The 71,762-nt window shown below is 45.9% G+C and overlaps 1 protein-coding gene across 4 annotated transcripts; it reads right to left on the reverse strand.

The window, feature by feature from the left end:
- Positions 1-12,001: 12,001 nt before the first annotated feature.
- Positions 12,002-48,254, reverse strand: TMEM260 (transmembrane protein 260). 4 transcript variants are annotated; one of them, XM_027662617.1, is made up of 16 exons: positions 48,070-48,254; positions 42,472-42,503; positions 41,512-41,663; positions 28,145-28,322; positions 25,615-25,728; positions 22,827-23,006; positions 20,587-20,627; positions 20,141-20,224; positions 19,651-19,768; positions 19,158-19,330; positions 17,675-17,846; positions 16,572-16,720; positions 15,078-15,254; positions 14,277-14,330; positions 13,759-13,849; positions 12,002-12,673 (listed from the first exon to the last, which is right to left on the reverse strand). In XM_027662617.1, exons 1-16 carry the CDS (start codon positions 48,242-48,244, stop codon positions 12,401-12,403), a joined length of 2,163 nt encoding a protein of 720 aa, XP_027518418.1. In that variant the 5' UTR covers positions 48,245-48,254; the 3' UTR covers positions 12,002-12,400. The 4 variants fall into 4 exon arrangements, with proteins under 4 accessions (XP_027518418.1, XP_027518419.1, XP_027518421.1 ...); XM_027662620.1 differs by lacking the exon at positions 48,070-48,254 and adding an exon at positions 47,922-48,017 and having other exon boundaries at positions 12,401-12,673; XM_027662618.1 differs by lacking the exons at positions 42,472-42,503; positions 48,070-48,254 and adding an exon at positions 28,436-28,711 and having other exon boundaries at positions 41,512-41,604.
- Between the last annotated feature and the right edge of the window lie 23,508 nt (positions 48,255-71,762).

A 71,762-nucleotide genomic window follows, 5' to 3' on the forward strand; every position in this document is an offset into this window, starting at 1 on the left:
TCTGCTAGTTTTGGGTCCAGCAAGTGTGTTGTTCCACTTCCAACACCAGCCACACTGTGGAAATGAGGTAAGGGAAGAAGCACGGAGCAACCTTCCCCCACCACATCTCTCAATATCCAGCAGTCAGTGCTTTAGGGATGCCCTGAGCCAGGATTCTGTACTTTGGATCATGTCCTCTAGGTTTTGGCTTCATGTAATTTCTGACATCTGTGGGGATGTCGTCTCAGAGACACACAAACACTGGAGAGGCCAAGGAGACTCTCACCACGAGAGTAACACCAGCCACAGGAGCATTTCACACAGGCAGCTGCACAAGGAATGTGTGAGGAAGGATTCCCACTTGCACAAAGGCGTGGAGAGACCTGCCAGCATGGCTTTTGGTGTAGCCTATCCTTAAACACCTTCTGTCACCCTAGAGTGACATCCACTGCATGGGCACCACTCACAGGTACAAATCTCTGCTCCACCGCTGCACCCTTGGACATCCCTTCACACCTGCAGGGATGGCTGCAGCTGAATTTCCTCCAGGTTAATCCTGCAGCAACATATCTCAATGGAAAGTTTTGGAAAATGCTCCTTGTCCCCTGGTGAGATCTGAGCTCCAGAGGACACCACCTGAGCATTTACCCAGTCCTGAGTTTCTCCTCGTCAATCACTGGGATGAATCAGGACACACTACTTGTTGCCAGGGCCCATGGGCAGCTCTCAGCACACCAAACCTTCCTCAGAGGGACCAGAGGGGCAGGATGGACTCACAAAAACTGCTTTTGCCTCATCACTGACCACAGATCACTTTTCTTATGCATAACCTGAGACTTTCCCTCCCTGGACTCTCTGCATCCCTCCCTCCCACTCCATCTCTGCTCCCACCACTTGCCACAGTGCTCAGGACTCTTGGACACCATCTTGCACAGGAGAGGGAGTTTCTTGGTGACACTAAAACAAAATAAAAGCCAGGAAGATCCTTTTCTTTCCTTTGTGCAGCAGCTAAGCCCATGCAAAGTCAGCACAAGTCTTTGCTGTGGCACAGCAGTTGAGAATTAAGGCCAAAGAAATCAGCAATTGCCCTTATTTTCTTCTCCTAAAAATGGCTCAATTGGCCCATTGTAACTTATTCCTGCTGTCTCAATTCACATCTTTTCTTCTAGGCAGCTGCCAGTTGATGTTGCATGTTTGCTTGGAGTGGAATATACCAGCGGGCCTGAGCTCTAAAATGTTGTTTCAGTCATATTTCAATATTTAGCTTATACATATCTGTATAAATCCTGTTTTTTCACAACCTCGTACACCAAAAGAGCTAAATGGGGTTATTTGCTTATTTACTGTGGTCAGAAAATGCAAATTCCAGCTGCAGAAGGGTTTGCCACCTTGCATGGGATTTCCCACACTGCAGATGCCCTCGCCTGAGCTGCCAAACTGGGCTTTCTCCAGTGTGGACTGAGAAAAAGGGACTCCCAACCATGCAATTCCCTTGATTCCTCCAGGGTTGCTGCCTTGGAATGGGGTGGATCACCCAGTTCTGTGCCAGCTGGGATGCAGCCTTGTGTCCTTCCAGGAGAGGCTTCCATTGGGCTACTGGAAAGAGAGAAATCTGAGATGCAAAGGGATTCGTGTGAGGGGATATTTGGAAAGGTTTCTTCGTGCTTCCACCCTGGAAAGCCAGTCAGGTCAGGATATGTCCCATTTTCCGTGAGACATCAGTGAAGCTGAGGAAACAGCTGTTTCCCTGTAGGAAATTCAAGGGAAACCTGCAGAGATATGAACTTAGAATTGCAGGGATGTGCTGACCTTTCACAGTCACCTTCCAACTTGAACTGGACGTGACTGGAAACCATGGAAGGGTTTCCATTCTGTACCTCAGGGTGAGGGCGAGTGGGAGAGCAGTGACACAGGGGGTTTCCTGGCAGGTAGGAGTTGTGTAGAAATTTGGGGGAGTGTGGGCCACCAATGGCAGCTCAGACACAAGCAAAGTCCTCATCCTCTCCATCACCTCCCAGCACAATATTTGTGGCCCCGGAGAAGAACGACAAGGCAAGTAAACTCATTTTTATTCTTCCTCTATTTTTGTGTTCCTCTGCTCTAGCAATAAAGGACTGGGAAACACATCCACCTGCCCCTACAAGGACTTCAAATATTCTTTGCAGCAGCAGGTAAAGGTAAATAAAACATTTTGAATAACCATTATCTAAATCAAAATGGTCTTGGGACAGCAAACCCATTGCTCTATACAGGTTGATTCAGGACATTTCAGCCACAAGAAATGCATAAGAAAGGTATTAAAGGAAAAAAAAAGCAAACATATAATTATTATGATTTTATATTCGCAGAATTTAGGTTTAAAAGTTCAGGCATGAGTTGGTTTTTTTAAACCAAATGTATGACCTCTCCCTTTGGATGTGGACAGTTTCAATTTTAAAAAGGTCCTGAAAGGAGGAAGACTGAAACCAAAAGGCTCAAATAATGCTCCAAATGAGGCAAATCATTTCACTGCTGGTGAATGGAGCATCACAAGGAAGAATGGCAGAAAAAAATGACCTAGTCTAATCTAAACAGGCTTCAAATAATTTCTATAATTCCCAGGGGTAATTCCTGTTTGTCAATGTCATGTGACTGGTAGAAATACCCACTACCATCAACTTGATCTGGATAGTTCAGTGGACATGAACAGTCCCAGATATCGGGACATTCACCTTGGCTAATGCTGGAGGAAGAGCTGCAGAGGGAAGGTCTCTGATGAAGGATGTGGACAGGACGATGAAAACAATTTACCAGAGAAGGGTCTGGGTGCCATGAGCTTGTGGACAGCAGCCAGCCTGTCCTGACCAAGGGAAGGGGACACAAAACCTCCCCGTGATGGGTTCAGTCAATCTCCGTGTCTCTTACTCTCTCTCAAGGGAAAAGGAGCTACCTGCCAGAACTGCTGAACATTTCCAACATACTGGGTGAAACTTCACCAAAGGGAAGGGCAGGAGCAGCTATCCATCCTCCTTAGACTCTGCACCTCCAGCTCTGGGGGTTCCAGTTCAGTCACTACAGGACAGCAGCACCCGTTGTTTCTCTGCCTCGTTAGAGCTGTGGGTTTCCACTTCTCACCAGTCCCAAGCTTGGTAGAAGGTGTGGGAGGCATTTGGGGTCTGAGGGACAACTGTGCCAACCCAATGATTGCACAATGGCTTGAGATTGCAAGAGTGAGAATTACGGCATCATTTAGGCTGGAAAAGTCTTCTAAGATCATTCCTCCAGCGCTGCCAAGCCCACCACTAACCCATGTCCCCAAGTGCCACATCTACTCATCTTTTAAATCCTTTCAGAATAAGTGACTCCACCACTTCCCAACTTAACAAGTTCTTGGATGCCTTCTCCTTCTAGAGATCCACAAATAAATAGATCATGGACCCTACAAGCCTTGAATGGGGGACTCACTGAGCTCTGTCTCTAAAAACAGTGACAACAGGGGGCTGGGACAACTTGGTCCTGTAGGTCTTGTAGGCACTACCATGGGTTATGTGATTAAATAGCAACACCGAGTTTGCAAAGCTGTCAATCCCATACCTTTCATCAGCATTTAATTCACAAAAAAAATTAAAAAAAAAAGCCACACCAGCCCTTAAAAGCTTTGGAGCTGCATTTCTCATGGCTGCAATAATACTTACAATATGGACTCTAGCTGCTTTTTATGTAACTGCTGCTCTTAATCAGCTCAGTATTAGCGGCTCTAACCTGCTCTTGCTTGATTTATTTTATTTTATTTCTAAAACAAACATAGATTTACAATCTCTCTGATTTCCCAGCTTTTATGCCACTCCACTGAGGCGCTTTAAACATCTCATTTATCTCCCATACGTTGGGAAATTACAACCCCCCTCCTCTCCAAAACAAACAAGCAAGCAAAAAAACCTCCAGCTAAAATCTACACAGTTGGAAAGTGTTGATTTAAACAAAAACCCTGAAACAAGAGGGGGAGAGACTAGAACATGAAAACAGACTTCTTTTTTTTTTTCTTGCACAGATTGAGCTCTGAGGTTGTTTTCATCAAATGTTGACTTGTTCCAAGGCAGCATCTATTTAGATGTTGTGAAACTGGAAGGAACCAGTGTGAAATATGTTTTTCAGTTGTTTGAGAAAGACTGTGCTGTTTTACTTCTTCGAGAACACGTTTCCCTCTCCTTCCCTTCCTTCCCACTTCATCCCAATTGTGCAAAGCGGGCTGGAAGCACCGGGAATAATTTGAAGTATCAGGCTTTCCAAACGAGGATGGGTGGGGAGAACATACTCACAGGTTTCTTTTCTGATCTGTATCATTTATGAAAAAAATTTTCCCCTAATCAGAGGCTGATTTAAGGGTTGTGCTTGTCCCTGGGGAATGTGTTTCTGAATACTGACCCTGCTTAAGAATATCTACCCATCCTGCACTAGCAAAAGCACTGCTGTGCCCCAATGTCCTGGTCCATTTTGCTGATTGCATAATTCATTGAATTCAAGTAATTAAAAAAAAATTATTAGCGGATTTTTAAAAAAATTTATTGTTTTAGGCTTGTCTTGCATCTTCTCCCCGACTACCTCCTGTCTAATGCAGTCACGGGATTTATTCTATAGTATGTAAAACTAATGGGAAACTTCCTCTTCCCAGTTACTGTTTTGCTATATATAAACCAGTAGCTCACATTTTTCCATTAATAAAAGGGACAATATTCCCCTCCTTATAATTACCTTCAACCTGTTTGTGGTTTTTTCACTCTGAAACAACATTTTTATTTACCCACAGAAACCCACGTAAAAACACTGCTGGAAGAACACGCTGCTACAAGATGCATCCTCTCCCTATTAGCAGCCAAGATTTGAATTTTTAATTGAAGATATCCAAAGACCGAACCAGTTCCCTTTACTTTTAACGAGCAAACCCATCAACTCAAGGAAACATAAAGCAGGCAGAACATCAAAGTCTCCCATGTATTGATGGGGATCGGGGTGGGAGGGGGGGGATGGGGGAGAGAGGAACGTTTATAAATCTAAACCCTCCATTCCAGACCACATCCCCAAATGTAAATAAGCACCAAAGCATGTTGCTACATATTTTTGCAGAAATAATTACAAACAGCCTTATCAGCGGCGGCGGGTTCGGCGTCGCACCCATCACTTATCCGTTGTGCCCTCTGCTGGATACAGCACACAAGGCAAGCAAAGATTATTTCCAATTAATTTTTGGCATCATCCCTTGGCACCCGCGCTAGGAATGCGAAGCGTGAAATTTGTAGTAGCAGGTTTAATATTTGATCCAGCCAAAAAAATATTTTTTTTGCTACAAGGACTTACCTTTGGTAGCGTTTTCCTCCCCCCCCCCCCCCTCCTCCGCCCCGTGTTGTTCCGTTGCCACCGAGCCTTGTTTATGGTCCAAACGGAAAAATCTGCCACCGAAACGCCATACATGGCAGGAATAATTTCATGCTGTGCAAAATTTGTTTCATTTCACATCCTGTAAGAATAATTACTTAGCATAATGCCACTTAAGCTGCATTTCTAGCTGCAAACATTAAGGAAACGGTAAAAAGCTAGATCCCGGTTGGGAGAGAGGAAAAAAAGAGGGTATTTAGGGGTCCCCAGGGTTTCTTAAAACTAGTGGCTTTCAACACCATGGACAACGAGAAGAATTAAAATGTTATAAATGATGCAACTGAATTGAAAAGCACAATAAACCCCAATATTTTCAATGATATTCGAGGTCACCTATTTGCTGGGGACCTCCATAGGACGCTGCGTTCAGAAATCAAGGACAAAACACCTGGCCCATATTGCCCACATTTCTCATGTTTTCTGTAATTGTTTGAAGGTGACAGCTGCCCAAATGGTCCTAAATAAAACAGCCAGTGAAGAAGCTGAATCCTCCCAATGTCATGGATTCTGATTTTCACGTGACAAAAAATAGGTCTCTGTAGGTCTCCTCTCTGGAGGAGAGTTGATGTGATGTGTGATGGGGTGTATTGATCAAATATCAGCATAAGTTGTGCAAAACATACATTAGCACTTCGGAGCAGTGGGATACAACATGCCAAGGAGGCTCCGACCTCCCTCCTGGGCCCCCACAAGAGAGAAAAATCCTCTTTCATATCTAGTCAGAATTATTCATGGTTCTCTCTTCCCTTCCAGCAAAACCAAACTGCAGTCTTCAATCAAATGCAAGACTGGCATGGTCTAATTGAATTAATTCAATTAAGTTTAAAGATCAAAATTATGATTGTGAATTTCTAAAAAAAAAAATCCCATTTTCTCAATGCCAAATCACAGCTTGTAATCGAGTGGTAAATTCTTACTTTTTCATTCCCAAATGCAGGCAGGAAATCATCACTTACAGAGATCTTCTCTTACTCCAGCAACGACAACCCTCAGGCACACCAAATATCCAGGCTGACCTTCATCTTCCTCAAGGCCATTGTGTCTATTCCTCACTCACCAGCAAACCTCAGATTTGCTGTAGTTTGACCATCAAGGATTTACTGATAAAATTCACTGATAATGAGTATGTTTGTCTCGGGTTTGTTCAAATCTCCAGTTTGTTTAAAGCAGGCTGTGAAGGGTGGCTGGAGAGATGGATGGAGGGATGGATGGATGGAGGGATGGATGGATGGATGGATGGATGAATGGATGGGTGGAGGTTGTCAATCACAACATCACCTCCAACCAGCTCTCCACCGGCACAAATTCCCCCAGCTCCACTCATTTGAATAAAGTTATTCCAATTTACACTCATTCCTTGTTTTCACTCTGTTTCAAAAAAGCTTTTATTGAAATGTCAGCTTTGAATATAACAGGAAGTGTCAAGAGGCAGCAAGGGAGAAATAATAAATTTCAGGATAAAGATTGGCAGTGATTTGGGCCGGCAAGTCCTTCTGGCCTGAAAGAGGCAGCAGATCCTCCCTCGGGAGGCTTCATGAGCAGCAGAGTTCTTCAGATGCCATTTTTTAAAGTGGCTGTACTGCTAAATCAAAGGGCATGCCAAAAAAAACGACCCCCAAACCCATGCTCCTCTCACGTGCTTTTTCTCCAAAGTTCAGCAAGCTGCTGCTGTGTCTGACCACCAGTGATGTGTTACAACTCCAGAATGTCCAAGAGCACTTAAATGCTCCCATAGAAGGGACAACATGGTGCCACCAGCACCCCTCCACCCTCGCTGTGTGGCCCTTGGTGGACGTGGAGCCAGGCAGGGTGTCACAGACACCTGGCAGAGGCAACACCATATGTGCTCGCCCCGGCTTTGTCAGGAAGATCCAAACCAAACAGCCTTTCCGAGGGTGCTGACAATGATGTCTCCATTCCCTACTGCACCGTGCAGGAGCTTTAGCTGCCTGTTTGCTCACGCCAAGTTCCCAGTCCTGGAAGCCCCTGGAAAGATGGTGAGGGCTCTGGAATGGGTGGGCTTTGCCAGGGTACGTAGACTGGCATCCCAGTGGCAGATGCCGTCCTTAATGTGGGTACCTTGTTTCATGAATCCCCAGAATGCAGAGGTTGGGGAGCACATCAATGGGATTTTGTGCTCTAAAATCCCCAGCTTGATGTCTTCCAGGCGGAGGTGGCCCATGGCATTGTCACTTATCACGTGTAAGATGCTTTCATGACCTGGTAAAAGTTTTATTCTTTATTTAAAATACACAATGGTACATGGGGAGAGAGGGCAATAAGACCCTTCAAATTAATGCAGCATTTACCAAAATCAACATTAAAAAACAATTCACATGAGATCATCCAAGTGCCTCCACACTGAAATACTTCTCATCCATAAATCCCATCACCAAAACCAGGAAGGACTCTAAGGCAGACAGAATTGTCCCTGGTACATGGAAAACTCAGCATTGCTCTGCTTGACCCTTGAGCAGTTGCAAACAGTCAAGACTGATGGTGCCCCCTCCCAGACCATCTCCCAGACTCCTTTTGGGAAGCCTGTTCCATGAGCAGGTCTCAGTAATACACACATAAGACATGTGGATTTCAACTGCATTTGGGGGTGCATTGTCCTGTGCCACGCTTGGCTCTGTGGTTCTCTTTTAAAGTGCAAATACAAGCTGCCAACATCCTCGTGAAGGACAAGCCCAATAATTCAGCAGTTCCCTCTCTTTTTTTTTTTGGTTTTTTTTTTCTAGTTTTTTTTTTAAACACCACATCGTATCCCAACGGGATTTGGGGGTTTTGTTTTAAACTGCGAGGCAAAAATTTGCTGATCCTCCCTCCCCATGGCGAAGTTACTTTCAAGTCAGCGAAAGTTCTTGGCCCGCGATGAAAAGTCTTTGCCAATTAGCGCTCAACAACTTCAATTCATCCCTCCTGGTTCAAGATGAGTAGGAACCTAATAAGGCTGCGATAAAAGGGCAAAAGGCACCGAGTACCCAAAGGGGATTAATGGGCTCTTCCATTTATTTGTCTCCCTAACAGCTGAACTGTTACAAGTATTGACGGTCTTCAAACGGGCCCGGGCGCCAGGGTCTCCAATGGCCATCCCCAGTTCCCTGGCCCCGAGGGGCGAGGGCTTCCCCCTGGGCGATGCCAAAACCAACAAAGCCCCGGGGATCAGGTAATGAAACTTCAGCTTTGCCCCCCCCCCCCCACACCTCCTTCTTCTTCTTTGAGATTTATTTACTGGCAGCTGACAAGGGGCAAATTCAGCTGGAATTGTGTAGTCAAGGCCCTGTCAAGCCTTCAGAGGCACCCTTATGTCGAATCACCTTCCTGACTGGCATGTCGCTGAAAAGCCCTCGGCGCTGGTCCTTAACAGCTCCCGACAGCACAAAGGACACTCCAGACAGATGCCTACATGGCATCCTGCAGCATTTTAAAAGAGAATTAGTGGTTTTAATTATGGTCGTCGTATGAAAGGAAACCATGCAAGCTCGGCAGGAGACCTTTGATCAAACCCTTTTGCCAGCACAATGCCGCGGAACTGTGACTATTCCTAGCAAGGGGCCTTTTCTCGCTGAATGACTCACCAGTGATCTTTGAATGCAGACAAGTTCCTCGCCCTCCCTCTTCATTAGCGAGCATTTCTATACAGGCCCTATATAGTGTTCGGAGTCTTGGAGCTATACAATGGGGGGGAAAAAAGAATCCCTACAGATTCTGGCCTCTACTTAGGAAGTGCTGAAGGACTCTGAGTGACTTTATTCATTAAAACAGGTTGCTATTAATTAACTGTCATAATAAAATAAAGAACTATTATTTGCATTTCTTAGTGCGCTCCCTTTAGTAATATGTATAAAAGATGCTTGTAACAAAAATGAATTTATAAGGGAGAAAAAAACCTTCAGAAGCCTTTTTTTTCCCCTCTCCCCCCACCCCTTTATTTTTTTTTTTTTTTTTAAGGTCTAGGCAGCAGGAGACTGACTAATTATTAGGACCGGTTTTGCAAGAGAACAAATAGAGGTAAAACACAAATATGAAAGTAATTAGGAAAATGCAAAATCCTGTTTACTTGGCAACCGATTCATGCAACTGAGACTAACGAAGAGCAAATCAGCTTTGCTTGTTTGATAAACTTCAGGGTGCCACCTAAGAGGAGCTGATAAAAATTAAACTCTGCCAGCATCCCTCTGCCTTTTAGCCAACAGGCTCAGCAACATCCACGCAACGGCTTCGTCTGCAAGCACCAGCAAATCTCATTTGAACAGGTTCAGGGGGATGGAATTTCCGAAGTTCCATCACTGTTAAACATTTTCCCCTTTGTGGGATATCTCTGAGCTGAACACCCAGCACAGACACCTCCATCACGTGTGCACAGGATTCACATGGACAGAGTACAGGTCAACACCACGGTTGTGCTTTGCTCCCGAAAAAGGCATCCCCTTTCCACTGCTCTTCTCACCTGGGAAGGCTTTTGCCACGGGGAAAGTTCTTGTTGTAGTTTCCACCCCTGTTTATTGCAATATAGGATGATACACTAGTCAGTGCAGGCTGCAGGCTGGGATACAGCCCCTCTTTTCTCCAGAGCAGATAGTGAAATCCACAAAAGCTTCCAATTATTTCAAGACTATGCAGCTAAGGAGGGGCATCTAATCAAGATAAAGAAAACCCTCGGCTCAATATATTTGCTTGAATGGATTTTCAATAATGCAGGTAACAAAAGCATTCAAAAATTGGATTCCTAATGCTTTTCTGCCAGGCTGAAGGACTGGTTTGGAGAAGGGAGAAGAAAGCCAGCCCTGAGAAAGCTGCACAGAGGAATGTATGATATTCCCCTGCTCTGTGCAAACACTTCTGCAGGGATTGAGAAGAAGGAAGAGATTTAAGTGAGGCACAGCCGACCTGAAATGTAGTAAATTACAACACAAAGAGTTAAAATGACACCCCTGAACTGCTCCTCTTCCTTCTCACCCCTCTGCTTTGTGGCTTTGCAACCCAGCAGCTGCAGTTTTCCTCCTTTTCATTGCTCATTTCTCATCTGCTGTTTGTACAGGAATGGTTTATAGTAGTGACAGGGGGAATAGCTATGGAAGTCACACTACAAAAAATAAATCAGAGTGAGAGGTGGAAAAATAAAGGACGTTGTTGTGCAACTGGAGTTAAGAGATTCTTAGACATCAGCTTGATTTTTACACAGGAAGCATCCAATGAAAAGTTGGGAGAATCAGCACTTGGAGAGAAAAAGAGAAGTAATCCACTTTTAAAAAGATCTATTAGGAAGAGGGGCCACATGTCCCTACACACACCTCAAAACTACAAACCAACAGAGCATCCACCTGCAACACCCCTCACTCCTGCCCACATCCCAGTCTGCTCCTCCAAGCCTTGGGGAAGCTTCCAGAGATGCCATTTGATAACATGAACTTTACAGACTTACTTCTTTTTCCTCTGAAAATTTTACTAGTCCAAATGAAACCTGGTCTGGCTGCAATTTCTCTCCTGCAAAACACTGGGCTGAGACCTCACAGAACCACAGAACAAAGCACAAAAATTTAGATGAACACAGCTCTCAGTGACAACACCGGAGTTTTGAGTCTGCCTTAAGCATTTGAAGTACAGATTAACTGACAACATTTTGAAAAATATGCGATTTTATATATATTTTTTTTTTAAACAAGTAGCTGAGCTCTTGTTAACCAAGCCCCTTGGTTTTTGGGGTAGATTGAAAAGCAGGACGGATTCACACCTGTTCTTTTGGTTAAAGCCCCTGATATCTTTAAAACTGCACTTCTGGAATCTCCACTACCCATGAGTATGTGGCAGAGTAGACGAGCATTATGGGCTCACACAGAAATAGAGGCCACAGGACAGATACCATGAACCACAGGGAGAGCAGTGCCTTATGGGAGCTGCTCTTGTGTTCCCTTGTGAGGTCTCAGGACCACAGACCCTCCACCCCAGATGGAGGCAGTGCAGGAGGTGCCAAACTGCTGCCTGCAGAGTCACAGTGCTCTGCAAGAGAAAATGCACAAGCTGCTTGCTCGCTGTTGGAAAACTAGAGCAATAAGGTCTATCCCAAAAAAAAATCCCAGTGTAATGAAAAAAAATCCCTGCAAAGCAAAGGGTACCTAAAAGGGGGTATCAGTACCTAAAGGGGCTCCGAGAGAGCTGGAGAGGGACTGTTTACACAGGCATGGAGTGACAGGACAAGGGGATTTGGTGTCAAACTGACAGAGGGCAAGGTTAGGTGGGATATTGGGAAGAAATTCTTGGCTGTGAGAGTGGTGAGGCCCTGGCACAGGTTGCCCAGAGAAGTTGGGGCTGCCCTATCTCTGGAAGTGTTCCAGGCCAGGTTGGACAGGGCTTGGAGCAACCTTGGATAGTGGAAGGCATCCCTGGCCATGGCAGGGGGGTGAAATGAAATAGTATATAAGTTCCCTTCCAACCCAAAATATTCTCTGATTATAATTCTGAAGTGCCCCTGGGCACAGGCACAGCCAGGGTACAAAGCACATTGAAAACAGGTTCCTGTGAGGGCACCATCCCACATCCTTGTCCTGAGGGAAACCCACCTAACCTGTCCCGTGACCATAAAACCACATAGACACAGAACAACTAATGAAAAATGGCTGTAGAAAACCTCTTGGCTCAGTAACAGAGGAAACAATTAAATGCTAAATACATTTTTACATCTATAAAGGATGCTGCACTCATTAAAAAAAAGATAAATGTTCACAGTACAACTGAATCACAGGTTCCTTTAAGAAGAAAAATTTTCCTTTTTGAAACCCAGTATTTTTTTTAATGATGAATCTCCCCCCCCCCCCGAGCCCCCAAAGTTCGTTTGGTAACAGCAATCAAAGACCAAACATCAGCATGTTCCTGCACACTTGATTTCCTCTCTGCTGTCAGTTCTGTCACCTTTTAAAACCATTCTCACTTTGTCAAGGACTAACTCAGATGTTAAGCCTTGACTTCAAACTTCCAGCCCTCCAGCAGGCGGGTGGGGGACCGGGCGCTACCCAGCTCCCCGCCTCAGGTCTGCTTTCCTTTTCCTCAGCCCTTGCAGCTCTTTTTCCAGGTGCTTCACAGCCTGCAGGATGTCCTGGCACTGGGGATCATCTTCTGCTTTCTCGGTGTACAGCAGGAAATGTTTCACAGTTTCAGAGAGCAACGTTTCGGGATCCACGTCCCCCCGACGGAGACGCAACATCCTCTCGCAGGCGATGGCGTAGTTTTTGTGCCAGTTCACTGGGTGATTGGGATGAGAGTTGACAATTTCTTTGTATGACTGTTACAGGAACAAAACAAAAAAAAAAAAGAAGGGGGGAGGAGGCAAATTAATTGAACTAAGGGGACCAACAGCTCTTAACAGTGTTTCAAAACTGCCCGTGAAGGAACAGATGCTATTTAGAATCGTCCAAGTCCAGAGTCGGAGTATTTCTGTAATTCACTCTGTGTTTGCCATTCAACAGCATGAATCAGAAACCCAAGGGGGGCTGAAACGTTTCCCTTCTGACAGCAGCTGTTTGTTTAGAAACATTACAGATGATGGTGATAACCCCACGGCACATTATGTGCTTCCCCCAGAGAGGTGTTACACCAAGCTGGGGGAAAAAAAGAGATTTAACCGCCGCGCCTGGAAGACATTTATCCAATATTTCAGGAGATCAGGACGTCTTCCACAGGACTTAAGGAGTCTGTTGACTTGAGAGGGAATATTCATAAGCTCAACAGCAGGCACGTGCCTGAGAACTTTGCAGAACAGCAAAAAAAATCACAGCAAAACGGGTAAGAATTAAGGAAACTATTTGTTGACCCTCTGCTGGGGTGTGAAATGCTGCTCCTCTCTGCTGACACACACTGATCACTTCGTGCATCTGTTGGCATCTCAGGCAGTCCAGTATTTCCAGAGGTACCTACACCAGCTTATGGGTGTTATTCTTTGGTGTGAAATGCAGCAGAATTAATTTGCACTGAGAAGACTGTCGGATTTTATACTTGCTGGCTCAGACGCACGACTGTGTAATGACAGAGGGGACAAGTGCATAGGGGGAACTTCAGGACAAGCAATCTCTTGGCATGGGTTTGGAGCCCAGCACAGACAACATAATTATAGCAAAAGCAGGGTGTTGACTGGTTAGCTTTTGGCATCCTCTGTGACCGAGGGGGCAAGTAGGAATGGATAAAATCCCCGAGCAAATCTCTTCGAATCGGCTGTGCTCCCAGTTTGGATAAACAAGGGGAATGCAGATTACAGATTACAGGGCCTGTATGGAAACACGTTTCTGTGGAGTCAAGAAACGTAAAAGGAAAGGGAAAAAAATAAATGATGGAGGCTGCAGGGAGTGTTCCTAACCCAAACAGATGACTTACGTTGTATGCAAATGTGTAAAGTTGTGATTTCATTTCTGCAGTCACACTGGCACTCTCCGCAAGGTCGAATATAAAGAAAGCTGTTTTCATCCTGGGAAAACAGGAAAAACTTCCATGTAGTAACTGCTTAATGCAAACAGCTCACATCACGTGGTTATACACATTTTCAGCACGGTTATCCCTGTATGGGACAGAACCAGCACCTCCATTTGAGTCATCAGTGACACAAATTTCTCTCCATGATGTATTTTCTCACCCTAAGCTCCCTCCAACTGCTTTCTGCTCCTTTGAAATACTTTGAGCAGAACCTTTAGGTGAACAAATCGAGCACTCTCCTGAAGGCTTTGCTGGAGTCTTTGCACGCTTCGCCTCATCCTGCCAGCCTTTTCCTTCCAAAGCTTGGCACACATGGATCCAATAAGGCCATGCCCCATCAAGCTGCCCGCTTTGGTGTGTGTTTCCACATCAGTGAGCTGGCATTGCCCACTGGCTGTTGGAAGGGAGCAATGGAGAATTACCTGGCTTGCCACATCTCCTCGTTGGCAACAGCTTCCCAGGAAGAGGGACTGAAACTAAATGGGAATGAGAATAAAATTCAGCCGTCAGATCCATGTCACTTTGCTTCACCCACCACAGCCCTTCTAACCCAGGCAGCTACAGATCTCCCAAGCAGAAGAAAACCCATCATGAAGCCTATGGCTCTGACAGCAGGGAGTTCAGCTGACCCTCTATCATTCATAAACCTTATTCCACTCTCTCCACAAAAGGAGCCTCTGGCATATCAGGTGCTTCACAGCATCCCAGTTCTCAAAGTGAGAGATTTGGTTTTTTACCATGGCAGATCAGTCTACGACATTTAAAACTTTGGATGTCTCAAGTCCTCAATGATTTTAGCTCCTGTTCAAGTTTTAAGGCCAGAACTGGAGCTGATACTTGACTAGAAATGTCCTCGCTATATTTCACACTAATAAAAGTCATAGATCATAGAATGGTTTGGGTTGGAAGGGAACTTAAAGACCATCCAGTTCCAACACCCTGCCATGGGCAGAGACACCTTCCACCAGACCAGGTTGCTCCAAGCCCCATCCAAGCCCCTGGCCTTGGCCACTTCCAGGGATGGGGCAGCCACAGTTTCTCTGGGCAACCTGTGCTAGGGCCTCCCCACCCTCACAGGGAAGAATTTTTTCCTTGTATCAACTGAAACACAAACCATCATGATCCTGGCTCATGTTAATTCCTGCAACGCTGCAGAGGATGTGACAGTGCTGCTGGCAGAAGAATGATGAGCAGGAAGGAGCAGGGTCTCCTCTGCCTCATACCTGCCATAGTCTTCAGTCCAGTTATAGAGATTCCTGGTGAGACGGATCCACTCCCCTGGGTCAAACACAACATTGGAAGGAACCAACTTCTCACACGTCCCCCAGGGCCAGAGCGAATGGCTCCTTCTCCAGGTCGAGTCACCTTCATGAAGACCTATGCAGACAAACACCTCCTTACTGCCAAAAAAAACCCAAGAGAGAGCAATTGTGAATCTCTGCCAGACCATGGGCCACCCCTTGTCCCTGAGCAAACCACACACACATTGTTTCTTAAGTTAACAACTAAAATATCTGAAATTGTTCTTGAATTTGAGTATGAAAACTTTCCATCCAGTGAAATCCTCTTTGGGAATATTTCTGTTCCAGTATTCAAGACCTCAAAGAGAGACTAAGGCAACGTACAAACCTACCCTTGGGGCCAAGCATTGACACACAGGGGGAAACTTTCCTTTCACAAGAAGTGGTTGTTAATCTTTTGCAAGAAACAAAGAAGCTTTTGAAAGATGTCACAGGGCGAGTTTGCTTCCCGTAATCTCTGTTAGTGATATAATTTTGTGCAAGAAATTAAATCTTGAGGTTAAATTTTTGGTTGAGGTGTGATAGGAGGAAGAAAAGACATTGGTAAACAAATTCTCTTTTGTGCTTTTTTACTGAAACGGGGTCATACTGGAGACTGAGGGTTGGCTTTTACATGTGGATCTAAGTTGTGCAGCACAACTCTTCCTGTGGCACAGACACCTGTCCAGACCATCTCACATCAGAAAGCACACATTTTGGGCCAGTTTGCAAAACAGCTCTTCTGCTGCAAGTGAATACCCCATCTGGCATTGCCCATCTTGTGCAGCCAGCACAGGTGGCACATCCTCTTCCCTCTCCTGGACCTCACAAACATGCCAGAAGCCGTAGGAGAAGCCCATTTCTTCCTGACAGCACCTGGCTCTGCTCTTCTGCCTCCCCACCCTCGCCAGGCTCACCCCGGCTACTCTAAATGCAGATGCTATTCTTATTCATGTGAGTATCTAATCCTTTCTCCACTCTTACTAAGCTATTTTTATATGATGATTATTCCTGGAATACATTCATTCTATGCTAATCAGTTGGCCACAATGTTCACAAAGGAGAAGCAGCAGCAATTTGCTCTCCAGCCATCATCGTTTTGAGTGCAGGGGAACGTTCCTTTTTCTGTGATGAACTGTATCAACAACAACAAAAGAAATGATCAGTAAACACTCTGATCATCACCTTCTTATTTTTTCCCTCCTAAAAACCAAACCAGGCTCAAAACAACAGGCAACATTATATCCGGATGGAGTTACTCCTGCACAGATATTTGCTTTAATTGCAAGAATAATCTTGCCACCAGGGAGGAAGTCAGTGGAGAAAATTGGTCTTTTGGATGCAGTACCAAGCTGTTCCATAAACAATTTGTAGGGGGAAAAAAAAAAAAAGGTCGAAGATTTTAGGAAAGCTGTTACATATGAAAGAAATGCTTACTGTTTATTTACTTTGAGGAAACGATGGAGATTAAAAGCAAGTGTCCCGTCGGGTAATACTCCTTCCACAGGATTCCACCGGTGCCCAGGAAAATAAACGCCAGGTAAATGCTTTGCCAGCTTGGGTAAATACCATTCATAAGTCATCATCTATCAATAAAAAAATATTGTCATACTTAAAACAAGAATTCAAAGCTTTCATCCGTTTTACATCCAGAAGAAATGGGTTTTGAGGGACTGTTTGCTCAGTGGAGTCACCTCCCGTGCCAGCAGTGGTTGCGACCACACCACCACACTGGGTCACCAGTTTGGTTCTGATCAGAGGCACGTGGTCCTCACTCTAACACAAAACAGCTGGTAAGAGACACAACAGGGGTTTGGTTTGGTTAAACACGAGGTTTAGGGTTTGGGGTTTGCCAGCAAGTCACAAACTCTTGTTGCAAAGCCAAGCACAAGGATGACATGGTGGTAGAAATGCAGGTGTTCTGTTCTGTAAGAGGGTTTTTTTTTTCTATTTTCCCATTCCTCAGTGAAAAAGGAAAGAGTGCAAACATCACCCAGGGACACACAGCACCTCAATCTTAGTGTAAAAAACAGGGACAGAAGTCTGCAAAACCCCCAAGGTAACAGAGAGGATGCAGGGGATGCGTGGTAAAGCCCCCAGGAGAAACTCGAAAGCTGCAACATCCATGGGGCAACTGCTGCCCTGCTGCTCTCCAGGCTGATCCCAGAAGTCTTCTTCTGCCCCAACATCTGTATTTTGGGGCAATTGCAGAAAACAGCTGGAACAAACTTCCTCAGCAAGGCAAACACCAGCCCTGTGGCACATCTGGATATCTGCAGTGATGAAGGAATTTGGTTTTCCCATCTCTCTAGCCACTATTGCCTCACTGGTGGCTTTTTGGGCTTGAATGGGCCTTGCACACCATGCTCCATCCCAGGGCTACCCAAGACCCTTTTTTAAAATATCAATTTTATTTATTTCCACATCATGAGTTTTATTTGAACAATGAAACCCTCTCAAGGAGATAAAGGAACAACCAAACTTTTGCTTCCCACTTCAATCTGCCTGATAACTCTTTAAGCAGCACTTTCTGAACCTACCTCCTGGTCCACTAAGGTGATATCTGGCCTCATCCCTTCACAGTAATGAAGGTAACGAAGAGCATTCCCAGGTAAGTCTCCTCTCAGCAGGATCACTGCACCCATGGGCATAGAGGACAGCAGATTCCTTGCAAACTTGTCAACAACATAGTTATTGCTCTGATCACAAGCACTAAAGAGAACAGATAAAAACCAATATCTCAAAACCAGGTATTTGCATGGCTTTGCATATCTTCAGAACAATTTTATGCAAGAGGCAACCACAGAAATCCACCCTAGTCAGATCTTGCTGGAAGCATCACAGAATCACAGAATGGTTTGGGTTGGAAGCTCATCTTGTTCCACCACCCCTGCCATGGGCAGGGACACCTTCCACCAGACCAGGTTGCTCTAAGCCCTGCCCAGCCTGGCCTTGAATACTTCCAGGGATGGAGCATCATCAACAACTTAATCATTCCAACTTAATCATCTCCATTTCCAGAGAAACTGAGATATAGAAATGAAACATTTAGACAACAGTCCCCCAGAAACCAGAACCACAGACATAAGCCACTACAGTTTAGCCAAAATACACACTCACTGCATGCCTTCACATTAATTCTGAGTCTTTTTATTGGGCTAAACCAAAAGTCTTACTTGTTGGTGTTGGAAGTGCCAGTACAACGATGGTACTGTAAAGTACCTGAAATCTTCCTCATCCTATAATGTTTTAATTAAGCATTAAAAGTGCTTTTAATTAAGCATTGAAAAGCCAAGTTTTTGTAGCATCAGGCAGAAGCAGCTTTTACATCACCTGAGAATATATCCTTTTTGTTACACATCTGTGTGTGCACACAGTGGACTCAAGAAGAGGACACTCCATGACTTGGCTCAGGACATGAGCTATGACTGGCTCACCTATGGACAAGCCTTTGGAAAAGATGTGTGCAAAGGAAGAATTCCTGAGGATGAAGTCTATGCTTCGTTGGTCAACCTCTACCTGAGCACCCCTACTAGGACACTGATTCCTATCCAAGTGACTGCAGGTGCTTCTGGGATAAGGAAGCCCCACACTATACATTTAACTCTTCAAAAAGGGGGAAAAAAAATCAGAAAAAAACACAGGGCACAAGGAAACCTGAAGGAAAGCAAGGGAAGTTCAGGTCAAATGAATTCTGCAAACCTGCTTAGGAAACAAAGCACAGATTTACAAGTAGGTTTTTTTAGAAGTTTAAGTATCTACAGATTTTTCTTCCTTCAACCTACATGACACACATATTTACAGCCTGGAGTTGGTGCTTGGTGAGCCTGAGGGAGAACAAGGGAGTCCTGCAGGCTGTGACCATGTAATCTTAGGTGGGATGTGAGAAGTGCCTTTTCCACTTCCTGACATGGACAGAAACCCCAGGAGCAGGAGTGGGGGGTTCACAGAAGCACCCCAACTGCACAGCACCCCACAGCCCTGTGGGGCTGCACCAAGACACGTGTCCAGGGGACTTCTTACCTGTAATTTGTCCAAACTTGAGAAGTAACAAGAGCAAGGGCAGAGAGCCACTCCAGCCAGGGCAGCACCCGGCTGCCCTCCAGCACGGTGTTCCCGAGGGAGGTGAGGGTTGCCAAGCCCAGCCCGGCCAGCACAGCCACCACAGCACTGCTCTGCAGCCAGAACCGCTCCACCTGGGACACAACACACAGAATCCCAGAATTGGGATTGGAAGGCACCTTAAAGTTCATCTCATTCCACCCCCCTGTCATGGGCAGGGACACCTTCCACTAGCCCAGGTTGCTCCAAGCCCCGTCCAACCTGGCCTGGAACACTTCCAGGGATGGGGCAGCCACAGCTTCTCACAGACCCTATTTCTGTGTCCCCAGCTATAAGGAAACAGAATAAGTAAGTATATTTTTGTACCTTATGCCCCCTGGTTAGGTGGTTTTAAGGTTTTTAATGTTTCTGCCAAAAATTAACATGCCAGAGCAGTTTTTAGAGTGAAACTCACCACGCCTAGAAACAGAGGCTTTGTAACATCCAAGTTTGCTCTCCAAGCGAAGAAAAGGGAATAAAGACAAAGCATTCCAGTGAAGAGCCAGATCACAGTTGATTTCTGCTGCCTTGTCCTATAAAAAAGTAACATATCACTCCTGAGGCACGATATAAAACAAAACAGAAGTTACATGCGCTTGAAAACCACTAACTCTTTGCACACCTAAAGGCATTTAATACAAGGAGCTGATGAGCCTTTCTTTACCTTTGCCATTTATGAAACTTCTGTTTTCAAAACACAAAAACCACGAGGATTTCAGGATATTTAAGCTTGCCACCTACAAAGCCACAGGGTTAACCAGGAGTGTAGGGATATTTTGCTCTCACAAACAGATGACCATAGCCAACTGCTGCAATTTTTGCCCCAGTAAGGAGAAGGTAAAACAAGCTGCCCACGAAGCCAGTGAGAAAGCGAATATCAAAGCAAATATTGTCCTCCTACTTACAGCAGTGCTGTGCTCACACAGGCCACAAGTGCCAGGGCAAGGACGGGAAGGGAGAGCTCCGACTTCATCTGCGCCAGCTGGAAACTGTGGAGAAATTAGTGCATGGATGTGCCACCCCCTAATCGCCCCTTGCACTCAAAGTGTCAGGAGAAACTGGGAATAAGCACAACATAACATATTGCCATTCTTCTGTGATTAAGTTTACCAGAAATGGGAACAAGGCTGGTTTACGTGGCAGGATTTTGAAGGAGAAATCACTGGGGAGGGGGATCCAGCATTTCAACGGGAAAACAAACAGGCATGCATGTTGTCCCTGTGACACACACCAGGCCTAGCTCTGGATCAAGACTAGGAAAAGAAGGACAGGAGCCACTTTGGCCAAAATACCAAAGCAGCAGCAGCAACAGGTTTCTCTCCACTAAAAGGCATATCAAGATGTTACTCACAGCAGCATCTCTCTCATACTGGATCCTGTCTCAGACTTGGCCTGTATTGAAAAGAAAGAAGCACATGAGAAACCTACACACTGACTGAGTATCACTGGGACAAGGAAAGTCTTTCAATTTTCTCTTTGCAAAAAGGTAGCAAGCTCTGCTCAAACCTTCATTGCAAGATATTCTCCCACATTCCTGTTTTATGTGACGGGTTTACTTCCTGGATAAGCATTTTTTCAAAGTGCTGACAACGGATTACTCTGGTGATTTGAGCCTGATCTCTGCTATATAATAGAATCATAGAATCATTTAAGTTAGAAAAGTCCTCTGAGATCATCAACCATTAACCCAGCACTGCCAGGTCCACCACTAACCCATGTCCCCAACTGCTCGTCCACACGGTTTTTAAATCCCTCTAGGGATGGTGACTTCACCACTACCTTGGGCACCCTGTTCCAATGCCTGACACCCTTTCTGTGAAGAAATTTTTCCTAATATCCAATCTAAACCTCTCCTGGTACAACTTGAGGCCACGTCCTGTATCTGCACAGTGCAATTATTTTCTGGGACATCTCCCCACAGCCTGAGAGAAGCTGCAGGCCTCAATTCCTCCTTGCTTAGCAGACTTGCCCCCATCTCCTCTGCACTGACAGAGCTGTATGAGATCTATATGAGATACATGGGAATTTTTATTGCAGAGACCTGCAATCCATGGCACAAATCTGGGAAGGAAGACATGCTCGGTGGAGGTGAGGAATTAATCTTCACAGCTGCTTGTTGGAAAAGTGGTGGCTACCAGAAAAAAAGATAAGGTAAACAGATTCAGGAGGACTGGAAGGAATACTTAATCTCAATAAAAATAGAATAGTTAATTGTATTCAGGTTTTAATTAAAAAATAAGTATTAGAGGATGGAGAGCCAGCTCACAGCTCCTGAAGCCCCACCCTGGTGGCGGCTGACGGCTTCCGATCCCAGACACATCCTTCGCAAGGAGATGACATTTCTGATGCTTGGCTTACAGGTGGAATCCCCTCCTGAGCATTTTCTGAGGTGATTTTAGACCCTGTCTGCCCTTAAAACAGAGCTACGGGATGCAAGGGCTGGCTGTCCATCCAGGGAGTGCTCTGGAATTAGCCCAGCTGGCACCGGGACCAAATGCTTGGATTTTGCTGTATTTATTGCTCCTGCTTCAGACAAGTTCAAATGTGATTTGTGGTGTAGGATTACACGCAGTCCATCCCTAAGCCTCCTGAACATCAACTTGAATTCATCATATTTGATGGAGAGAGGAGTTAAGGGATTTGCATGCCTTGGTATTGCTCTGCCCAATGGAGTCTTATCCTCGGGAGGCGGCTGGGAATAGGGCAACAGGGGAAATCTCAGAAGTCCTTCAGAGGGTGGATCTTATCTCTGTAGGAGTTTTGGAAAGATTTAGTGGCAGCAGCAGGAATTATCGTGTCTTTTGACACACATCCTACAGCCACACAGCTGTAATAGGACAGTGATGGTGCTCGCTGCGTCACGTTGGCTTAACTTCTGAGGATGTGGGGCTTCAAGGAGTGGCACAACATCTAGACCACAGCTCTTTATCTTTTTCTTCCCGGTGGTGTCATTTCCCAGCCCTCTGCACCCAAATCTCTGAAGCAGGAGGACAGAAACTGGGGTGATGGGCACGTGCTTTCCTTGGGTGGCTACAGCCAAACATCCAAGTCAGGGCTGGAGGAGGCAGATGCAAACCATGCAATGCTTCCCTTCCTTGGCAAGAGCACAGACCTCAGTAACTCAAATCAGAGGTTCCTGAAACCCCCCCAAACCAACCATTAGTTTAAATTCAGTATTAGTAAGTTAAGAGGAACAATTTTGAAATGAAAGTTGCTTGTGACCTCTTTAAATGTCGGAGTTAAAAATAGAGAAATAAGACAATATTTGTCTTAAAACAAGAAAACCACCAAATTGATGTCACCATCTCCCTCTAGCACAGTTTGCTCTTTGGGCTCTACATACACAAGACACCAGACAACTCCCAGGAAATAATTTGGCTCATCCCATGAAGGCAAACAGAATTATCTTTCTGCTTTCCCAGCCACGTGATCCATTTCCCAGAAAACCTGACAGGTCAGAAGGTCGAAATCAGAAATAAACGCTTAAAAAATGAAACATTTTCAATTTCTTTCCCCACGAGCCCTTAATCGTCACAAAGAACAGTTGCATAAGGCAAAAAGAAAGTAATTTAGAAAACGACCCTTATTTACCAGATTGAATGTCCCATATTCTTCCCTGAGAAAGTGGGTCAAAAATCCTTGAAGAGTCGTCTGGTCTCCCCATGTCCAACGGGCTCGACTGAGGTAGGACGAAGCCGGCAGATAGAGATAAGGCAGCAAACCAGCCAAGAAGCATAAACCCAACTTCAGCAAATGGCCTGGGGACAATTCCTGCACCAAAATATGTCATATTGCATAACAATGTTTATTTTAGTTTAATCACGCTGGAACTTCAAGAACAGATAAAGAAAAAACATCAAATATATTTACACAGAGCTGATCTCTCAATTTATAGTAAGTCCCTACAAAATGCTATGTTAAACCTTACGATTTTGTGGATTACTAGGAAACTGCATCAAACTGATCTCCTTTGCATGGCAGGGTGAAATTTAAGTGAAGCAAATAATATTAGCTAGGACTCATGAGTATCATACTCATTGCATCTTTCACATTTAAATCATGGCATGACATGCATAGATGGCTGAAGCACTGCAAGGCTGAGATAACCCACTTTGCAGCGATTAAGAGTTGGCTGGTATTCCATCTGGCAAAAAAAACCCCCACATAAATGCTGCTCTAGTACAACTACACACATCACCACCATCATCAGGAGTCAGTTTTGCCATTTACTTTATCGTGATTACAGTGGCTAAATTGGATAGGCCAACTTTTGGGGTGGGATTTTCAAGACTGCCTAAGGGGTCAGGAAGACAAGACTTTCAAAGGGACTTCTGTGCCTAACTCCTTTAAGTGCTTTGGAAAATCCCACCCTAGAATATTGCACGCTGGCTTTATCTTTTAGCCACTGCCCTGTCAATCAAAGCACTTCCTCGGCACTTGGGGTTACAGGGAAGAGGCACCAATTCAGAGGGATGATCTATGGAGCAGAAAAAGGAGCTTGATAAGGGTGATGGCCAGATTCTTCAGAAGAAAGATGGCTCGTTTTTACTTAAAAAAGGCACTTTTCCCATCAATTATCCTTCTTATTAGGTGGTTTTCTGCAGCAGGTACTACTGGGTTGTCTAAAGCATCTCCCAGGATTATTATATTGGCACAGCATTGTCCTTGCTGGAAACCACAGAGGCCTCTCTGGACCTCTCTGGTTAAAAAAAAAATACTAAAAATTCTGTTTGAAGAACATAAATATATTGCAGAAGTGAGTCTTCATCGTGTTAAGGGAATTATGTAGCCAGAAAGAGGTTTGTTGCAGATGCTGAACAGATTTTGGATCAAGCTACCCTGAGTTGCACTGCACCTCTTGCAGCTCAAATGCTTCACCCTGTGCCATTACTGAGAACCACACAGGATTTATCTGGTTAAGGGTGGAAAAATACAGGCAGGACTGGCCTGGCAACCACCTGCCCAACTGTCACCACCAGAGGGACAAAAGAGAGAGGGGGAAGTAGGTGGAGGCTTCCCAGAGCCACTTCCAAAATGGCCAGAGCACCTGTATGGCTGAGACGTGCCACTGTTTCATGGGCAAAGTAGAGTTCCTACAACACATCTGCATCCAGCCCGGTTCACTGACTCACAGAAAACCAGCTACAGCAGAAAAGAGCATGGCAGGGTCCCTGAATGGCACCCAGGAGCCTCATCTAAATGGATGCATATCACCTCCAAACACCAGGAATGCAAAAATGTGTTTTCACCTTCTTACACAACAACCAAGTTTAATAAAAAGAGGTGTAAAATAAGGGACATCTTGAGAAGGGGATAGATTTGAGGGGATCAAAGACTTGCTGTTGCAATGAAGGTCAACCTTCCTTTGGTCCTCTCCAGCTCTTTACCTGAGAGTTGATCTCTTCTAGGACTCTCAAGTCCTGGACACATCTGAGCTGGAGGCCACCAAGCCCGGGACATCCCAAGGGAAGACAAACCTCCATGCCTTTCATGCCATGCTGCTTGTTCTGGCTGCACCTTCAACTGTCAACAGCAGTCAGAAGATGCTCTACCATGAGTGGACATGGCTTTTGTTATCACCAGGGAGCCAACATACAAAAACTCATCTCCAGGTAAGCTCATGGCAGGAGAAAGCCAGTGTCACCGGCCAGGAGAAGCAGCACACAAACACTCCATATGGTTGTGACTCTCCCCAGCCTGTTTGGTAGGTCATTGAACTTGCTCTTATTTCCTACAGGCTGAGTAGTTTTTAGTTCCCAGTATTATTTTAGCTTACAGGGTATTTGCAAACAGCTGGGGCAGAGTGTTCCTGTGCCAGGAGACACAAGCGGGTCACAGACTGCTGGCACGAGTAAAGCTCCTAAATTGTGATCACAGAATCACAGAGTCATTGATAATTTGGGTTGGAAGGGACCTTAAAGATCATCTAGTTCCAACCCCTCTGCACCTTCCACTGCCCCAGGTTGCTCCAAGCCCTGTCCGACCTGGCCTTGAACACCTCCAGGGATGGGGCAGCCACAGCTTCTCTGGGCAGCCTGTGCCAGTGCCCCACCACTCTCACAGTCAACAATTTCTTCCTAATATCTAAATCTAGACTTGCCCTCCTTCAGTTTAAAGTCATTTCTCCTTGTCCTGTCACTCCATGCCCTTGTCAAAAGTCCCTCTCCAGCCTTTTTGGAGGCCCCCCTTAAACCAGGCCCCCTTTAGATCAGCGGCTCTGGTGTCAGACAGATGAACTGTAACTTCAGTGGGTTATGACCAACAAGTTCAGACAGAACATTGACTCTCCCTGTTTGCAGATCAACACAGAGGTGGCAACAGTGCTTGGAAAGAAGAATTACCCACTGGCTCAGAAAAACAGGGTCAGCAAAACACGTACCGACTTTCTGAAGAGCCGGGCGAGAACCCAAGGCACGATACAAGCGATGTAAAGCACTATCGTGTGCTGATTGCACAGACTGAGCCCACAGCAAAAGGCACCAAGCTTAGAGATCTGAGAGGGGAGAAAAAAACATCCACGATCACTGCTTACGGTTTGCAAAAACACCCAGAGATCAAAAAAGCTTCAGCACAGCCCACGGCACCCTTAGAAGAGAAAGGCAAATACATCAGCGAGCACTGGTCAATTATAACACAGATCACAGGTTATTTTTGGCTATTTACAGAGAGATTTCATTTGTTTAACAGAAAATATTCTTTAAGAAGTGTCTAGTTTAACTGCTGTGTGTCCATGCACACAGACATCCCATGCAGCATCATCACATCCTAATGAGGAGTCCAATCCAATTCCCAAACCCCAGCTGCACAGGGGAGGCTGCACAGGGAGCAGTTAACTCCAAATGGTGCAAATTTTTTCAGCAGTCATACCCTGAAATAATACCTCTATATACAGAGACCTCATTTTTCATAACAGGATTGATTTTTAACTCTTCTTCAGGCACAGAGGCATAAATTCAGGGCTACACAAACTTTGGGAATTAAGGCTGATATCCCTCATTCATCTAAAAGATCAATTTCAGGCATCTTCAAAAGAGTTTTATGATAAAACAGGTAACGCATCCAGACTATGGAGCACAGTGCAGGGGATTGCTGATATTCACTGAGGAAGGCTACAAGAACAAGTCCATACAGAATCCTTGGGTCAGTGCCACCTACACCACTGCTCCTCCTCTGAATTTGCCTCCTCCTCCACCATCACTGCCCAGTTTGTCCATGTTACATCCTGAAGCCACGCCAAGGGCAGCTCCTCAGTGGGCAAAAAGCCACCAGAGTCCCACGGACAGGAGCAGACAACCCATCCTCACCTTCCCAGCCAGCCCCAAGGAGGACAGCACTTCCACAGAACCACAGAATATCCCGAGTTGGAAGGAATTCATCAGGATCATCGAGTCCCAACTCCTGGCCCTGCACAGGACATCCCCAAAAATCCCACAGTGTGCCTGAGAGCACTGTCCAAATACTTCTTGAACTCTGTCAGGGTTGGTGCTGTGAACACTTCCCTGGGGAGCCTGTTCCAGTGCTTGACCACCCTCTGGATGAAGAACCTTTTCCTAATATCCAACTTAAATGTCCCCTGCTTATTTCAGCCACTGGTGAGGGTGGTGTGAGAGGTGCAAACACTTGCCTTGGTGTAGTGATGGCATCACCCTGTAATTATAAATTAACTGCTCAGCATTCCACTTTGGATGCTGCCTTGTCATGGAAACACCTGCCATAACTTCAGAAAAACCTTTTCAGAGTTGCCTGGCAGGTCTCAGAACCACCTCAGTGATTTTTTAAGCATACTGATGAACCCCAAGCACACCCCTGGAGATGTCCGTATGCCCATCTGATTTATGAAAAGCACCATGAGCTTGCTGTTGGCAGCCTGGCTTCTTTGAGGCGTGGGATGCCAGACACCCAAAAAACCACTGAAACAAGTTCCTTAACTGCTTCTGAAAATCTCATTTGAAAATCCCATTGGAAATTGGGCACATGAAACATGGGAGGAGGTTGGAAAATGCCCAACTCCATGTCCGTGGAGTTCAGGTTGTGGGGATCTTGGGGCACTGCTCATTAGAAAATAAAAAAAAAAAAAAAAATCCAGTGGTGAAACAAGGTCTCTGTAACCACTGATAAAACATGTTATTTGAGAACTCACGAAGCTGAGTAAACTACCACTGCAGGCTCCTGAAATTCTAGCCTAGCCTGACAAAAATCCTTTTATTCACACAATTTACAGGAGTCACAGCAGGCAAGTCTGTCGGAGGAAAAGAGATCAGATGTTCAGGCAAACCAAAGTAGAAAGAACAAGACTGCTGAGCAAAAATATCATTTGGCTGCCTAGTCTGTTTATAAAGTAGAGAATAAAGCATGAAATTTACAGTCTCTGTGTTTAACAATGGCATTATTTTAGGGGCACATTTAATTTCAGAAGAAAAATTGATTGAAAATTTGGTTGTTTCTGTTTTTGAGTAGAAACCTGGGTTTCTGATTAGATGAAGTTTTCCGTAAAATACATCTATTTACCCCAAAGAAAAATATCAGTTCTTAAAACAAAACCTTGAACACCCACAGCCTAGTTTGTGTCTTTGATGCAGGAAGAACTAAAACATTTATATGAAAATGATTTTGCTTCTTGTATTTCCACCCCGTGGTATTAAACAAACCAGCCCCAAATGCATCCAACAGGTCCCAATTCAATTCTTAAACAAAGTGTGAAGGTTTTTTTTCAATGTTTGGCACTTTTGAACATCCAGGTACGTCAGGAATGGACATCACCCAGCACAGGTGCTGAACCAGGTCCCAAAATTTGGTCTTTTTACTTAAACGAAACTAAAACAGCAATAAACAAATAGGAAATTAAACAGACAGGTGACAATTAAATAACAGAAGATAAAGAACTATTCACTTTCCTTGAGATGTTTTACCTTTGATCTCTCTTTTGCAGTGGATGCCTCCTCAAAATGAGCAGTGAGAGCCATCAGCAGCCCCACAAACAGATTGTTTAAGCTGAAAACCTCCGCCGTGATGGACCACTGCCATGTTAGACGAGAAAATGAAAACACCCCCGCAGCAAGGATTCCTCCAGCATATGAGCCAGAAAGCCTGCAAACACAGATAACATGAAATCTTCTTTTCCAACAAAAAAAAAAAAAAAGCCTACTTTATTGTCCTTCTTTTTTTTTAAGTTTTGTTTGTTTGTTTTTTTTAAAACATACTGTAGCAGCAGCGGTGGCTGCCACCCAGCACCCTGCCAAAACATTATATGGTTAATATCTTCCTAATAATTTCTCTGCCAAAGGATTGCAGTTAGGAAGAGCCAGTCCGTTTGCCAGCCACCCCAACACCAAAGAATTTGCTCCTTGCAAAAGCCACGAAAACTTCCAGAGTGGAATTTGGCCCAGAGTCCCTGACGAGTGACGGCCTGGCGGGTCGGGAGTCACGCCGCTAACGGGATACTCTCCGCCAGAGGAGATGCCAGCAAGGGTGCAGCCCTAAATAAAGACTGGATTAGAGTTATTCGTGATGGACAGCATTAGCAGAGCTTTCCTGGCGACGGGGGGAAGGTGTTCAGTGGGGTTGGTGAGGATTGTGGCACCCGTGCCGCCAGCAGGGAGAGGTGTCCACCACGGTCGGGAGCATGGAAAATGGGTGTCGGCTCCAGTAAGTGTGAGGGAGTGGGTGAAGCACCCACAGTTGGAGTGGCTGTGAGCCCAAAAGCCAGTCATCTCTGCGACTCCCAGATGGGATTATGGCACACATGCCCCACGGAGCTGTTTGGCCAACTCAGTTTGATGCTGCAGCCGGCATGCAGGGAGCCCACAAGATGGAATTTAGCCCAGGAAACCTATTAGGCCCGTTCCGCAACAGTGGCTCTTCCCACCCAGTCTCACTGGGAGCAGCTCCAACTCTGCCCATCTGAAAGGTCTCCCCTCTGTGAAGTCACCCTGAAAAGATGCCACATAGGGCACAACCAACTCAATTAAGCCTTATCCAAAACCAGAAATAGCTGTGGACAAAGCTTCTCTCCAGAAATTCACCATCCCTCTGTAAGACTAAGCCGGTCTCTGCCACAAATTGGGCATTTTCCGGTTCCATCCCAGAGACACACAACTCCAATTATTTCTAACATTTCCAGCAGGTTTAAACCAAAACTTATAAGCTACCAAACTTCTTCATCGAGCTACCTGTGTAATTTGGTCCTAAATAGTGACCATATCCTCTAAGACAGTCAATGTCCCCAGGTGACTTGTTCTACCCAGCGTTGATGGGAGGGTGGATGTCCACACGAGACTTACCCTGACATAGCTCTGACACAAAAGGCAACCAAAGGACACAAAACCTACAGCCCCTAAGAGCAGAAGTGCCCTGCTGGTAGAGTACTCTTTAGCAAGGGCTCCTCTTCTTGGGTATGCTTTTCTTCCACCTTCCCGAAATGACCTCAGTTCAGACAACCTATTTCTGTAGATGTCAAAGAAGAACAGTCTGAACAGGAATTTTTAATCCATTAAAAATGAGAAGTAGGGTTCGTGAGACCAGGTCTCTAGTCCTCCTCCTGCCATCAACACTGGACATCCTGGGTAGCCTGGGACAAGCCACTCTGCTGCTTCTGACGAAGTATCTGCAGGTATCTGCAAAATAGGACTAATGATTTTTATTTCCTTTGCAAAGCACTTTGAGATCTGCAGCTGCAGGAGGCAGCTGGAGGGTGAGAAGCAAGGAGTTAACAGTGGGGAAAAAGAAAGCAACTCTGAGGTGTTCAAGGCCAGAGCAAGACAAGCTAAAGGTGACAGAGAGTTCAACACCAAGACTCTGGGAAGAAGTCTCAAAAAATCAATGGAAGTGGAAAAAAAACCCAGCCTGAAAACTCCCAACTGACAGCAAGTAGGATTGTTTCAGATCAAAGGTGAAACCAAGGGGAAATATTCAAGGTGAGGTTGGACAAGCCTTGGAGCAACCTGGTTTAGTGGAAGGTGTCCCTGTCCATGGCAGGGAGTTGGAACGAGATCATCTTTAAAGTCCCTTCCAACCCAAACCATTCTGTGATTCTATGACTCTAAATCTGTGTCTGCAAAGTACAGATTTAAACATTAAACTTTTGAAGAAAGGTGACTTGGAACCTCTTCAGTAGCAAATCAGGTATCTGCTGTTGTGCTCACTAACACATGTCACTGTGGTGGACTCTTCCAACGTCTAAACTTCCCCGTGGTTCAACACAGGTCCAAGTATTTGGTATGAAATTCTCCATCAAGACCCATCACTCACTGCACTAATATAGTTTCAAAATCACACAACTGCAAAGAGAAAAGGTATTCATGGGCATGAACACGGCTGTGTTGGTTTTGCTGCCAAACCACCCCAGCAGGCCCAAGTCCACCTCCTCTAAGGGAGAGGTGAGACAAACACAACTTGTCTGGCAGAGTTTTCAGACTCAAGAGCTCTGGCTGTGCTCTCCTCCTCATTGTTACCAGAAAGATGTGGCACCCAAAGAGAAAATGGAAAGATGCAATGGAGTTTTCAGGAATTGAGTCAGGAGCAGCTTCTGTTCCTAAAGAAAAACACCAGGAAAGGGCAGCAGGGCCATGTATAATTAAAACCCAAGAGATCTCCAGTACACAAACCCACTACATAACATCCCTATGTTTGGACTAAACTTTTGAAACAATTCAAACTTACAGTTATAAAGAAAGAACTTTGCAAATCCCTTTGAAATTCTTGCAAGGAAATAAGGTAAAAAGGTAAAACAACCTTCCCAAAAATCTTTGGATGAAAAGAACCATTTTAGGCAAACATTCCAACCATTCACCAATTCTCCTTGTCTTTCCCAGAAAATACTTAAGCATATCATGAGAGTTCAAATGAGATGAAAGAAATCCCATCCTCTTGATAAAAAGTCTCAAACCTGCAAGTCGAGTTTTATGAAATAAGGTTTAAGCAAAAGCTACTTAACCCAAGCTTAAAGACTTATCCCAGCTATGTGGGACAGAGGACACCTCTGCTCACCGAGCACTGAAGGGTCAGGATCCAAAACCAGGCAGAGTTCACAGACCTGTTTGTCAACAGAGCTGGTGCTGCCTTTAGTTTCATAGAATAGTAGAAAGAATCATGGAATGGTTTGGGTTGGAAGGGACCATAAAGATCATCCAGTTCCAATCCCCTGCCATGGGCAACAGCTCACAGTACCAAGTGGCACCAGAAGAACAAGTAGAAATGAATACCAAGCAACTGTCAGCATGATGCTAGGGCCAAATTAAATCAACCCTGCCTTGAGAATGGGGTAACATGGTCATACAGCTCATTTTGCTCGACCTCCATGCACCACTGCCTCTGCCATCTGGCAGCCTCTTAGATGTCTCCAGCACGAAGTGACACTGTGATGACCTCAAATGCACACACTGCCCAGGGAGGTGACAAAAAAAATCTCAGGCATGGACAACATAGGTCAGCCACCTACATCACTGTGGAACAAAGAAGAGCCTCGAAGTGGGAAAGACACTGACAGGTGTATAGTGAAGGAGGGCAGAGTGAGATGCAAAAACTTGCTGGAAAAGGCATAAAAATGTGAGTAAAATAGAGATGGGAAGAACTGAAAGTGCAAAGAGATGGGGCAGAGTTCTGGAACTGAGGTCAAGAAGCTTCAAGCCAAGAATTTTTTTCCTTATCCCTGGCAGTGTTCCAGATCAGGTTGGACTGGGCTTGGAGCAATATGGCCTAGTGGAAAGTGTCCCTGCCCACGGCAGGGGGGTTGGAACAAGATGATCTTTAAGGTCCCTTCTAACTCAAGCCATTCTGTGACTATGATTCTATAAAAAGGATGAAAAGCTTTGCAAAGCAGGACAGTGTAATCTACAACCGCAGATGCTGGTGGTGACATGTCACATACGGAAGCAGGACATTCGGGATCCAGAATATAGTGGCTGCTTCAATTACAGGCACAGGCAGCACTTTTGTGGTTAAGACACAGTATGTTGTAGAAGATTAACACAAGAGGTAAAGGAGACTTCCCATAACTCCGGCAAGAGCTCAACAACCCAACTACCAGTGTCGAGATGGAGAGGGAACAAGACCAGCACACCATTTGTTGTGCGGAAGGCAAGAAGGGGTTTTCTCATGGTACGTGGTCACATTCTCACCGAAATCAAACCCCACGACTCACAATGACAATGCAAATATTTCCTGCAGTGAAGCCCTGCTGGACGAGAAGGAATCACAGAGCCTTCAGGCTCTGCCACCCAGCCTGGAGACCCACACTCTTCCATCTACATTGGCTGGAGGCTTGCAGGTGCCCCGTGGTCAGAAGAAGGAAATAGTTGGGTGTTTTCCTGAAAATACCTTTTATTTGCTTAACACTGTCTCTGCTTTTGATAGCACATCAGGGTTCCAGAGCAGAGAGCAGCAGAGACTTATCCTCACTCAACTTTTACTCATGCTTTTGTCTTTGAACAAATTTTTCAAACTGAGTTGAGGTGCTACAAAAAACATGGCAAAGGCCCAAGATCCTCGACTGGCTTCATGTAAAAGGAACATCTAGGAGGGCTTTATCCCATTGATTCTAGGGAGCAGGGAGGGGAACTATCTGCTCCCCCAAAGCCAGCTTGTTTCCCCCAGTCTTTGGAGTCAGCTTGAGAAAGAACAGATGACTGGAACAAGAGGATGAAGGGGTTGCCAACAACAAAGCCATGGCAGTGGAAATAACCATCCAGTGTTCACCTGTCAGCACACTGTAGGCATAAGGTTGCCTGGAAGCTACTCCCTCAAGAAGAGAGACTTTATAAGGAGCAAAAATGGGCAAACCCCCACTGTAAGGCTCAGTGCAGTGGAGGGGGGATCCTAGGCTTGGGATAGGTAAGGATCATCTCTTGGAGAAGAAGGCTGAGTCACCTGGGAGAAAGCATTCAGAGTAACAATATCTTGCTGTTGGAACAGCCCCAGCACACACAAGTCAGGTCATGAAAGAAGAAAAGATCTGAAGTCAAGCCAGCAGTGGGAAAGTCTTCAAAGCTTCTCCCAGGGGTACTACAGCTACCACCACCAGCCCCACTTCAAGGACTGAAGCACCTTCCAGGCCTCTTTATCATATGTGGAGGAAAAGCCAAGGGAACAGCCTGTATTTTTGATTTTGCAAAATAACTAGTTTGGAGTAAGACCTGCTCAAAGTACATGGAGAACTTTATCAAGACAGGACAGGTCGGAAGAAGGTCCCTTCCTATCAGTCGACCAACTTCTGAATGTGGGCAGAAATTCCCATCAGCTGAAAACGCACTCAGAGGGACAGAAACAGTCAGCAAAGGAGAGGTCACATGGTCCTTTGTGAGAAATATTTTCTCATGGCATCCCTAAACATAAAAGGAAAAGACTAAAACCAAAAAATAATTGGTTTGTTTTCCTTTTCAGGCACGCAGCTGAAAGAATGTGTGGTTGGGTCTCAGCTCCAAGGATGTAGGAAGCACAGATTTGCCTTAATCATGACTATTTTACCTCCAGGTTTTTATTAAGAGTTTGCAGGAACATTTAGGAAAAATGAAATTCAAAATTTTAATGTGGGGGGTTTTTTTGCCATTATAGTTTTTAGCTTCTCATTTGTTGCCAATCACTAAAAAGTCAGTTTGTGATTTAAAATTTAGCCTTTCCTCTAAGTTTGATAAAACTTTCTGTTACCCAACAGCACAGGTTACATCTACGTGGATTTAACAAAAAACTCCAGCAGCGTTTTTACTTTTTATTTAGAAAATAATGGCAGACATTTTATATTTCATAATTTGCAAAAAACGCATTAGATGAGTGGTATAAAGCCATACATGGATGGGGGAATTGGAATTTAATTAAAATGTTTTCCTCCAATGCAATCTTCTGTGCACTGGATTCATTAAGAAAAGTAAGATAATTGGAATGGTTTATATTTGAAGCTGATGTATTTAACACTGCAAACACCTATCTGTACCTAGTGAAATAAGCTGATTATTTCTGCCTTCTGTTCCCTCCAAAAACTTTACAGGCAGCAGATCTCAGCCTTCCATCTTTTTTTTTTTTTTAGGCATGGAATAAGAAAAAACTCTCCTGATTTTTTAAAATCCACACTAATTAACTAATTAATGGGGTTTTTTATAATTTCAGTCTCTCCCTGCATCTGTTGATGATGACCCTGATGTCAGTGGTTCCCTGTACACGTCCACAGGCTCCAGGTACATCATCAGCAACTTCTGCCTCTGCAATGCTGTGGCTTCACTTTGCAGTAGCAAAGACATATCCCTTGAATGTATTCTTATTTCAAGTGCATTAAAGATTTAACATTTTGAATCTAATAAGTTCCACTTGTTAATAAATTAATTTAAAAAACAATTTTTTTTTAATGTAGTTTAAAAAGAATGGGACGTAGAAGATTCAACAACCATGCTTCCCACGGACAAATTTTAAATGCATATTTGCCTTGGTGCTGAAATAGAAGAATTATTTAAAAACAAAACACAAATAAAAATCCAAACATGAGTTTAGGACCGAAATAATAATAATAATTATCCCAAAAAAACCAATCCCTCTGGGTTTTCCTGCCTCTTAGTCACAAACACTCAATGACAAAAGGCAGTTTCTCTTGCTCTCAGCGCTGAAGAGCCAGTGCAGGTACTACAGGGAATAGCAAACCAGATTTTATTCTTCCTCAAGGACCTGGAGATGAATAGCCACTTAAGCCCTGCCTGCAGCCTCTGCTCCCAGCGCTGGAGGAGGAGGAAGGAGAGCAGGGCTTGGCTTATCTGTCCTGGTCGAGTCTTTATGGTCACGAGGAGAGAAGAGAAACCAAGTAAAGAGGCAAAAAACCCCATAAAAAACCCCCATCAAACAGGCACTTTGGTTATAACTGATTGATGCCCTTTGTGCCAAATGGGACTTCAGCACCCAACTTCAGCATCCCCACAGATTCCTGGGATTTTTGGGGTGGGGGTGAGCAGGCAGCACCCTCACCTCCCACCACATGCATGGGATACCACTTCCCCCATACCCAGCCAGAGACTGCCACCACTTCCTGACTTCCCTTTCTTTCAGTTATTTCACCCAAACACCACAAGCTGAAGAGATGGTTAAGGAGTGCTGAGCTAGTGAGGATTTTGGTAAAGGGGAACTGGTCCTTGCAACCTCTTGTGTATGTCCTTCTGGACTTGAGGTGTCCAAGTAAGGACACCACCTCTGTAGGATAATACTGTATCTGCTGGTACCCTCAGTAAATATGGTACTGTGAATGTCACCAGCACATGCAAGAGGCACCTTGCACCCCAGCCCTTGTGCCCTGGGGCCATGTCACCTTGGATACTCTCACTGGGAGGATCAAACTGGCCCCGCAGTGAGGTGCCCTGGATGGCAGTGAGGACCTCGGTGGGTCCACAGTGGGTCTGGACACCAGGGATGGGACGAGCTCCCTAAGAGAACTCGTCTGGGGAGCAAGGAACTGGACATCCCAACCTCAAACCTTGCACGCCCCCGGATGCCCACCACCATGCTGGAGCAGAGCCTGCCTCTAGCAGCGCCTTCCCAAGAAAGTTTGGTAATTAAATTCAACGCCTCCACGCCAAGCTATTCCAGAGCAGTTCAGTGAGTGGAACAGCTCATGACAGACCGATAAAACGCACACACGGCTGCGCAGCTTTAATAAACATCCCCCTGCACTCACACTTGAGTTGTAAAAACTGTGCTTCCAGCCATCACAAATGAGAACTTCTCTCCTGGTGTCTTTGCAAGCGGAAAGGGTATATTAGTTCAACCCATTATTTGACTCACAATCCTTAGAAGATAGGTACACCTTTATCCCGGGCGCCTGTAATAACCAGCAGCCAAAAAACCCCAACCCGCAGTAGGAACCGGCTCGAGCTATTTAAATGTTTTATAAGTTTTTTTTTTCCCTTTTTTTTTTTTTTGGTAATTGCAGAAACTTTTCCTAATCTGACATTTTGTTAAAACCCCTTATTAGAAATTATGCAGCCGCAGAAAAAGGGAAAAAAAAAAAAAAAAAGAAGAGAGAGAAGAGAGAGAGAGAGAGGGGGAAAAAAAAATAGAATAAAATATAAAATAAAATAAAAATGAGCTGGCTTCACAATTACCAAGTCAGCCCATGCAGCCCTTCGCTATTGTACGAGTGGCATAAACCCCCCGGCGGCCTATCAGCTCCCTGGCAGGCAGGGGGCTGCGCTATTCAAAGCGAGAGATACAAGCTGCAGGGCAAAAACCTGGCAGCTCCCATCTGACCCCCCAATCCCCGGCTGGTGACAGCTCCAAGCTCCATGGCAAATTAGCCCTTCTCACATTACAATTGCAGGAGACAGATTCCATTAGCGGTATCTGAAATTGAGTGGAGAGCTGCTCCGTTATCAGACTTGACTCATAAGCGCCGCTATTAATCAGAGCTATGATAGCATTTATATATTTCAAGCTATCTGCCGCCGCTGTGATATTCTGCTACAAAGGGTTGATGGGACTTAGGGAAGGGAACAATGGAGCTTTCTGGGAAAAGCAGAGTAAATCAAGAAAGTCTGTGACTTCCGCACATTCTGAAGGGATTGCGGTTTACATAAATTTTCTCCCAATTGGAGATTGAGCTCTTCCTCATCTTACACATGGGATTTAGTTGTCACTCAATGGTAACAGCTGTGAAAAGGTGAAGCGGCCCACCGCTCAGAATATTGCCTCCGCTTTTAAAGCAATTAACCCATGAACAGGAGGATACCTGGTGATATCAAAGGGATTAAGCCAGGCAGTGCATTATTAACATTTCCTTGAACTAATTCTAACTCTGACTAGCTGTCAGAAAAGACTCTTCAGTCTTTAAAAAAAAAAAAAAAAAAAAAAGAGTTTTTTTGCCCTGCTTTTTCCTCCCCCCCTCCCCTCCCTTCAAAACGAAGCAGAGTTACTGCAGCCTCATGTGCCTACTTCAGAGCCAAATGCAAATGAACAGATTTGGTAATGTCTTCAAACAGACTAAACTCAGCGCCGGTTTATTATGGCGACAAGTGGGAAAAAAAAATAAAAATATACATAAGATCAACTAGCCAGAGGCCAGAGGAGATATTTTAAAAGCTAATTAGTACATGAGTGCCTTCCTTTCTTCTCTCCCTCCTAAAAGTTTATAACTACTTATTACGAAGCACATCTGTTTTCCAAATGCCCAAGATCCTCCTGCTGCGCTACAACAGCGGTAATCTATGATAATCTGTAATCTGGAAAAATCCAAATATGCCCTGCAAAGAGATTCCTCCTTCCTCAAAGCCCAATTTTTTAATTTCCCACTCCGGCTGAGCGGGCACTGGCTCCTTTCTCAAGCCTCCATCTTCCCCTAACCATGGTCACAAAAAAAAGGGGTCAAACTGTTCATGGACAACTCCTGCTCTGGTAAACCCATGGACCCCAGGGACATGGAGTATTTCCTCACTCAGTAGAGGCAGAAGACAACTTTTCCCAGCACCAGGTAGTTTTAAGGGAGCATCAGCCATGAGGTCCCCCTGGGATGGCCATGAAGGTCACCCATCCTCCTGGTCCTTCCTAGGGACCTTCCCACGAGAGCTCCAGGACACACAGCCTGGGAGCCAGAAAGCTCAGTGCCACCAGGATGGTCAAGTGCCATTTCCAAAGCATTATGATGATGACAAACTGATAAAATAATTTTGATTATTTCACTATGCAACACGACTAACGCTGCTTTTTGTTGGCAGTAGGAGAAGAGTTGGCTCTGGTTTTTATATAATCCACAGCGTGTTGACTGGAAGGTTTAGGGAGCAGGGAAGATATATAGATATATAGATATATAGATATAGATATATATATATAAAATACATACAAAAATATATATATATATATGTATAATGTATTAGTCCAAAAGTTAATACAATACCCAGAACAGCATAATGAAGAAACGTGACTGGCTTAATTTAATGCAACATTCTCCCCCTTTTCCAAACCCCGTGTCCAACTCAGCCAGAATAAAGCTGGCAAAAACTTACTAAAAGCACTTGTGCAATGACACCACCTACTCTGCTACTGCCCCTGCAATAAAACAGCTTTGTATATTTAAATACCTCAAAACAGTCAAACTATGAAAGGTATAGACTGGAAAAGAAAAAGCACTTAGAGCAGAGGAAAGCATCCTATTTCTCTTTGCAACAGAGAATGCAAAGAATGCATCCCCTGTGCAGAAAATGACACTTTGGCAATCATATTATAAGAAGATAATTGGTTTACTTTGTAAACTTGCTATGCTTTGCCTCCCACAGTAAAACAAATAAATAGTTGTTTAAAGAAACAATCCTACAGCCGCGCTCGCTGCGTCCTAAAAACATAAAGCAGCTCCCCCCTCCTTCAAAGCAAAGATGAATTATTTGCCTCACTTACAAGCAGCCCGAGAAAACTCTTTGTAAATGCCATTTTACGATAATTACAGGCAGTTTATTAAGACTGTGCAGGGAGGGGGAAGAAAAATCCATATTCGAGAACTAACTCAAAGGAGCGAACGGCTCGCTCGGAAATAGTCTGGATTACTGACAAAGGGGCTTTTTGCATCAATGTGGTTCGACGTAATTTTGCTTTAAGAGGAACAATCCAGGTTTAAAAAAATATAATTAAATGAATAACATAATATACTGTAATATAATGAAATTAATAAACAAACGTGCGGCGCATCCCGCCAGCCATCACCTGGCAGAGGAGGAATCTGTTTAAGGAAAAAATTCGATCCTAATCCCGCACGTGCCGCAACATCCCAAATGCCACCCGGCCACGGAGGGAACCACGACTCTTTCCTTAAGCAGCAAAATTATCCCGACCCGCCGAGGAATAAACTCGGGAAACGACTCAAACAAAAAGAATCGATGGGGAAATAAAACAAAAAAAAAAAAAAAGGGAGAGATTTACTGTCCGGGGACGCTGGAAAAACCCGGCGAGGGTAAACAGCAACCCTGCCCGGCTGGTGGGGAGAAAAGAAAGGTTTTAGAGGTTAAGTTCAGGTCAGACGACAAATGAAATTGTAACAACCCAACTGACATTGTATAATGTCTTCTTCACTCGATCAATAGGGCAGCGTCGGCCCCATTTCCATAGAGATGGCTTCCTCCCCGCTGAAGGGTGGCTATTGTTTGAGGAGGGAGATTTGCCACTTGAACCGTGTTGCTCCCGAAGGATGTGTACTTCATCAATTATTTGTGCTCCTAACATCTACATATTTTCATATTAACGTCCACGTTTCGCGCCAGCAAGAGGAGCAGGTGCTGATTTTTCCGCCGGTACCTCGTAGGGGTCACCCCGTCAGCTGATTTTATTTAGAGGCAAAAATGAGGGGGGATTTGATAGACCCATTTGGATTCGTGAGGATAAACAAGCCCAGTTAAAAACACACCACATCACCTTCAGATAGTTGTGGCTTCATGCAGTGAACACTTGATAATATTTTTTTTCTTTTAAAGTAGATAAAAAGGCAACAAAAGTAATTTTTTTTTTTTTTGCCAAGTGAATGTTGTAAAAAATAAAGCAGCTTTAAAGTGCTTAAAAGGAAAAATGTAATGTTATAATTTGGAAATAAAATTGACCTTACAATTATTTAAAAAAAAAAAAATCAATCCTTGCCAGGCTGAATAATTGATCCTTATAATTTCTATAAGTCCTAATAGTTCTTATCATCTCTTGGTTCCAGGTTTCCCGTTCCTTCATGCAAATTTTAAATTTGACAGAAGCACCGTCTTCCAAATCCAATTAAACAACAAAAACAACAATAAAAAATTAAACCTTTAGAAGTGCAAAAGTAATTCCCAAAATAATTCCCAAATTTAGCCTGTCATTCGTCTCCCGTATCCTCATTTCTGCAAAGCGACGATCGCATCATTTCATGTGCAACAAACTGGGCAGGAAAGGAACTGTCTCGCTGCAGTTCAAATTAAAAACTGGGGCAGAGCTTCACAGTAACTGCAATAATGGGAATAACCATCATTAAAAAAGAAATCAGAAACCAAATATTAAAAACCTTCAGCAACTCCTCGCAGGAGTTTTTAACAACAATCGAGTCGCGCTCCGACGCTGCGCCGGGCACTGTGCACGGGAGGGCAGCGCCACTTCCAGCTCCCCAAATACGCTGCAAAATACAGGATATTAAATTAAATAATGCTGACTTAATTACATGTATTACCCACCAGTAAAAGCAATCACTTTAAATGCCTACGGAAATATTCAGGAATTACTTAAGCAACTCCAGTAGGTGCACTTCGGAGCTGATGCTACGCGAAAGGTGGGGCGCAAAAAGCAACTCCTCTGCAGCAGAGGAGGATGCACCAGGATTTTGGGGATTTTGGACCCTGTGGACCAAAGTTTAAGCGAGCCCAGGGCTCTCAGGTTGTGCAGGATCTGGCCCCTCACCCCCCATTTATTCCTGCTTTTATTTCTAGGTTGCTCTCGCTCTTTGGGAAGGTTTCCCTGAGGGGCGACCGCAGCTCTGGGGACGGGTGGGAGAAAAGGGCTTTTGTCAAAATAATCTGGGTGAGGAAGCGCCCCCGTCTCATCCCGGAGCGCCCCGATATCACTTGCAGCCTCAAAACGTGCCCTATTTTCCCTGCAAAAGAACATCAGAAATTGTTTATACGGGTTGTGATAATCCTCTCAAATATGGGTCAGGCTGAGGTTAAGAGCAGCCAGAACTTGCACATCAAAGACGAGCGGGGTTAACAAACCACCTCCCCCCCAACCCCGACCACGTGCGCATCCCGATTGTTCCCTTTCCTCCCAAGGTTAGAGGTCCGGGGAGAAGGGATGGACTCGGGCATCTCCCCAGCCTGCAGCCAGCAGGGAAAGGCAGGGATGCTCTCCCTGGTCCTTGGGTACCACCGGCAGGCAACTGCCCATCCGCCTCTGCCGGGAGCTGCAATTAAACCAAGTTCACGGTTTCCCGATAGGTGAAGCTCATCCTGTTAATTTAAACAGACCATCTGCATCTTTCGAGAACGACAAACTTCATTAGTTCTGGTTAGTTAAACCGAGTGGTGATTTGTGATAATGAGCCTGAACAACCTGTCACGTCTGTGGAAGGGAAAGGGCGCACTTTTTATTATTGCTATTATTATTATTTAACAGAAAAGAAAGGGAAAAAAATAAAGGGGGGACCTTTTGTGTGAGAAAGAAGGTCAAATTCAGATTAAATCGCTGTTAGGTTAATCAGAGGAACTAATTAGGGACGGGGAGGGGGGGGAAACACTAGTCCGAAGGCCAGAGGGGAACAGAGGGAGCCTTCGGAAACGTCCCGAGCCGCTAAACAACAAAACACCCCGGATGACTTTACCTGAAAACCGTGTAAAAAAGCAAAGAGGCGGCAGCTGCTCCCAAGAAGCCGCAGAGGAGATTGACTCGGGAGGCGGGGGAGCCGCCGGGCAGGAGCCCCATCGCCACTTTGGCCAGCAGGGTGAACAGGGGGTAGCCGGGAGGGTGGGCGACCTACGGACAGACCGACACCGGGGGGTTGGAAAAGGGCTGGAATTCGACCAGATCAAAAGCAGAGCAGCACGCCCCCGGGATCCAGGGGGGATCTCCGAGCGGCACCTCTCCCACCCTTTTGGTACCAGTTTCAAGTCCGCAAATATTTTTTTCTTTCCCTCAGTGGATTTGGCTCCACGCCTCGCCCATAATAACGAGGCGGCGAGAAAAAGGAGGTGCCACGTTTCATTAGCGTGCCTTAAAGGGCTCCTTGTTTGGGTTCACAGTATATTAGGGTCATTCAAAAGGCTGTTGGTTTTTTTTTTTGGAGGCGTTTTTTTTTGTTGTGTTTGTTTTTTGGGTTTTTTTGGGGTTTTGTTTTTTTTTTTTGGTTTTTGGTTTTTTTTTTTAAAAAGCAGCTTCTCAACTATTTTATTGGTTAGCAAGTTGAAAGACCACACTGCTATCGGATTACCACCACGCTGACAGTCCTAAGGTCTTGCCTAAAGGGATCATGCACCATAATAAAGTTTATTAAATAATAAAACTTATTAAAATTGTTAACCCGATTTATTTTATTCTCCCCAGCTTATACAAAATTTGGGTTGATAATAAGCCAGCTACTGTATATACAGTAAAGCCTTTGCTTTATAATTTAGTTTAATTGGATTTAAAACTTGAAGTAAATTGTCGCGTGCTGTACTTATAAGTTAGTAAAAACTGTGGTTTGAAAATAAATTAATCTACTTTACTCCATGCTTAATTAAACTTCCTTAATTCCTAAAACTGTTAATGAGAGCATTGATTAAACAATAAAACTAATACTTACTCCAAGCTCATATGCGGCTGTGATCAGCTCCCCTGTGAAAAAATAATGTAAAACCAATAATTACTATTAGGAAATGACACTCCTCCAAAGTTTTCAAAATCCAAATGCTTGCATTGGGGTTTTGCATTAATTTGACTGGATAAAACTGTAAATCTGTGGAGATTTAACAGCATGAAATTTTCTAAGAATATTTTCTCCCTCTGATGTCATTGCACAAAATATCTTTTGTGTGTTTTCGCGAGACTTTTATGAACAGATAAGTGAAAATATAGGTAGGCTCGGGCAAAGAATGGCCCGAGACACTCAAAATTCAGACATTTGTGTGTCTGTGTATTTTTAATTTAAAACCAACTGACTCAATAACTTTCAAGCACTACAGTTTACAACGCTTAAGCTGCATTGTTTCTTCCACAACCCAGTCGTTTCTCATTAAAAAAAAAAAAAAAAAAAAAAAACCAAAACAAACAGCTTTATAGTTTTAAAGAGGGAAAATGTAATCACTAATTGTGCAAATCTACATCCACATATTTGGGAATGCTGCTCACCCCTGATGCAAAAGCAATTCTGCTTCGCAAGTTACTCTTTTACCTGTCAGTGGATGCTGCATCCCATTAGAAACACCATTTAGATTTTGCATTTCATTTGTATTTTACACCAGGACAAATAAGTGCCACAAAAAGATCCACGTTAGCACAATAATTAGTAATACCCGGCATTTTTAGAGTGCTTGCTACTGAAACATTTTGCAGAGAATGCTCCCTAATGACGTATAATAAATACATTCAATAGGCACAACACATCCAGAGACGAACCAAGGGAGGACAAAATTAAAAAATTACCGCTGGTTTTCCTTCTTTCCCTCAAATTTCATAATCCAATTTTGCAGAGCCAGGTTTTACTGGTCCTGCTAATTTTGCAAGTGCCAAGGTCACAGCAGCTTTGTCCCACCGTTAGATGGCAAAGACACAAACCAAGGGCACTGATGGCTTTAAATCCTAAATTAAGAATATTTTAAATTTCTGCCCAATTATGTCTTTAACACACAATGCAAAGCAGGATGCTTCTACAAATGGGACCTTTAAATGCTGACATTACAGTAAATGGTGCATTTTAAAAGGAAGATGCTGTTGGCATTAGTGCTGTTGGCTGGGACACTTCTCCCAAGCCAGGCATGGCTTCACCTTCATTGAAGTCCTTCTGGGATACAGCAATAGGTCCATCTAAAAGGGCTAAAGATTAAGATTAAATCCATGCACATCACTGTGCTATTGGTTCACATCACAGGCAAGAATAACCCCAAAGCAATAAAGCCACAAACCAACTACAAAGCTGAAAAAAAAACCAAAACAGAAGTAAAATACTGGTGGATGCCACTGCCAAGCTTTGAAAGACAACAGCACAACTTTGCCTTGTAAGAATTAAGGAAATAAAAGTAATAAGACCTGCAAAAATAACCTCCTGGGCTGTAGGCCTGTTGGATTCCACTGGGAAAACCAGAAGGAAAACTGACTACTTTGGACAAGGTTAATTCTCCATCTCCCACCCACATACCTGGGCATCACTTACAGCCTCCATGGGCTAGAGGAGTAAAGAGTACTAATATTAAAAAACAAAACACAAAGGGAGAGTGCAGCATCCACAAACTTGATTTCAATGTATTTCTCGTGAGAGAGAATGACCTCAGGCACCTTCAGATGCCAGTTTGAATTGAAGGGTTTATTCCCTCCAACTCCATGGGGCCAGGAGTTGGACTCCATGATCCTTGTGGGTCCCTTCCAACTCAGGATACCTATGATTCCTGATGTAAATACATTTCTGACCGTCCAGACTGATTCCCTAATAAAGGTGTTCAGGAAACAGGCCCTAATGCTGCCTGAAAACTGATTTATCCCCAGCAAGGTTGGAGCTGATGTCTGAAACACCACAGAGAATGTTTGGGGTTCTTTTCCTTTTAACTTTATTTGAACCCTTTTTAAGCTGTTTTAACATCTGTGCATGTTTCTGAATTATAATGCATTCCCTCATTTCTTTATTGTAACAGTAAATAAAACGAGAGAGCTGCCAGTGGAAATACCGATTGCCTTTGACACTTTTGGATTACTGCAAACTTTGGGAACAATTAAAAAATACACATATAGCTTAAAAAATAAAAGAAAATACCAGGCTCCCTGCCTGAAAGCAGATCCAGCAAATCCTTAAGCTGGTCTTTACTCACACAAGTAGCTTCAGTGCTTTTGGTGGCACAAGTTTGAGTTCCGTGCTCAGGCACAGGCGACTTAATCCCCTTGTGCAGAGACTTTCCAGGGGACTCCAGCTGAAGCATCCCATGGGCTGCTCAAGCCATGAGAAACATGGGAATAACCCCCAAAAAACACCTAAGTGATGGGGAGGCTGCTGGCTGGGACAGGCATGAGGGGACAGCAGGGACAAGCCCATCTCTGTTCAGCCCCAGGCAGCAGATTTAGGAGAAAAGGCAAAAAAATAAATATAAATAAGGACAGACAGGGAGCGAGGACACCATCCCAAGAGATTTCTTTTAATATAATTCCCTCTAATGTGGGTTCTGGAAGCCCGTTAAAGCAGCCAGTGACCCCAGGTCACTCCTGGAGCATCTCTCTGTGACACACACCTAGTTGGTGTCCTTGATACCTGTGACTCCTCCTGGCAGGGGAGTGATGCACATACATATATGTGCATTCCTATACGCACAGGTGCTGTGCTAGGAAGAGCCTTTGGAAACTAGGGAAAGAGCAACCCCCCTCCTGCTTCCAAAATGGGATAAAATAACCACAATAACCCAGGGAAAGTGGGGTCAACCCATGTGCTGTTTGGTTGCTCGCTGTATTTACAGGGATAATTCACATCAAGCAAAAAACAAATCCCAGCATCGATCCATCACCTCACTGGGAGAACCTGTATCCCTCTTTGTAAAGGGTGCTAATGGTTATTTGCGCCCTGGAGGGAAAACCCAAGCTCAAGGACAATTAAAAACCAGGTTCCAAGGCTTTGCTCAGCACGGAGCACAGGGACCCTGCACATCCACAGACATGGACTTTCCATCAGGAAGAGCTTTAACAGACAAAATGGGAATAACTGCAACTATATCGACCATCACATATTAACTGACACACCCAGAAAGAGAAAAAACAGCCCTGTCAGTAACATGGGACCAGAAGCAAAAGCTACTGGCCAGCCTTGCCAGCATCTCTCTCTCTCTCCACACATATTGAGGCTGTAAAATCCATGCATCCATTAAAAGCCCATTTATTTATAAGGAATTTCATGCACAGCTTGGATTGGAAGCCAGTGATGGCCAAGAGGCACAGAGTTAAACAGACCCACCCAACACTCTTCTGGCATGTGAAAGAAAGAAAGTATCCTGGACGCTTGTTCCATGGAAAAACACATTCCCTAAAAAAATCCAAGCCCTCCTATTCCCAAATCCCAGCTGTTCAACATTGCAAAGCAAGGTATTTTTTTAAGCAAGGCCACACAAACCAGTAAAACCACAGAAGGACGAAACAGGAGAATTCCGTCCCACCTGGGTGGGACTGGCAGCACTAAACACAAATCATCACATGGTGGAAGCTGCAATTCCAGACAGGCAGATCCAGAGGTTTCACTGCTGCACTGGCTGTGGCTGCACAGGACAGAGAAAGGGACAGCCCGGGCAGTGGCAGCACATCTGGTAGGGTGGCACATCTGCCTCCTGATGTCACCAGCCAGAGGACCCGATTAAATCCTCTGCTGGAAAGCTCAAATACAGACAGTTTGGAAAGGGTCAGGGCAGCACAGGGTGGCCCCAGGGCACAGCCCCAGAGGGACGTGGAGCACTGACCCCACGGGGAGAGCCTCAGGCAGTGCCCCCGCCCCGGGGGGTGAACACCCCAATACAGGGTGTCGGTGGTGCTGTGGGGCAAATGCCCCCATGGGGAGGTTCAAATGCACCAACCCCATTGGGGTGAGCACCCCAAAGAGTGCCTGCACTGCACCACTGACTGTGGGGGGTGTGAACTTATGAGATGGGCAACCCTATGGAGTGAGGAACCCTATGGGGTGACAATGACCCAGCAGCTGCTATGGGGGAGCAGCCCTATGGGATGACAGCAACACTATGGAGTTAGAAACCCTATAGAATGACAGCAACCCAATGAGGGTGACAGCAATGCCCCAGCCCCTATGGGGGAGAAAGCCCTTTTGAGGTGACAGGGACCCTATGGGTGTGACAACAACACACCAGCCCCTCTGGAGCAAGGAACCCTATGGGGTGACAACAATCCTATAGGGTGACAGCAATGCACCAGTCACTATGGGGGAGAAACCCTATGGGGTGATAGCAACCCTATGGAGGTGACAGCAATGCACCCTCTGGAGTGAGCAACCCTATGGGGTGACAGCAACCCTATGGAATGCCAGCCACCCCACGGGGTGACACTGATGCAACAGTCCCTATGGGATAACAGCAACTCTATGGCATGACAATGATGCCCCAGCCCCAACAGGATGAGCACCCCTATGGGATGACAATAACCCAATGGGGTGACAGCAATGCACCAGCCCCCCTGGAGTGAGCAACCTATAAGGTGACAGCAAACCTATGGGGTGACAACAATCCTACAGGGTAGCAGCAATTGGTAACAGCAACCCTACAAGGGTGACAGCAGTTGCACCAACCCCTCTGAAGCTAGCAACCCTATGGGGTGACAGCAACCCTGTGGAGTGGCAGTGATGCACCCTATAGAATGAGCATCCCTATGGGGTGACACTGATGTTCCACACCCTATGGGGGAGTAACCCTATTGAGGTGACAGCAACCCTACAGGGGTGACAGCAATGCACCAGTCCCTATAGTATGAGCAACTCTGTGGGGTGACAGCAACCCTCTGAGGGTGACAACAACTCACCAGTCCCTCAGGAGTGAGGAACACCACGGGGTGACAACAGTGCAGCAGCCCCAAGGGGGTGAGAGCAACCCTATGGGGTGACAAGGATGCACCAGCCCTTATAGGATGAGCATCCCTGTGGAGTGACACCAACCTTTTGGGGTGACAATGATGCACCACCCCTTACAGGATGAGTATCCCTATGGGGTGACAGCTACCCCATTGGGTGACAACAATGCACCAGCGCCTGTGGGATGAGCAACGCTATGGGGTGAGAGCAAGCCTAGGGGGTGACAGCAACCCCACGGGGTGACACTGATGCACGAGTCTCTATAGGGTGACAGAAATCCTATGGGGTGACAAGGACGCACCCGTCCCTATGGGGTGACAGCGATGCTCCAGCCGTAATGGCTCAACCCCTAAAGGCTCAACGCCCCCCGACCTCACGCCCCGAAGGTTGACCGCGATGCAGCCCCTACGTAGCCAGGGTCCCCAGGGCGCCACCTCCCCGTGGGGCGACCCCCCGCCCCGGCCCCAGGGGCTGTCCCGCCGCCCTGGGTACGTTACCCGCATCCCCGCCGGGCAGGGCGGGCGGCAGCGTGGCCGCGTACAGAGCGGCCACGGCAGCGCCCAGCGCCCCGGCGGCTCCTCCCGCCCCGGTCCCGGTCCCGGTCCCGATCCCGGTCCCGGCCCCCGCTCCCATGTGCGCCGCCACCTTCCGGGTTCGGCCGGGCCGTGCCACTCCACCGCCCCGCGGAGGGGGGGGACATCCCCTTGCCACTCGGCTCCCCTCTCCCTCCGAGCCTCTTCCCGGAAGCTCCCGTTATCCAAAAGCCTCTGATAGGAACAGGGAGAGCCGCCAGTGCGCTGAAGCGACTCAGCGCGGGCATCCGCCCTCTTCATCCATTCCCCCCTCCCCCCCCGCATGGAGGAGTTGGTACAGCCCAGGAGGGCGGGTGCGGCCGGGCGGCTGGGCGGGACCACCGTGCGGGGGAGGGGGGGCGGAGAGGCGGGGCGAAACCACCGCGGAGAGGCGGGAGGGAGGGAGCTGCCTCCTGCCCCTCCAGCCCTCCCGGGATCGTGCCATCAGCCAAAATGTGTATCTGAAGATCAGGACCTTTTGCCCGCTCTCAGTCACATCAAACCCCTCTTGTGCTACTGCGGCTGGTGCCAATGGGTGCTACGTGCAAGACCCAGCCTGTCCGCACAGGCTGCAGCCCCCCCCCCCCCAGCCCCAATGTGCCAGTGCACTGATAATAAAGATTTTAACCCCTAAGTGGAGGTTTCCTTCACCAGCACGAGATGCTGGTGAGGGAAAAGATTGGAGGTGTCAGCGTATGGAATATTAAAAGCAGCGTTTCCCGCTGCGGGAGTAGTTAAGGAAGGCAAATAGCATCCCGAGACCTATCGATAGAGGACTAAAACACATCCGTGGAAATCATTATGGGATTGTACAAAAGAGCGACGAGGCCATACCTGGAGAATTGAGGCAGATTAAAGAGAGGCTTTTGAATACAAATGAAAAAAAGGTGTAGAAGAGGGTAACGAGGATAATAAACAGCCTCGTGGATTAGATCTAAGTGGAGACGTTAGAAAATTAGGTTTGCATTTATTAAGGGAAAAAAAGAGCAGGATTAAGGGTTGACACGACTGAGAAAATACACCTGTCGTGTTCTGGGGACTGGAGAAGCTGCTGCTGAAGGGCTCTTCTGAAACAGCAGCACAAAACCCCCCAAAATGCACAATCTGAAGCCAAAAAGGGCATTGAGGGAGTTCTGGGGTCCCCAGCACAGGAAGGACATCGACCTGTTGGAGTGAGTCTGGAAGAGATGATCAGAGGGGTGGAGCACCTTTTCTGCATGGAAAGGCTGAGAGGATTGGGATTGTTCAGCCTGGAAAGGAGAAGGCTCTGGGGATTGGGATTGTTCAGCCTGGAAAGGAGAAGGCTCTGGAGTGACCTAATTGTGGCACCTTCCAGTGCCTAAAGGGAGTCAAACAGAAAGATGGAGAGGGGCTGTTTGAAAAAACATGGAGTGACAGGACCATGGGGAATGGCTTCACACTGACAGAGGGCAGGATTAGATTGGGTGCTATAAAGAAATTGTTCCCTGTGAGGGTGGTGAGGCCCTGGCACAGGTTTCCCAGAGAAGCTGTGGCTGCCCCATCCCTGGGAGTGTCCAAGGCCAGGTTGGATGGGGCTTGGAGCAACTTGGTTTAGTGGAAGGTGTCCCTGCCCATGGCAGGAGGGTGGAACTGGATGGTCTTTAAAGTCCCTTTGAACCCAAATCATCTATGATTCTATGAATTTAGGGAAGGTCTTCTCACGCAGTCCAGAGATGGCAAAAGAAGCTGAAGTTTGACCCGCTCAGAAGTTAATGGGGTTGCTGGAAGGAACTGGTATAAACACAGGCTCCAAACAGCTGGGCCCACGTGGCTGCCTTCCTTCCACCCAGAAGGCTCTGTGGTGGCCGAGTAAGCCTCAATGTACTCAACTTGTTGGCAGGTTTCTGCCAGTTGTTGGCTGAGGTTCATCGGGGAGAAGAAAAAGATACGTTGCAATCCTCCATTGCCAGCCATTGTCACTATGGAAATGAGCGGGGTCATTGTTCCCGCACCCGTTGGGGCTCCTAAAATGTAATTTTAGCAGCAAAGTGCGCAGCCTGTGTGTGAAAGCAGGCTGGTGGCGAGGCTCTTTATCCGGAGTGTGGCTTTTTTCTTTGCAGTATTTTTCTTTCTTTGTGTTCCCCTCGGAAAAGGCATCCAAAGACAAATGTTCACCGGGGCTGATTACAATTATATTGATGGGGGAGGCAGCAATTTGCAGGCGAATATCGAATGGCTGGTAATAATATGGTGAGGACAAACTGTTCTTTAATTGTCCTGCAAGTTGTTTTATATCTTTGTCATGCAGAAGCTGGAACTTTTAGGGTGCCAGTGACAAAGTACTTTGCTGTAGTGTGGTAGGGCAGGCTCACAGCAGCCTTTATCTTATTGAATAACCACCACCATTTCAAAGGCTGGGATTACAGACACACTTTATGTTGAAAAGGGCATTTACATTTTTCTTCTGTAAACAGAAATCTATTAATTCGTGAGATTTTACTCCCCTTTCTTCACCAACCATGACCCAGGGGTCCAACCAAGACAAGAAGGACATGCAACCCCTTTTTTTTTTTGTTTTGTTAGAGACAGGTAAGGTGTTTTTTGGCTCATTTTCATCCCTGCTCTGGAAGTTGGGAGTTGTCCAAACCCAAGTTAGATTCACCTCGCTGCAGAGCAACCCTCCAGGATGTCTCAAAGTTTTGAGCATGGGCTCAACAGCAATTAAAAAAAAAAAAAAAAAAAGTGTTTAAAAAAAAAAAAAACCAACACAGGGGCAAGTGGAAAGCATGTGAAAGATGGCCTTGTGCTACACATGGTGATTTATTTAAAAAAAAAAAAAATCCCTGGAACTTGTAGCACGAGAGCATACTCTAGTGGCAACTGAGCAAAGAAAGTGCTTGTGGTTTGTGCCATGTCTTGATGAAGAGCCGCCTCCCACTTTTTCTCGGGAGGCTTTTTCTCTCCTATCTCCTCCAGCTCCACGCTCCATGCTCATCCCGACAGGAAATACCCAAGGCAGGCAGAGAAAATAAACAGGAACCGCTAAAGTAATTTTAAATACACAGCTTGGGAACATATCTCCCCAAAATGACTGTGTACTTAGAGAGTTGTCTTTTTACCAGGCTCTGTTGCAGATTTTCTCCTGAGAGACACAGTTTAGAGGAGGCAGGAGATAGGCAAAGGGAGAATAATACTTAAAGCAAATTCTATTCACCCATGGCAGTGTCATTACAAACTTGAATGAGCACAGTTATTGCAAATAAATAAAAACAATAGACCAGAACCAGTTTTACATAAGAAAATACTGAAATACTGTTCAATTAGTCCTAAGCTTTAGTTAAACCTTTTCTTTTGCCCATCAGGTGATAAGGTTAATACAGAAAGCACTCAACTGCTGTACTTGTGTAACAACAGTCAGCACCCATTTAATGAACTTTCACGTACACACGTTTAGCAAAGCTTCAATATTGTCAGCGCTGGGCTGGCACGGAATTTTAATGGCAAAGTAGCCAGCCTAGTCTTCATTCTAAACAATATCCCTGTGTAAGGAAAGCAGGTCCTCGTGGGGACCACTAACAATACAAATAAGCACTGCTTCTATATTTAAACAAGGAGTTTGGCAGCGTTTCCACTCACGATATCTGGCCGCCTGCAAAGCACCAAAAGGAAGGTTATGCTGCTTTTATTTGTTCTTAAGTGGCTTGAATAAGCTGCTTTTTATGACTTCTTAGGGGGTTTGTTGAGGGGGGACAAGGCCAGGCTGCTATCCCGCACTTACGGCAACATGGCTGCAGTGGACATGGTGCAGAGGGAGCTTCCAAGTGGGATAAAGCAGGATAAAAGCACACCTGGTCCAGTGGGCATCCCACTGTCCTTGGCCATGGGGGTCTCCCTGCCCCATCCTGCAAAAGCACATGTTCAGACTGGTCCAGGATGGGCCACCAAGGACATGCTGAAATGTGGCTGGTCACCCAAAGCGCGTGGGGACCTCTGTGCCTGGATACACCACACACTCCTTGTGTTCTCCCTGGACATTTAAGGGACTTGGATTCATGCAGCTGTGATACCCCCAGTACCTTGTAACCCCCTCAAAATTCAAAAGGAAGATAAAGGTCTCCCAGCTGGGAAGAGGACCCAGCAGTGGTTGTGGTCAGAGTCCTGGGAGAACGTGGGGGCTCAGTTCCGTGGTAAAACAGGCTTGGTTCCAGCACTGTTATCAGAGCTGGTTCATTGTTTCAAAAATCAGTTTCATTTTATTCCCCAAACAGGAAAATAGATTGGACTCATTTCCCCACGGAGATCTTGTTTCCCACAATTTTGCACCTTTGTCAGAGAGGCTTTATTGTCTTGTAGAAGACCCCCAGTCTCTGCCTCCACTGATCTCAGTGGCCTCCCAGCTGATTTTCTGGCACATTGAGCACTCACAGATCCCATTTGTCTCAGTTGGTTTTCCCAGAACTCTGACAATCATCTCTATGTTTTCACATCTGACTTCCTTAAACTAATATTATTTATTTGTCCACATGCCTTATTGGCAGACTCAGGTCTGGTGTCTGATTTGCACAGTGACTCCAACACCACCTCAAAGACCATCTTCTCCCAAGTGCAGCTGCTGCACCACGTGAAGGCCCCGTTCCCTTCATCCCTGGACTACTCAGTTACTCCGTGATTAGTTTTTGCCAAAAGGGAACACTTTTCCCTAATTTGTGCATTTAAATGCTTTTCATCCTTCTTCTAATTACAGATGTAGGACATCAACTGCCTTCTCATGCCTTGGTGGCCAAACTCACAGCCTGGCCCAAGAAATGCCCACACACAGGATGTGGCTGAAGATCTGCAACAGCAGTTTAGGGGTCTCCAGGGTTTCAAACTCTCGTTTCTTCACCCAGGTTCACAGGTCCAGTAAAACTCATCAAATAACTCATTTAGGTAAGAATTTTTTTACATTCCATCAGACCTCTCTGTTCCATTCCCATTTATTAAGCTGTCATCAGATGTTATCGGCTTAGGGTCGTGCTCAGTGAATTTGCATAAAGGATGTCAAGCAGGACAAGAACTGCACCCTCCAAAATAGCTCTCTTTACCTGGTTTAAACTGTGTTTTCCTATCTGGCCCTGCCATATCTTCATTATGTTCTTCCATTGAAAAAATCCCTGATGCTGCTGGTGGTGGTTGAGATACCACAGGTTGTCTTTTATTCTGGGTGGAAACCGATGGAGCTCCAGAGTCAGTCCAAACATCTGTGTTCTCCCGTGAGCTTTTTCTTAGATCTACTGCAGCTTTGAAGTCTGGGGACACCAGACTTCTAAATCTTCAAGAGAAGGGACTCACAAGATACTTACCCCATCCCTGGAAGTGTTCTAGGCCAGGCTGGACAGAGCTTGGAGCAACCTGGGATAGTGGAAGGTGTCCCTGCCCATGGCAGAGGGTTGCAATGAGATGGTCTTTAAAGTCCCTTCCAAACAAACTATTCTATGATTCTATGACTCCTGTTTTCCCCATATCCAAGCAGTCCTGCTGATGTGAGATCTGTTAGAGGATTCTTCATGGCTGCAAAAAACAAGCCTTTGACACCCACATTTCCTTCAACATGTTGGTGGCTGAAAGGAGAGCGTCTGAGCTCAGCAGCACTCCCAGAGCTCAGAAGGACTTTTGTCTTCCAAGCAAATGTCCTGAATGTGCTAATGTGCTCCATCCACTTGTTTCAAGGTCTGTACAGGTCCTGCAGTTGTTCTCCTTAGAAGTCAGGAAGCACAAAAATAGAACCAAGTTACTTTGGGTCCATATGCATTTTCTGTAGAAGGCTGGACTAGGGAACAGATTAAATGGATTCCATTAAATCCAGATTAAAATCTGGCATGTTCCCAGACTTGACTTGCCCATTCACATCATCCATGTGGCCAGAGTATTGCATGAGCAGTCCATGTCCAAGTCAGCTGCCTTGTGGAAGATGTTGTAGGAAGGACCCCAAATTCATCATCATGGAATGGTTTGTTTTGGAAGGGACCTTAAAGACCATCTCATTCCACCCCTCTGCCATGGGCAGGGACACCTTCCCATAGACCAGATTGCCCTAAGCCCCATACCTTTAAAACAGAAAACTTCCAATCTGGCACTGCCTGCATGGATTTGAGGTAGAATGAACTTCCCCTGAGCATCTTTTGAACACCATATGTTGACAATCACATGAAAACAACATTTAACATAAAGAAAGAGGCCAAGGGCTTTGAAGTGTATTGATGTTACCTAGAATTATTGTTTCAGGGCTGGATAAAAAGAAACAATATATAGGTAGGGCAGTTTTTTGAGACTTTCAGAATGCTCATATTTCATTAACTGAAGGGATGCAGGTTCTGCAGGGTCCTGCTCAAAGGACAGTCCCTCATGTTGCCACCGCTTATAATTTAGAAGCCTCAGACTTCCCCTCCTCTACTTTCTGTCACCTGATATTTTCAGGCTCCTCACAAGTCAGAATGAGAAAAATGCACCTAATTTTTCAAAGGGTAGAACTGCTGGTGCAGAAAATAGCCAAGTGCAAGGGACTGAGCTCTGCTTCTGCCTTCACTGGGATAAATCCAGCATCCCTCGCTGCCTCCAACTGATTTACTCCCCATTTGGTGCAGCAGAAAGCAGAATCTACCTCTTGCTGTTTTTCCATGGCATTAAGGCCTTTCAAGAAAATCCTACAAAAAGATTTAGGCACGAACAAAATCTCCTGCTTTCCACAAATCTCTCTGAACTTACACTGCGAAAAGGAAACGCAGAGGAACTGGAGGCTCTTGCAGGGGATGGGGGACTCTCCAGCAGGGTCAGCTGTGCATATATTTACACATGATATTAGCAGGAAAAAGGCAAAAGGGGTGCATGGTGACCCAAGGTGGTCCAAATGTTCTGTGCTATCATTTCTGCTGGGGTCAGAGGCATTTGTGGGTTGGTGACTTGATAAGCATGGTGAGCTAACAAGCGACAGCCTAATCAGCAGAGATAATTCTCCTGCAATATAGGAGATAATTACAGCCTTTTTTTCCCTGGTTTTTAGGAACCTTGTGGATTTTTTCACTCATAAATATGAGATAATGCCTTACAACCTGACCTTCCCAAACAAAGCTTTTGCAGAAAGCAGTGTAATATCCACTGGAGTTCATGAATATCGCTGTCAGCTTATCTAGGCTGGGGTTTTTTTGTCCACCACACTGGAAAGAACACCAGAAAAACTAAGAAAAACCTTTAAAATTCACTTCGTTTTTGTACACATGGGTAAAATCCATCAGGTTCCAAGTTCAAGGGATCACTCCTGTTATTTGCTGGGAGACAGCAAGTGCAGGATGGAGGCATCTGAGGGGTCTCATCTTTTATCTGCCCAGAAAGGACTCGGCTCCACAGCATTTCTGAGGAGGGAAGCTTTCTGCTAAATGTCATAAGCTTTACATAACCCATCCCTTCACCTGGCACTTCCTTCCCCTGCCCTGGCCAAAATCACACCCCTGAGAGGCTCCCCCTGAAACAGCTGTTCTGTCTAGGAGGTGGAGACAAAGACAGCCCCTCGGTGTGTTAGAAAAGGCCGTAGCAGAGCGGGAGGAAGGCAGGACAGTCTGCGGACTCCAGGGTGGCCTCCTCGAACCCACCACGTTACTCCTGCGCTCCAGACAAGATGTGTCAGAAGTCCAGATTGGAGGGTGGGGGATATCCTGCCTCCCACCTCCTTTGGCTGGCTGGAATTTCTCCCATCGTGGGCTGGCTGGAATTAAAACAAAGAGTCGGGACCGTGCGTTGCCAAATTCCCTCGGCTGCGGTCAAGCAGGAGCTGCTGCCCATCCCCGCCCCTCGCTCGTTGTTTGTGCCTGTAATCACTGGATTTCCCAGCTGGCCTCCCAGCCCAGGACCTGCTTAACTCCGGTGAGCAAACACGAGTAGGGGAATTCTGTCCAAGCAGGCAGGTGCAGTGGCTGGATAGCTTGTGGATTTCCCTTCTGCCACAAGACAACAGTTACCGCACATATGTTGCGAAAGGATAAGCGTTGTTTGCCCTCGGCGGAGGGAAAGCCAGAGAGGATCACTGAAAACTGGGAGCCTTCTGTCAAAGAGAGTGTGGAAGGTGTGCGTGAAAATAAGTGAGGATGCTCTGTCAGCAGCTGGGGAATAAGAGATGAAGCATTTTGATCTTGACTTCTTGCAAACAGGAGGCACAACTTCCACGGAGACAGCGGGTGTGGAGTTACATCTGCGTCCAGCACTGACAGGAACGCTCCTGGAGTGTTAGGCTCGGGTCAGGCTTCCCAAGGAGGCTTCTTAAAACATAGGAGAGGTCTAAAAATTGCCGTAAGCACCAGTAGGGGTGCAAAAAACCCCCCTTTGTGCTTCCATTTAGCAATCTACAGCTTAGCAGAGAGGAAGGTGGGCGGTAACATGACTGTAAGTACCCCATGAGGAGGAGATTTCTGACACTGGAAGGCTGATTAATTGAGCAGATGAAGCCAAAGGGAGCCTGAAGTGCTAAAAGCTGCAATTAGATAAACTACACCTAGGTGTAAGGTTCTGAAAGGAATTAAATGCTGGAGATATTTGACTGGGATGGCAGATCCTGGTTTACTCCTCTGCGTGGTGATGGCCACACACCCCACTTTCTCCTCTTGGTGTTCCCTGTTTCTTTTCTATCTCCCTTTTGTCTTTTGCAGGGGATACAGGGGACATCAGGGCTTGAGGTGACTTAAACCACAAAATCACAGAAGGGGCCCACAAGGATCATCGAGTCCAGCTCCTGGCCCTGCACAGGACCATCCCCAAGAGTCACACCATGTGCCCAAGACTGTCATCCAAACACTTCTTGAACTCTGTGAAGCTTGGTGTTGTGACCATTTCTCTGGGACACTGTTCCAGCACCCAACCGTCCTCTAGGTGAAGAACTTTCTAATATCCAACCTGAACCACCCCTGGCACAACTTCAGGCCACTCCCTTGGGTTCTGTCACACAGACACAATGACAGAGAGCCCAGCAGAATATCCAGGCTAATGGGGTTCAGTGTTTACCTGCCAGGATGCCCCAATTCCCACACCAGCTGGGAATACTTGGCTTTCACCTAAAGCATTTATTTAGGGATGAAGACTCCAAATTTCTTCTCTTGTCCCATGCAATGTTTTTGTGGGACTAAGACAAGACAGAGTGATCCAGCCCCATACATAACAGATGATCTGTACATACAACTAGTGCCACCAGTGCCACTGGCCTTATTCCACCCCGCTCCTGAAGTCCGTGGAGCTCCAGGAGGCCAAGGCTGGGAGGAGAGCAAGACCTCCTGTTCCTAACAGCCTCTAATCCCTGCCCTCCATAATCAGTTTTAAAATGGCCATCAAATCTTCCCTCTGCCTCTAATTGAAAAAGTGATGTCAGCAGTAATCTGCTGCCCCAATTTATCCCCATATCTTTGGGCAGTTTTGGGCTAATGCATTGTTTCATAAACATATGTTTTAGCGCAGCCGTGTGCGGGCACACACAAAGGGAAAGCTCTGAACACACTGCACTAGTTATGGAGCCTAATGCCTTAAATATTACTTTTAATACTAATGTCAGATTATTAAAAACATAATCCATTCTCCTGATTGGACCTAATGTAAGCAGGAGGATAAGAGGGCTTCTATCCATGCATTAACACATTTCATGGAGTGTAAAGCCACTTTCTTCCTCTTAAAACATAAGGTCAGGAACTAATAGAATCTGTACTTCAAGTGGGTTTTTAAAACATATTACATAGAAAGTTTAGTGAAAGTTAATCTGTTGATAAGTGTCGGCTGGAGCTGTGTGGGTAAACAAGAAATAAATGTAATTCACAAGCAATTTTTTCCCCTGTTAAAAACCTATCTGTGCACTTTAAAACATTTATGTTTAAATAGAGCAGAGACCAGCACTAAGAAGCACTCAGCCCAAAGCAGCTTTATATAAATGTGTCGTAAGGGACTAAAATAAAGTAAGCTACCCAAATCTCCCAAAGATAAAGGGAGAAGGGCTCTGACCCCATGTGAATTCTCCCCTCATCCCATCCATGTGCTGTTCCTGGGCTTCATTCCCTGTTCTTGTGCACCTCTCTGTGGCGGCATTCCCCATCTCCCTCCAGGTTTCCCCCCACATCTGCTCTGTGCCCGGGCAGCACTGGGGACAGTTTGGCAGTGGTGGGGCAGCGTTCTTGGCACCCTGGTCCCCCCCAGCGGGTCTGTCACCTCTCCATCATGCTCAGCCTCTGCCAGCCTCCTCCTTGCCAACCACAGGGCCTTCTCAGCCACACATTCCCACTGTGGTGAACTGGGTTGTTTCCCAAACCAGCCCCCTTTGCCCATTTCCTTTGCCCAACCTCTGGAGAGCAGTTTGGGATGCCTGAACGAGGCACTGAAGCAAAGACAGCATCAACAAAAGGCTGATTTTTTTTCACAGGACCCAGATAATTTGGCAAACCCATCATTTTTAAGCAGCCTCTGCTCTCCAAGGCTGGTGGAGGGCAGGCAGCTGACCCTGCTGCAGCTCATTTAATTGCTTATTTGGGTGCTTGTGGGGCTGGCAGGAGATTCACAAAGCAGACTTTGGAGCACAGAGCCGGGGTGACTGTTCTCCCAGGGGAAGGCACGTGGCCAGCTGCCCAGCTCTGCCTCCTCCTTGGTCCAACAGCACATCTGGGCTGCTCCACCTCCACCTGGTCTGAAACAGGAACAATTTTGTTCCCTTAAAATGGATCTAAGAGCCGCTGAAGGGGGTAAAGGCTGCCAAGGGAGGGAGAGGAGAGGGCAGCGGGAGAAGCAGGAGGTGGAAGCTTGTGCTGGCAGGCACCAGGACTTGGCCCTCGTGCTCCCAGCCACATGCCAGAGATTTAAGCTTCGTCAACAGGCTCCAGCCACCGGAAAGAGATTGATGACATATGGATTTCATACATTCAGCAAATGAAGGAAAAGCTCTCTACGGCTGCATGGGATTAGTGGAACCTTACAGCAAAGGTTCTGGACAAGGGCTGCGTGGATGAAATGCCAGAGAAGGTGTGTGGTCAACCCTTTACACCACCACTGCAAATCCTACTTTTCTTGATGGCATTGGAGAGGGGTGACACCCTCCAAGAGCCAGGCAGACGGTGTAGGGAGGGCTGGGGCCACCAACAGGAAAGAAACAGGGATGAGAACCTGGGGGAATTCAGGTCCCACTGGGTCCAGACCCTTCCTGTGATGGAAACAAGCAATTCTTCTCCTTCTCTGTCTTTCCATAGGCATATGTTGCAGCTGGTCTTTCAGGCAAGTGCCCAAAAGTAACTGGTATGTGGCACAAGTCCCTGTCTGTGTACGTGGGGCTACAGGTGTGGCCTCTTCTTTGTCACCAAAATGAAGGTGGCGCCTTGTGAGGAAAGGGAAAGTGGGATGAAGGTCCTAAAGGGGATGAAGGACCTAAAGGGGATGTGTGGTACAGCCGTCTTCATTCAGGGCTTAAACACACTCTGTAAAGCCTAGAGAAGAAAAAGTAGTGCACAGAACTGGAGGAAGGAGTGGATATATCACAATAAGTGTCAAAAGTCTGGGGTTTGTTCAGTTCCAGGGAAATGTGGAACAAAGTGACTGCCCCACCCCTGGCAGTGCTGAAGGCCAGGTTGGATGGGGCTCTGAGCAACCCGGTCTAGTGGAAGGTGTCCCTGCTCATGGCGGGGAGTTGGAAAAAAGTGGTCTTGAAAGTCCCTTCCAATCCAAATCATTCTGGGATTCTATGACTATGATTTGGCATTTCGCAACTTGTCATGCAGTTTAGGCAACACTTGCCATTTGGATGCAACTTGTTGATGCTACTTTCAACCCAAAAACTTTGGGCTGCTACAAGTCCTTTGGCCAACTAGTCCAGTACCACTACAGTCAAACAACAGGACTTTTCACTCAAGAGATTCAGTTTTCAGAAAAAAAAACCACATTTATCTTCAAATATCTTTAGGACATGGCTGTTAACCCTGTAAAACATTGTGCACCAGCCCATGAGCAAAGTCACTAAAAAAGGAAGAGAAAAAAGCAAAAGAAAAATCTAGGATGCTGGGTAGTGAGCCCCAGCCACGGTGGGGCCGTGTTATTTTGGGAAAATAGTAAGACAACACTTTAAAACAAATGAAAATTAGTTTGTGAGCCTGATGGTGGCACAGAGCAGGAGGGAGCTGCTGTCCAAACCCCTTACATGGCTTGTGTCCTTAGCAGAAGCTGAGCACGCCTCAGGGCATCAAAAATCTCCCCAAATGGGAAATCCTTGGCCATCCACAAGGCTACGATTTTGTCATGGCAGCCACAGGAGCCATGCATTTGAATTAACTCCATGAAATCTTGCAAATGGATGGAGAAATACCTCTAATTCAGCAGGTTCTTTCTTTCGTTTCCAAAAGACGGTGTTGAGCCGCGCGCCGACGGCAGCTCAGATCCGAGGAGGGATCGCCCAGCAGGGAATTAGCTCTTGTAGCTGTGCCTGTGTCCAAGACATGGAGCCGAGCGGGGGTGTGGATGGAGTGAGGGAACGTGACCAAGGTCAGAATGAGACGTGGAAAATCTGATCAAGATCTCGCCTTGGGCAGAGCGATGTTTCGGCAGTGGCAGACCCGTGACGGCGCTGATTCTCAGCAGCAATTCAAGAGAAAGAAGAAATCAGGGCTAGCGGAGGGACAGCTGGCCTGGCATTGCCAACTGGGCAGTGTCACTGCTCACGCCGCTGTGTGATCTTCTCTATTTGAAAATTCACCGGTTTTGGTCAAATTCGGAGACTTCTTAACTTCGGAGACTTCAATACTTGAAACCCCCTTGAACCTTGGTGCCACTGAAGGGATGGCATTCCCACTGTGGCCACTGCCCTCTGAGATGTTGGGCAGCAGCCACCAGCACCCTGGTGAGGTGGTGATGGGTGTGAACTCACAGATGGCAGCTCCAGCTCAGGGTCACACCTCCGCCACCTTCTCTGCAGAGCAAATTAGCACCTCCTATGCTGTTAGTGAAAGATGTAGCTGTGTCTGTGTGTGTCTGTGGCTCAGGCAGGTGCTCATGACATCTATTTTACTATTTAAAAGCACTTTTAAGCCAGGTGCCTCATTTGGTGTCATTCCAGGGAATTTCCCCCCTCCTCTTATCTCCTCTATGACATAATTTAAAATTTACTACTCTGAACCTGAAGTCACACCATCTGCTGGAAACCCCCTTCTTCCTTACATATAAGTGTCCTTTAATTAACTGTGGGTTTCTTACCTCTCACTTGAGAATCTTGGCACCAGAATCAATGTCACAACCTCTATGTCTCCCTGATCCTTCAGCAGGATTTCCGTTATTCCCACACAGTCCAAATGGAATGAAGATTTCCCTTAGGAGCACAGGACAAAGGCAGATAACAGCTTTATGTGTCATATTTATTTCAGGAAGTGCTTCACAGCAAAGGCATGAAGCAGGGCCGTGGTGGGACTTCTCATCCTCTGCCCACCCCTAGATGGGCAGAGTGGGGCTAAGCTCGTGGTGAGATGTCCCGAGAGGACATATTGCCCACCTGAAAAGAAAGTGAGGGGTTAAATTATGATGGGTAAATCCATTCCTGGGCTCCTGGCAGCCATAGAAGTGGGTGTGCAGAAGAGAAAACTAAACACTTGGAAAGACCAGCAACAGCTTGGCTATGTTCAAGCCCTTTAATCCACACCCTTTTAATTTACAAGCCACAGAGAGGAACTGATTAAAGTATTTTTTCTATGCAATACAGGTATATTGAAATACTACCCTCTTACTCAAGGACCAGCTCTTGAATTCCTAATTCGGTTTGTGTTTAGCCTTTCTTTGCCAGCCTGTGGTTCTGCTGGGCTTCCTGGCTGCTGCATCAATTAATGTATAATCCTGTAAAGACTTGGCCAAAACCTTAATCGTAGTTGCCTGATGGAAACCATGACTGATAGATGAATGACCTCCCTAACTCCTCTTTCCTGCTTGGAAAGTCTTCTCCGTCCAACCTTAATATGTTAGGTGTGAAAAGAAGGGAAACAAAGACCTACCTATGAGAAAATCCATTTTGGGAGGCTGTCAGGTGAGGCAGAAGGTGAGCATTGCACTAAGGAGTGGTCTGTGTGACCATTAAACACCTAAAATTATGGTAATACATTTGCACGTGGCACAGGAAAAGTGGTAGCTGATTTATCAAAGGATGGGAACATCACGCTGGACAATACAAGGAGAAGACGCTAAAAATCACCTGGAAACACAAGCAGTTGAAGTTTAAAACATTAACAAATTTGGCAGATCAGTGAGTATTGAAATAAAATGGGGCCGGGAGCTAATTATATGGAAATATTTCTATTTGCACATTTGACTGGAAGGCAAAGCAGAGTATAGCTAATATATCTCCACCACTGACAGGAATATTAAGTTTTCTGTCATTTTGCTACCACAGCTACCTTTCTCAGCATGCATTCTGTCCTAGTTCCTATTAAGGTGAGAGCAGAATCAAACTCATTAATTGTCTGCATTTTAGATATGATAAGAATTTAGTGGTTGGTGTTAATTAAACTACAAAACAACTCCTCTTGCTGCGGTGTGCATTCCAAGTTGGAGCAATTAATTCACTCACTTAAACTGATCAAGATTTAATTACCATCACTCTGTGCAATTACTCCATAATTAAAGTAATTTGGTTCATTCCACTCGCTGACAGTGTCATTGAACAGCCATTCATACTACCAAAAGAAGTGATAATTAACTTAAAGAACAGCTCAAGGCAGTTTTACACAGACTTTTTGTTATTCCTAAATGTACCTATATGGAGAAAAGAAGCCTATCGTGTACTACAGGTGCTTCCCTAGTAAAGGGGTTCAGATGTTTTGTGTTCAATTTTTCTTAGCCAAGGTACTGTAACAAACACAATTTTGGGGAAGGCTCCGTAGTTGTTACCAGATAACACAGCATTTCGTACGGGCAAGCACAGTGAAACCTGGATCCTTCCTGTTCCTGAAGACTCCTCATTAGGAAAGAAACAAAATCCTCAATAAAAAGCTCCCTCTTCCAGCTCCTAGATCTTATCAAGTATCTTAGATCTTATCAAGTATCAAGTCCGCAGCTGATGGGACCAAGGGAAGGCAGAAGAGTCTCAGGGGTTTTAATGATCAGTGTTCTTAGTCCCCAGGTTTGTTGGCAATCATAGAATTATTTGGGTTGGAAGGGACCCTAAAGACCATCCCATTCCCATCTCCTGCCATGGGCAGGGACACCTTCCACTATTCCAGGTTGCTCCAAGCCCCATCCAACCTGGGCTTGAACACTTCCAGGGATCTATAGGTAAATATCTGATCTTGGTGTTCATCTGTCTGGAACTCAATTTTGTGTTTATTTTATTGTGGAAAACAATTTTGCGGGTGGAATTGTTCCTCAAGAATTGGAAGTGAATATTGCTGCCTGTTTTCGGAAAAAGGCTGTTTGTACTCACAAGTACAAAGGTGGTACCAGAAACGTTTGTGCTGAGCCCACTTCTAAGGGGTCAAACTTATTAGACCAGTCTAATCTTTCCCCACTAATCTTGTTGAATGCCCATGCCAAGCTCTCTGCAGGATGGGCAGAGGAAGAGGCAGACGCATCCATCTGTCCTCACTTTTGAAGGATGCTGGGGCTGGGGTGGCAGTGAAGACCTTCAACAGATTGTCCACTCATTTCAAAGTCAAGCCTTCTCAGCCCATGCATGGAGATTCAAAACATGATCTGTCACAGCCATTTGGACATGAAGTGTGCAACATTTGTGCTGACTTCTTTTTCCACCACCATAACAGTGATGTTAATCCAGAGAATCATCTCAAACAAATGGAAGCAGCACACTTGCTATCCAGGGAGCTGTACAGGAGTTTCAAATCAGTTGCTGGTATCAGCCTTTGCCAGGCTCTCTACTGTCTCCACCCAGGCAGACATGCAGGTCAGTATGAGAATTAGGGGTCCAGTTATTGGTAAAAGTAAGACTTCCTCTCCTAGAGAGAGAGAAACACCTCTGGAGAGCATCACCCGCCATTCTGAGTGGGGTTTGAGGTAGCTAGGATGTGTCCCCTCCTCAAAGACCCCATTTTTCTTCATCAGTGTCACAGGGAAGCCAAACCAGCTTGAGATGACCAAGATGAATCCACTCCATGCTTCAACAGGACCACCTGTCCATGCTCAGCCTCATCCTGCTTCAAACACAGCATCCTCAGTTTCTCATATGTACATCTCATGGATGCTCTCCAAACAATCATAAAAGGGAATCCCAGAATGGTTTGGGTTGGAAAGACCATCCAGTTCCACCCCGTGCCATGGGCAAGGACACCTTCCACTAGACCAGGCTGCTCCCAGCCCAGTCCAGCCTGGCCTGGAAGTGGGTGTTGAGATGGGTGTTGAGGTGACCAACAGCTGTGGCACTATGAAATGTATGATCTGATAGACAGCATGGACCCCAAACATGCCAGGCTCCACTGATCATCAAACTGATGGGAGAAACAAGGTTTTGTAGCTGTCAGGGCTTGATGATTCTGACCAGAGGAAAACGAAGTGGTTTAAGCAGGAGGTAACGCGTTTACAGTGAAAGAGGGGAAATGTAGGTTAGATAGAAGAAATTCTTCCCTCTGAGGGTGGTGAGGCCCTGGCACAGGTTGCCCAGAGAAGCTGTGGCTGCTCCATCCCTGGAAGTGTTCAAGGCCAGGTTGGACGGGGCTTGGAGCAGCCTGGGATAGTGAAAGGTGTCCCTGCCCACAGCAGAGGGGTGGAACAAGATGATCTTTAAGCTCCCTTTCAACCCAAACCATTCTGGGATTCTAAGCTGAGATGAAAACAAAGTGGTTTAAGCAGAATTTGAACAGCTACTAAAGGGGACTGTGGTCCCTGGCTCTGTGTGGCAGCAGCTCCTGCGTGGCCCCGTAGTCCTGTGACCCACCTTGGAGGTGGCAGGTTCCCTGCAAGTCCTCCCTTGGTGCTCTTCCATCAGCCATTAAATCTGCAATTCTGAGCAGTGCGAGACCTCCTTAGAAAGCTGTGTTGTGCCACGAATTATTCCTACACCTGCAGCATCCATAAAGCAAAGCCTTTTGGTTGGGCTCCCAAATGCTTGTTAGCCTTCCGTGACTCAGCAGTGGCTAAGTTAATGTCAGCTCTGCCCAGGGGAAAATCTTCAATATTTCTTTTTACTTAAAAAGAAAGAGGAAAAAAAACAAAACTCAAACATTATGTTTTAAGCTCCTAAAAGAGCATTACAAAAGAATGAAGAGGAAGAAAAAAGAGCCTGTGTAAAGATTGCTTACCAGAGTCCTTTTACAACAGTCAGCCACACAACAGAAATAGGTGGACATTAATTCATGCTAACCTTGCACACCTAAATACCATTAATTCATCAAAACTAATAACATTAATTCCTTCAAAAATGAGATTAAAGACAGGCACCCCTTGCAGTCATAATCTGTGGCTGATGACACTAAAATGAAACCTCCAGTATACAAAGCTACCAGCAGAGCTTGCAGAATCTCATAAATTGCAGCTGGCAATACCTAAATCCTCGAGACAATGTACATTATTTTCTGGGGAGAGGGCGTTTGCACCGCGATCAGCAGGCAAAAAGGAAGCAAAGCCATAAAACTTCTCTCCCAACACAGGAGTTGTTGTCAGAGATGCCAGCTGATGTCAGATCATGCCCCTCGGACCAATGCTTGCCTAAATCTGTCAGGCCAGAGCAGGATTTAGGGCACACGTCCTGGGAACCACTTTTGTTTTCAATTTGCAAGCCCAGCCAGGGGAAACAAAGTGTAACTCAGAGATGGGCGTGGGGGGGGGCTGATCTTCTGGTAGTGGGTTCACAGGCCTGGGTACACCACCCTACTGCTGATGGGTATTTGGAGAGCTGGGAAAGGTCTTTAGCAGGACCTGCTGATGCCTCTGCTGGGTGCTGAGAAGGTTTTAGGGTGGATAAGGGCTCAGCTGTGCATTGTTTCCTACCCAGGGCTGCGTCCAAAGGCACTTAAAAGCTTTCCTTTTGCTTTCAGTGTGTTTGCACCACGGGAATGGCAGGAAACTGTGTCAGGGGAGGTTTAGGTTGGATATCAGGAAACGGTTCTTCACCCAGAGAGTGGTTGGGCACTGGAACAGACTCCCCAGGGCAGTGGTCACAGCACCAAACCTGACAGAGCTCAAGGAGTGTTTAGACAAGGATCTCAGGCACATAGTGGGAGTTTGGGGGCTGTCCTGTGCAGGGTCAGGAATTGGACTTGATGATCCTTGTGGACCCCTTCCAGGTCAGGATATTCTGTGATTCTAAGGACCTTGGCAGTGGGACAGCCTCTCATCTGCTCATGAAACATCCTGCTGCTACTTTTACTCACATTTGAAGAGTGTGTATCTGATCCCAGTGCCTGTCTGAGCACAACCAGGGTCCCATTTAGGTTGGGTCACCCATGCAACCCTGAGGTCTGTCACACATCCTCTCAATTCTCCGCGTTGTACCCATCTCATTTTTCCTTTCTTCCAGGCTCAGGCAGAGCATTTTCACCTGCATCCATCAGGATGGGCTCCCACACCACAGCCTTTGCCCCAGGGCTGCATTTTCCTGTGACTGCTGCCAGCAGGAGGACCCTGACAGCACGTGCCACATCCAGCACCCCTCTAGGTGCTGGACCCACAGCTGTGTGCCACCTACAGCAACATCTGCACTGGTTTAGGAGTGTCACTTGGGTTCACAAACCTGCGAATTTACAAATTTCTATATATTGCACTCAGAGCTCTCCAGTCTACAGACCATGGATAGCTGAGGGCAAGATCACCTACTAGTGGCCACAGAGGCACAGGGATCTTTTTCAGGAGGCAGCAGGATGCTGTTTTCCTGGCCAGCTTCCCTGGCAGCACTACCCAGGGCTTGTGAAGGACAGCGACTGGTACCGCCAACCCTCCGAGGCAGCGCCGATGCATCCAGAACACCGGAGGTATTATTTCAGATTAAGACCAGATTAAGCCCATTTAATTTTAACTCAGATTAAGCCCCTATTTAGAACCTGGCCCTGTTTCCTATGCAGCTGGGCTGACACCCCCCCCCATCACATCATCACGGATGGGGTGTTGGGTACCACGCAGCTTCTCTCCTATCCTCCCAGCACAGACCAGTTAAAACACCAAGTTACTAAAAAAAGGCTCTGCTTGTGAAAACTCGTGCAAGGTTAGAGCCACACGTGCGTTTTGGGACAGGGTTTAATGTTTTGTGGCTTCAGGAGGGACCCCAATGCCTGCTGCAGTCCACGGGGGCTTTGGGCAGACGTGAGCACTAAGGAGCTGCACTGGTTTAATCTCTAAATAACGATGGAAGTGCAAGTGTGTGAATTACTCCAAATGAATGTATCACCCACACACGCTACGCTCTCTGCATATCTAATTACACAGCATTTGCTCCTGCCTTGCTTTTTAAGAAATACTCCACAATCCATCAGCGCCTTTCAAAGAACTAATTACAACGAAATTTAGGGAAAGAAGAGTTTTGGACCCTTTCAGACTAGCTGGAAAACAGCGGTGGGGAGAACATAATCGACCTCGCTCATTTTTCATTCCTGTTTTTGTTACCAGGGCATCCCAAGGGTCCAAATCTAGACCAGACCCATCTGTGTGAGACATACACAGCCCCCAAGACAAGAAAAATCTCTGTTTCTGAGATGTAAGGGTGAAGTGCAGCACGTGAGGGACGCACATGAGTGTTCCCAGCGGAAGAACAAGATGTTTTTTCTTTGGCAGAGAGCTACAGGACTTCAAGGTTTCTTAAAAACAGCAAAGGCAGGTTTGGTAGCACTTATTTTTTTATTTGATAGATTTCTGGAGCAGCTGTTATTCTGACTTGCCCAGCACAGCCTCCATCCTAACCCAGAGATGGGTTGTGATTTCAGGCGACTGTGCGATGCGTTTTCACTTCCTACTGACTGGTTGTGTACTTCCCTCCTGCTAATCCCCTGTTAATGGACACTTTCTTTGAGCCAGCTGAGATCTGAGTTATGTTGTCTTTGTGCTTCTCGCAGATTTTATTACTTGGATATCTTTGTTTTCATTATTTTGAGATTTGGGGATTTTGTCCCTTTCCCTTGGATTGATTCACGCCATTACAGCCGGGCTGGCCTCCCACAGCTCCTGTTTGCATTTGATCCAGGAGCTGTGGGAGACCAGCTTCTGGGATGGAAACAGCACAGTCCTGCACTTCAGCCACCAAAGCCAGGAGAAAACCTGCTTTTGGCTTTTGCTGGAAAGCACTTCTCGCTTCCAAAGCAAAAAATAAAGCAATTCTGCAGCTCCGTTGCTGGACTGGGCTGCACTGGTTTTAACTGGACTCTGCTTGCAGGTGCACACCTAGCAAGCTGGAAACCACCCACAGCAGCAGGGAGGCAGCAGGTTGAGTGGGTGGGAGGGGTAACCCCCCAACTCTGGTCCTGGGATTCCAAGAGACTTCCAAAATGTGGAGCCTGAGGCTGATGGAGCATATCCAGGTGCAAGCTGTCATGGAATCATAGAATCCCACAATGGCTTGGGTTGGAAGGGGCCTTCAAAGATCACCTAGTCCAACTCCCCTGTCATGAGCAGGGACACCTTCAGCTACATCAGGTTGCCCACAGTCATGATTTGAGGAAGCCACTGGTGACATCCCTGAACACAGGCACGAAATGTTCAAGGACACCACTCTGACCTCCAGAGGAGGGGAAAAAGCACAGCCCATGGTGCAGCAAAGAAAAATGGAGAGCCCAGACAGCAGGGTCCCTCCTCCAGGAGGGACATGAGATCCACTAGGCAAATCCAGGGTTGTAGTGGAGGGCAAGGGCAGGCTTGGTGGGAAAGTAGAGAGGTGGAGATCCAGCAAAGCCACTGGCAGAAGGGAGACACACAATTAAAGACTTATTCTTCCCAATCAACTTTTCTCCTTCTTCCACAGCTCCAGGCAAAGAGCTATAGGACCATTTTTTTTCATTTACCTGTGTATATTTAGCCCCATCATCTTTAGAATGGGCACTAAACCAGTCCAGGGAGGAAAGGTAGAGAAGTCAGTTTTGGCAAAACTCGAGCAGTCCCTGGAGGGCTGAGGCTGAGGCTGTTCACAGGGACCAGGCAGGCCACCGAGGGCAGGTGGAAACAGAAATGATGCTCTATCAAGTTTCCAGGACAAGCAGAAAGGTGTTTTCTGGTGCAGAAATCAGAAATCTGCCCACAGTTTCAGGAGATGAGGGAAGAATAAAACCCCTGAGAGTTCACCCAAAGGACTATGGTTTGTGGTTTCTCAGCCAGGGCACAGAACCTGCTGCTGTTCATGGCAGAGCTGTGGCCACAACACCCCTGGAGCTGAGAACCTGCTGTTTGCAGACTGGGAGCTGCTTCCAGCCGAATGCCAGAGCCCAGAAAAGTCCTGGCATGTTCAACATCCCCACTTTGTCATCTTAAGGCCCTCTCCTCAAAAAATCAAAAACTAATCTGATATTTTGATGCTTCCTGAGAGAAGTTACATCTGTCAAAGTGACCTTTTGGTTAAACAGCACTAGCTGGCATTAATCCTATTATTTCATCACGATTATTATATTTTTTTATCAACCCAAGGCAGCTGCCATTTCATCTTGCACTGAGTGAATTGAAGTTCTCAGCTGGGGCGCACCACGCTCTCAGAAGTGTGAAACACTGATAGTCACAGCATGGATCACCCCTCCTTTTCCCTCCTGGGGCCTCACACTTGACACCAAGTCTGCATTGAGGTGGTCAGAAAAGTCAGCTCAGCATCAAGAAAAATAATCTCATTCCAATCTGTGGATTCATCAGATGAAATCCAAGTTGTCCCTTGTGGTGCCCTCATCACAGTTGGGTGATGCCACAACACTCCTTAACTTCTGCAAAAAAGGAAGAAATGCCATAGGACTGCTGATGTCTTAAAAGAAACAACAAACACAAGACAGCCTCGCTCCAAGATTGATTTTAAGGCAGATAAAGATGAGGGCTAAAGCATTTCAAATCCAATCCAACAAAGTCCTTAAGCACATGCTTTAAGGCAAGCAGAGGAATAATGCCATGGACTCAAGGGGGGTGTTTATCTGGTTTATATTTATGAGGGCTCTTAAGTGCTTTGCTGGATCAGGGTGTCAGGTGTGAGAGGGGAAACACCCGCCTGTGATGACCTCGGCACATGAGTCAGTCAGACAAAGACAAATATCTCCCTGGTTCAGAGATCACTGATCCCACCTGAGGGCCAGGCATGGCTTAAGTGGCTGTTTGAGGTCCCTGCTCGCCTCAGTTTTGGTTTCTGGGTGAGGGTTGGATGCACAGGAGGTTGTCCTGCTGAGCCCTCCCTGTATGCTGCACAGAACATGGATGGACATGAGAATGGGCATGGATTAATCATGGGCATGGACATGGACAAGGACATGGACAAGAACAGGGAGAGTGACTTTTTACAGAGGCAGATAGTGACAGGACAAGGGGGAATGGTTTTAAATTGTCAGAGGACAGGGTTAGATGGAATATTGGGAAGAAATTCTTGGCTGTGGGGGTGGTGAGGCCCTGGCACAGGTTGCCCAGAGAAGCTGTGGCTGCCTCATCCCTGGAAGTGTTCAAGACCAGGTTGGACAGGGCTTGGAACAACCTGGGATAGCAGAAGGTGTCGCTGCCCATAGCAGGGGGTTGAAACAAGATGATTTTTAAGCTCCCTTCCAACCCAAACCATTCTGTAATTCTTTGGTGGACATGTGCAATGAAGTTAGGTCTGAATCAACACAAGATCCCACCTGACAGCAGATACCTGAAGGCAACAGGAGTCTGTGTTGGGACTGGAAATGTCCCAGCCCAGGCAGCGAGGAAGTGACAACTATTTACCAGGGCAGTTCCCTTCCACGGGTCTTCCCAAGGACCTCATCTCCAGAGTTCAGCCAACACAGCAAATCCCTTCTCCTCTTGCAAACCTCCAGATGAACCAAGGCTGAACCCCTCTCCTGGGACCACGGTGACAATCCCAGAAGAGAACGAGCCTTAGAAGATCCCTCTTTATTCAGGAGACACCGTCGGACGGTGCCTGATTCTCCTGCAACTCTTCGTTCGTCCTTTACAAGGTTCTGTGATTTAAGAATGTGTGTTAAATCTTCTGCAACAATCAATTCAAATATACAAGTTTGGCTATTCAAATTACTTTTCCAAAAGTACTTTAAAATGCATTAAGTTATTAATTGCCTGCTGGCACTTTAATCAAACGGGAAAATTGACATAGCCAGAGGCATGTATTTTTGTGGAAAGGAAATTTATTTAAGAAGAAACAGCGGCTCTTACTGCTTAATTTAAACTGAGAAAACTGTGGAAAATCAACTGCTATGGAAAATTAATAAAACATTTCCAGCTGCAAACAGTGACTAATTGTACAAGATGAAGACTGCCTGGAATTAATAACTTGCAATCTTCTGTGTGAAGAACCCCCTACCAGTTCAATTTACTGGGAGATTAAATTACTTCTAAGTTTGCCATATTAAAACAGAACATGAATAAAATGTTAGTGAAAGCACATCTATTATTTACTGTCTGTGATATGGATATAATTATTTCCAAACAACCACAATGTGACGTGACTGGCAATATTTAAATTATTTGCTAGCGAATGTAGTTTTGCCACCTCGGTTCCTATAAAAAAAAAACCAGCCCAAATGGGTTTTCACAGATGGCATATTCCTGCCACAGGGAATTATCTCCTCATCCTGTGCCCCGTGGTGCCCAGCATCCCTGTCTTTTAGCTGCTCTTTTAGCACCAGCACCGGGCTTCCCCCACTGCCCCATGTCGTACGAACTCGGCGCCTCCTTCGCTTT

This window comes from Corapipo altera, unplaced genomic scaffold (genome assembly GCF_003945725.1).
Source record: "Corapipo altera isolate COAL_440 unplaced genomic scaffold, ASM394572v1 169, whole genome shotgun sequence".
Lineage (NCBI taxonomy): Eukaryota > Metazoa > Chordata > Aves > Passeriformes > Pipridae > Corapipo > Corapipo altera.

Coding starts and splice junctions, on each gene's coding strand:
- TMEM260 (XM_027662617.1), bottom strand. CDS start 48,244: ATGCCCGCGCTGAGTCGCTTCAGCGCACTGGCGGCTCTCCCTGTTCCT. Junction 15,255..16,571: donor TTCCTCAAAGTAAATAAACA/GTAAGCATTTCT, acceptor TTTTTTTGGCAG/TAAGGAGGTGTTTGTCTGCA. Junction 12,674..13,758: donor TTTACACATTTGCATACAAC/GTAAGTCATCTG, acceptor TTCCTGTAACAG/TCATACAAAGAAATTGTCAA.